Source organism: Plectropomus leopardus, chromosome 17 (genome assembly GCF_008729295.1).
Source record: "Plectropomus leopardus isolate mb chromosome 17, YSFRI_Pleo_2.0, whole genome shotgun sequence".
NCBI classification, from domain to species: domain Eukaryota; kingdom Metazoa; phylum Chordata; class Actinopteri; order Perciformes; family Serranidae; genus Plectropomus; species Plectropomus leopardus.
This window is the reverse complement of record NC_056479.1, coordinates 14,639,824-14,708,901: the sequence shown is the minus strand read 5'-3', so window position 1 is coordinate 14,708,901 and position 69,078 is coordinate 14,639,824. Positions and strand designations below refer to the sequence as shown.

Here is a 69,078-nt window from a genome sequence, read left to right as displayed (position 1 = left end):
AAAGGCCTAAAAAAAAAAAGAAAAAGAAAAAAGAAATCTTGTTCACGCACACTATAAAAAAATCCTGGTCCAAATGAAAATGCAAAAACACAATTGAAGCACTGTCAACAGCATTATAAGCCCTCAGGCAGCAATATAGCTGCAACCCTAAAGCCACACAAACAAGAAGAAGAAGGCCAATTAGCGACCGAAAAAGCTATCATCAGAAGGCTACCTCAAGTGGAGACTTCTGTGATGGAGTCCGATGCCTCTGTTCCTCTATATAAAGGAGGAATGCATGTACATTTATGTGTAAGGATGTAAAAAGTCATGCTAACAAGGTTAGAGCCAGCACTGTTTTTGGCATGTCTGCTACTGCACAAAATGCTGCCTTATTGGTGATGCCTCAAAAAAGAGATAATGGCACACACTCTAACTTCACAAGCCAAATATTCTGTTTTCCCTGTCTACTTTTCAGCACTGACAACTGAGTTTCTGAAAATCGTCATGCTGGATGGAGTTTTTCCAAAAAGTTCGGCCAAAACACATATAAAAACCGATGTTTACAAAAATATGTGTAGATGAGGCCAAAGATTATGTACATTTCAAATCAGTTTTTTTTTTACAGAGCAGGGGTTTTTACAGTAATGGGAAACCAGCCTGAGATGCAGGTTCCTTTCACTGTCCAGGTCTCTGCATCTTTTCTTAATCTGTTTGACAGTGTCAGTTCACTGAATCCTTATCCTGACTAAACAGCCATTTTCTCAGTTTCTGGTGTTTCCATCTTGCTCACAAAGCTGACTGAACATAAAACTGACGTTCAAATAGTTCCCAGTTGTGACATTTTGACTCTCCAGCTCGGAGTTTGTAAGGCAGGTGGGAGTATTGTGGTGACGGGAGCTAGACGGGAGAGAGGGGTAAAGAAGGCATAAAAGGAGTTATCTTTGGAAAGCAGGCTGTAATAATTCAGCGCTGGCAAAGGACACGGTGAGGTTCACACCTCACTGCAGGTTGAGTGGAATTAGGTGAGCAGTCCAAGAAGTGTGGAGTGGAAAAGGGAGAGCAGGATAATGTCCGGCAGCTGATCAAACATGTTCAGTGAGAGGAGAAGAGGACGGGACTGCAAACAGTTTCTGTCATGGTTGGGTCTGACTCTGCCAATCCATGGCTTCCACATCTGTCCTCTACTGGCCATCTGTGCCCTCCTGACTGCAAATAATTACCACGCAGCATTTGAGAAACGAGTATGGTTATGAACATCTATCGATCTGGCCAGCTAGAAGTATGGATTTCTCTTTTTTCTGTGTCATTAATATCACAAAACTAATTTGGCTCCATATCATTGCTCAAACCATCGTCATTATCATCATAATCAGGGCTAAAACATCCTCTATATGTCTCTCAAGGATCATCCAACTTTTAAAAACCTCCCTTAACCCATGTCTTTTCTACTTTCAGATGCCTTTCACAAGTATTAAACATTTGAGAGCAACAAGGAACTTGGTAAAAGTTCCTTGTTGCTCTCCTTGTTGCAAGAAATAGTAGTAATAATAGTAGTAAGTTTGGAGCTTTCATACCACAAATAAAGGTAGGCTACGTTGTGTGGAACGACAACATGGAGGCACTGTAGTCTGAACCAAAATGGCAAATTCTAATACAACCTTTACAAAGCATTGCATCCGTCTGTTTTGACCTTTCACAATAAATGACATGTACACTGTTTAACTGTTTACCATCGGAAAATCAAATGTACTCAGAGATTTTCTCTAAAAGTATACTCAATAAAATACCAGTGTTGATAAAAATAAATAGCATTAATAAAATAAATCATGTCTAAAATGTTCAGGTGTGGTCTGAAATGCTGTCCTGTTTTGATCCTCAGGGCCACAGCACAATCTGGTTCTATAAAAAAAATGCAAATTCTAGGACACATGATTATTTAATGTACATAAGCAGCTAAACTTATACAAAAACAACGGCAAGGCACCAAGATAAATACACACATGGCATGTAGCACCATGGCATAAACCCACAGAGTGGATGTTTAGTACTAGCATGTTAACCTTAAAGGCATGATCCTGCATGGTCGAGTCAGAGTCATTTTAAATTAGAGCCTGTTACAGAGCTCTTCCTAATATAAAGTTGTGTTACATCATCAGTGGGCACAGAGATGCCGCGGATCAAAGGGCCCCTCTTCACCGAGCATCACTGAGCCGTCACTAATGAGCAGGAATAAAACACTGACAAAAAACAATTATTAAAAAATGAAAGCTATGTATATGATATACTGTCAGATTTAGGATTACAATAAAAAATCTCCTTTTGTTAAAGTAAATATATAAACTTTATTCATTTCAAGTTAATTCAACTTAATTAGGGTCAGGGTGAGGGTTGATTTTTGATCACTTGCTGACTCCAGTTAGTCTGACACAAAGCATTTTTATGTGAAATGATGACTTGAATGAATGTGCTGCTGTGAGTTTATCTCATAACAAATAATTTCTTAAGAAAACAGAAGGAGCGTATTAATGGAATATCCAGCATGCATTGTTTCAATGTCAAAAACTTTTTTTTTTACATCTACACACACATGCAGACCCCTCTGTTTTGTAGTTTGAGGAAAACACAAATGATGAAAACTTGCTTTGTGTTTAATGCATGTTAGATAATTGCGTTGTTTATTTTCACAGTAATGAAAACAATCCTCTCCATGAATTAGCTTTCTTGTCCCTCGCACTTTCACTTTAATGTATTAGTTTAATGGCACAAGTTTGTTTGTTAATAAATAATGCTACAGGGTTGCAAGTTTTTTGAAGTTTCTCAGTTAGAGACGATGGGCTTCTCCTGAATTATTTACATTTTACATCTTCTAAGAATAAATTGAAACAGAGCTTCAAAGTGAACTGCCTGCATGTGCTGGCCATGAACTCTTATTGTGCCTGATTTTTTAGTTTTAAAGAGAAAAAAATCCTCCTACTCATGAACTTAGATTAATGAGAATTACTATTTTAGGACTGAAAATGTTCTCTTCTCAAAAAAAATGGCCAGCTTGCAGTGATTCTTACTGTCACACATACCATTTACAAATAATTATCTATGTACGGAGCAAAGAAATAGACTACATTATAATTTACCATCTCCAATGTGCCTCAGAAATTCGAAGTTGCTGCCTTCAGACCAGCAATTTTAAGTGACCTTTTAGTTTTTCCACGAATATCTGTAGAATAGCTCAAACTTCCTCATTTGCATTTAATTATGTAAACATCAAATTTCTGCAACCGTTTTCTACCATCACCTCAGATCCCATTAAATAGCCCCTACTTTATGAGTTAAAAGGATGATTTTCTCGGAGCTGTTTTCCCCTGTGTGCTCCAGTGTTAACAGTGCCGGCCGTGCCATGGCACCAGCATCATCCTTGACGAGATGATTGCCCTGTCAGCTTGGGGCTGTGTTTGATTATGCATGGTTTCACTTTGTTTTCATTCAACACCATGCATGCTAACTGGTTCTGGGGGAATGTGAAGGCGAGGAAGGTGCTGCTAAGATGTAATTAATCTTTTTGGCTTGTTGTGGTCGACAGCGTGAGGTGCTCTGCACAGCGCCCATTAAAAACAACACTGGCACGGTGGAGACACTGATGAAAACAGGAGGGCAGCGAGGGCACCAGAATGATTAGAGAGGTGATGGGCTTTTCCTGCTCCTCCAAATGCACATGGTGTTATTGAAAAGTGGCTTCCACCTAAGTGTTTGATGAATATGTGTTATTTGCATGAGCTTTCTCATACGGAAGTGCACACTTAATTGTATTTGGGGGCATATAATGACAAAAGCAAAGTTGATTAACTTGTCAAAGCTTTATGTTGTCTGTGTAATTGCATGGTGAAGAATAAATTTACATTAGCCTCGGATTCAATGAAGCAATTAAAAAGTGTTTGTGTGGCTGAGAGTCTCAAACCTGATCGCACTGTGTTGCAGTGCATTACTGTTATACAGAGCAAGACAAGAGTCTACAGCTGGTGTATCAATACACTTTGCCCAGGGGCCACTTTTGCAAAATGTCAACAGTTTGCAGACAAGCATTAATAGTATTTATCAGTATATATAATAATTGAATTACCTGTTTCAACCTTTGGATGTTTGCCGTCCTCAGTTATCTTTGCCAGGAGGAAAATCCAGTCACAGCAGCCCACACAGGTCAGGTGTAGGCCTACAATGGGGCATTTCTAGGATTTGAAGAAATTCAGGGTTTAGTCCAGACCTCTTTTGAGGGGTTCCTGGTTATATTCCTCTGGCACTTTTTAAAAATGTTTATAAGCATGCTCTATTTTGGGCTTTTTTATGCATTCTGGTACCACATTTACACTGAAAGTACAAGAAAAGTTCCCATTTTGAATCAACTTTCATTGTGGTCAGCAGGCCACCTGCCACACATTAGTGCAGAGCTGTGGTGGTTGGAGCTAACATCAGCATGCTCAAAATGACAATGCTAATGTTTAGCAGCTATAATGCTTACCAGTGGTGGCACAGAGGTCCAGTGGTTAGCCTCACATTCTGGGTTTGAATCTACCAGCTAGCTGTGGTCCCTCTGTATGGAGTTTGCATGTTCTCCCTGTGTCAGCATGGGTTTTCTCTGGCTTTTACCCACAGTCCAAATGATACAGGTTAGGTTAGTTTGTGATTCTAAATTGGGCATAGGAGCGTGTCACAGTCTGCTGTTTCCTAATTTTTTAGTGTCTGTTTAAGACTAGACTACGTTTAGGGGTTTTAATTTACTGTGTTTTTTCCCTCCTGTGTTCCTGTGCTGTCTTTCCTGTATGTACTCATCTACACACCTGCATCAGCCTCATTAGTCCTTCTCTGCTCCAGAGTTTCTCACAGCCAGCTACATACCTGTCCTGCATTAGCCTCATTAACCCAGTGATAGTCTGGCAATCTGTTGCGGTTGCACCCTGCCTCTTGCCCATCGTTTGCAACCCTCAAAGGTTCATTGTGGAAGTTTAATGAACCCTGCGGAAGTCAAAGTATCAAATTGTGACAACTTGGGATGAGAACATGTTGCCATGTCACTATACATACATTTACTAAATTGGACCAAAGGCTCTTAGACCAAATGAAATTTTGACCTATTACCTGCATGAAAAGTCACTAGAGATGTCCAAAGCAAATGTCTTACTGTAAAAAACATTTACTTTGAAAAAACTGATCTCTCTGTTTTAATACTGTAAAAATGTAATTACTTTTTTATTTCCCTTCTGTACTAAACTTATTTTTTTTGCATTTTTCATGTGTTATTGATAGTTACAGAGAGCTATGAAATGGGAGAGTTGGGGGAGGACGTGTGGCAAATGGCCCTGGGCCAGATTCGAACCCCAGGCTGCTGCTGTAAGGACTCAGCTTTAATGGTGTGAGCTCTAAGCTCCTGTGGTGCCTCCTAACTATTCTACATTCACTTTATGTAATTTTTTTGAGAACTTATATTTAGAATGTAACTACTGGTGATTTTGTATGTTTACATTTTACCCTTCGTATGTCCTTTGAATGTGGCTTTTACCTAAGACATTATAGTTTTCCACTATACCCTCTCACTACTACTTTTTAAAGACTCAGTCAAGTATTAAAAAAAATGATTGGATTCATCCTCTGGGGACCATCATGCCTGCACAGTCCATCAAGTGGTTGTTGAGATATTTAAATTTTGACTAAAGAGGTGGGCTAACTAAAGAGCCATGTCGCTTGCTAGAGGTGGCTGTGGCTTGAGGGAAGAGCGGGTTGTCCACTGTTTTGCGCGATCCTTGGCTCCTTCAGTATTTATTATTATTATTTATTTAGTGTCCTTGATGTGTGAGTGTGTGTGAATGGTTAGCTAAGCAACAGGTTGCATTTATCATGGTAGCATCGGCCATAAAATTGCGTGTGTGTTTGAATTTAACACGTAGTGTAAAAGACCAGAAATACTATGCAAATGCAAGTCTATTTAACATTTCTGTTTAAGGACTGTATTGAAGATTTTCCATGTTAATTCTAATATGTTAACATTGACACTGATGCCATTCCAGATGGAGATTATTACATTTTTAATTACTGATTACAGGAAGGATGTTAAATGGCGCTGAAAAGGTCATTCAGAATCCATCCATCTGTGTGTTAATAGACTGTAAGGAAACATATTTCCTGACCACACATGCTGCATACATACAGTAAAATGCAAGCGCTCTTGCCTATAACTCAGTTTACTACAGCCACACACGAAGAAGTTTTTGGGGTGCCTGCTGGGAATCATTATCCAGTGCAAGAAGCTGAAAAGAGGCTGCCAAGAGTTAACGTCTTGCCACCTTTTCACACACCCTCTCTGAGGATAGATTTGATCTTGTCAGGATATTGCAGAGCAACCATGTTCAATTCCCAACCTTTTGCAGTCAGCTGAGTGATAAAAGCCACTCACAGACACTTGAATACACACACAAACATGCTCTTGTTCATGTTTTTGACATTTTCACTCATTCAGTCTGAATATCTTTGTGTAAGAGAGAATCTCAGCAGCGATAATTAATCAATTAGAGATTTAAGAGGCTTGTTGTCCTCTGTTGAGTGGGTTTAATGGGCACATTTATGTGATGACGAGGTTTTCACCAGGGGCTGTGTTAGATGTTGCCACTGGTGAGATCGCACCCGGGTTGCATTGTTTAAATCTCCACCTTGTTAGTCTGCGAGTCGGTTATAATCATGTTCCACTGGCTCCGACTGATAAGCACCGTCAGTGTTCCCATTCGGGCCCCGTCGTATCTCTCGAGTGTCATTTCTCTGGATCATTTACCTGTTCCATTCTTTTCCCCCTGAGACTTTTTCATCCGAGAATCACCGGACATAAAATGCAAATAACCCCAGCCACTCTGAGAGTAGCTGATATTCAGCTGCAAAGGCAATCATCTCCTCCATTCCAGCCACTCCTGTATTTGAATGACTGTCATCAAGAGCCCCGCGGTAGGAAACTTGCACACACACGAGTACACCACATTCCTTCACCTTTTTTGGCCACATCTCAGTGTAACACAAAGTGCACCTCGTTAGTTAAACTATCAGAATCGAACATGAGACGCCGATGCTGAATTGTAAACCAAACACAGCAATAAATCAGCACATTTAAATGCATAAAACCCATCTTTTATTTGTTTTACTTGAAGATATACACTTAAGTGGTGGTTTAGTTTGAAGAAAGAGCACCACTTGAATGCATCAGATGGGAAAAGAGGATAAAACTAATAGCATTGTCAGAGGTACTCAGATGCAAATGTATAGAGATAAAGTAATTGGACCATATGGATTTATGAGTCATGTTTATGTTTGTGTTATTAATGAGGTTCTGCACTGGATTGTGTGTATTTTGATGTGTTCACATGTAGACCAATTACGATACTTCAATAATGGAATGAAATTCAGATTGTAGCTTTTGTAATGGAGGTGTATACTGAAGTTAATGAATCACGATGCAAAAATATTCCACTTAAAAATAAAAGTCCTACTTTTGAAATGCTAATAAAGTAAAAGTGCAGAAGTGTTATCAGCTACATACTTAAAGTATTAAAAGTAAAGGTACTTGTTTTGCTTGCTGTAATGTAAAGCATACCAGTAAATGTACTTTTGTCTTTCCAGCACTGAAAACAGATTCACTGCTGTATGTTTAACTCTGTGAGGGATGCAGAAAGTTTCTACTTTGAAATTAACCCTCACTTGGTCTGTTGCAGCTCAACGTGTCTGAGACCTATCAGTGTGCTGAAACCTATTGACCTGTCACAATTTTGGCAGAAAATGTTCAGTCCCCTGGCGATGACTCACGGCTCTGCTAATGACTAACATCCGCCTCCCTCAGGATTGCTTCTATAACAGAAGGTAAGATGTGAGCAAAACAATATCCCACTAACTCTGTTCTTCCGCTGTTTAACAGAGGAGGCATATTAGGTTTGTAATGAGAAGTTTAAAGACATCAGCAACAAGCTGCGTCCAAAAGAACGTTTGAGCTGTAAATGTCAGGTGTTATTTCCGTCATCTGAAATATGCATTTGTAGCTGAATCTACTGTTTATTTCAAATCAAGTCAATTTAGCCACAGGGGCGAAACATACAGGGAAAGGAAATGAAAGCAATTGTTTTATAATGTGGCCACAAAACAATATTTGACTGTTCACATGTGTTAATGGATAAAGAACTATCCCCGGGCACATTCATGCAAAACATAAAACTGAGTTAGAGGCAGGCAGAGGCTGGGAAATGTGACTTTATCTTAGAGATCTATTTGGAGTAAATGTCAGGCCAGTTTACAACAAACAGGGCTTAAGTGAATGGGAACACTGCTGTGCCTGTTTCCATTTAACTCATAACGTGTCTTACCAAGTACATTAGCCTTTTTGGAGTGCCAGAGACATTTTACCATAAAAATTAAAGCCATTAAGATAGACTGCATTCTGTGTTATCTCCTTCTGAAATGTTACAGAAACTTGTTTTGGTAGTCTGTGGTTTCATGCTCCATGAAAACTGCCATAATGTTGCCGCTAATTAAGAGGAAACTGAAACTATCTCATCCATATCAGAGTCCTTAAAATGCCGGATGTGTTTTAACTAATAACATACAAGAGTGATGAGTGAGAGAGATCCTTTAACTCCTTGCAGTGATCCTCATCAAGAAATCTATTTCTATGAAATCTGATTAATGAGTAAGTGTGTAAAAATGTAGTGGGAAAACTGGCATCTAGCATCTAAACATTAACCTTTTTAATTAATCAAATGAACTGTGATTTATGATTGCATTGCAAATATTTTTTTAAACATTTTTTCTATGCTGATATATACAGGGATGACCATTTCTTGTAATACATTTAGTCAGATTAATGTAGTGTAGATGAAATTAACAACCTTAACTTGCACCATTGTTAGATTTCTGGACACAATAGGAGAGGGAAAGTGCTCTCACATTTGTGTTGATGGTTAAAACAACGTATCCTGCTGGAGCAGAAAACCACTCCAACCACACTGTCACAACAGGAGGAGAAAGCTGCCAAGGAGCGCAATGATCAGGGCTGATGCCCTCATTTCCTCCAAAGTGGCCAGCCACTGGAACCAACTTGGCAGCCAATCTCACATTTAAGAGTAATGAGATGATGCCCCATTGATTATCAAAATAGCTCCAGCACTGGCTGATTTTTCATTGGGGCTAACTGAGTAGCCAAGCTTAAAAGCCATTAGTGGTGGAAGAAATACTCAGATATTTCACTTAAGTAAAAGTAGAAGTACTACAGTGTACATTTAATCTGTTACAATTAAAAGCACTGCATTTAAAATCTTACTTAAAGCTACAGTATGTAACATTTATGATAAAAATGTTTTGCTGAAACTGTCACTACATCCATACATGAGACATGTAATCTGTAAAAAAAAAAAAAAAAAAAAGAAAAGAACAAACATACAAAAAGAACAACACATCATGTTCCTCTATCTCCTTAAATGCTTCTGATGGCATTTGCCATCCACTGCCCTACTTCGCTTTGGCTTGAATGTTTTCAACATCAAGGCTGGGTCACAAACTTTTTCATTTTCAATTTTCCTGAAGCAGTTGTCTCTATGTTATTGCCATGACAATGAAAGCTGGATGCCATTGCTGGACATCTTCAAGTCAATCATGCGTAAGAACGTGTGTCAGACTGTCAAGTTTTCGTGGCGTTAATAAGTTCACTTTAAAGATATATTTTTCACCGGTCACCCCAAGAAGTGTGCAGCAGCTGTTTTATTTCACAAATTCAACAAAAACTTGAAATACATGTGTATTCAGAGTGTATTCAGATTTTGGGCTAGTTTTCATGCACACTGCATTTTCAGGACAGCTGAGTTAAACTGATGTGATTTGTTCTAACTTTAATGTTAATTCTTATGTAATTGCATCCCCCACGGAAAAACAAGCAAGACTAAAAAGCATGAAATAAACATCCTCAATTGAAGGAGATGCCGATCTGCTTGAAAGAACTTTTTCTGTTTATCACAAATTTCAACATAATCTGAAGTGAAATTTAGAGAAAAAACAAGTGGATTATGTCATTTTAATTATGGGTAGTTTTATTTTTCTGAATTTCTTACCCCTCAGTCTCTATTGTTGTAGCCCAGCCTCTATTATAGGACAGCCAAAGGCAACCGGGTTCAGTGTCACTGACTCTGTGTCTCAGCTATATCTGGTTGATAAGCAATATGATTACCTTGGTCCACTAATAGCTTCTGTACATCCACTGATGTTATTAAGCATTGTGATAAATGCAAAGCACAGTTCAGTCATTAGTTTATTTTTGTAACTTCACTTCCTGCTGCATAAAATGGACTGAAATTAAAGCAAACACTAAAATGCTATGACGGGGAAAATGGAACCTGAACATTTGGATAGATAACACAAAATTTCTCAATTACTGCAGCTTTTATTTTGGATGAAGGGGACTGACCTTTTAAAGGCAGAGCATGGTGGGCTGATATCATTTGTTAGCAAGAGTCTTTGGGAAACAAAAGCAGAAATTCTACAAAACATCCCTGATGATCCAGACTAATGGCCTGTTGCTTTCATGTGATCTGTTTATTAGCGAGTTTTCACTGAGAACACAACCTGCTGGCTCCTGCTTTTTTTTAATCTTCATCATTATCATTAGTAGTCATAGCTAAGAGCAGCTGTTTTTGTTTTGCTTCCTTCTCCTACTGGCCACTGCACTCTGAGTCTGCTCTGTAATTGTGCTGTCAGATTGAAAGAGCTCATTTGCTCTGCTTTACATTTAGATAAATCGTGATTCAAAGAGAGAACACACACATATAAACACAATTTAGCATCTTTGTTTGTGGTTTGGACTAATTCCCAGCTCAAATTTAAATACATTTGTTCAGGTAGTCTTCCATTCTGATATATATTTTACCTATTAGAGAGACCTGCTCATTTAACTACAATTATACAGGAAGCAATCCACTCTGATAGATATTTGTACCTTATAGAATGACCTATGCCACATTTAACTACATTTATACAGGTGGTTTTCCACTCTGATAGTAATTGGTAGCTGACAAAATGAGCTATACAACATTTAAATACATGTATACAGGTGGAAGTCCATTCTGATAGATAAATTTAGTTAAAGGTGGTGATAGGTATGACTATCAGAATGGACTGCTAACTTGTATAAATGTAGTTAAATGTGGCATAGGTCAGTCTGATTGGTACAAATATCTATAAAAATGGACAACTACCTGTGTAAAGTAGTCAAATATGGATTAGGTCATTCTGCTAGGTAGAAATATCAATCAGAATGGACAACTATCTGTATAAATGTAATTAAAAGTGTTGTAGCTTAGTCCGATAGGTACAAATATCTATCAGACCCGACTACTACCTGTATAAATGTAGGTGAAGTGGGAATAGGTCATTCTGATGGGTATAAATATCTATCAGAATGGACAACTTCCTGTATAAATGTATACAGGTAGCAGTTAAATTACATACTGTTTTACGTTTTTAGGTTTTTTTATTTTAACAACAAATTCTGTGACCTGGAAAGTTCTGAGCATGGATCCAAGTTACTCTTAGTATAATGATGAACAAACATCTATTGATGGATGGGGAATGTTAAGGACAGTTACAGTTTAAGTAAACATTATCTTTTCAGCACATGTTTTCCTTTAAGGACTGCAGAGTTTGAAGAGGACAACTTTCTCAGTGGACCCTCAACAATGTCTGCCTAAACTCTGACTTTGCAAAAAAAATGTTTGAGGTCAACAGTCTCTTTTCTGGTTAAAGTACACAACACAGTCTCATAGAAACGTGAAATAGATATGATCTCTGAACAACACACTATGTGGTGGTGGACATAAAATGTGTTAAAATTACATTCTGGCAACACAAAAACAATGCAAATGCAGTCTTTTACAAACAGTTGCAGTTTTAAACACACAGTTAATGTGGTTATGTGAAATGGTCGAAACATGCCTCCTTTCAAACTTGTGATTATATACTTTGCATGTCGACACAACAAACGATCCTCAGTGACTTTCCTTTGGCGTTGTATTTGCATGTCATTTTAACAATTCACACCCACCACCATGTAATACATTGTTTAGAGTGTGTGTCCATATTACATATTTGTATGAGATCAGGCTAATATACAAGTTTCATATAGGATTAGTCACTTGTGTAAAAATGATGCAGGCTGCAAAATATTATTACCTGCCCCTGATATAGCATTAAAAAAAGCATTTTCACAGTTTTCCCTTTTTATGATTTAGGTTATTTCTCTAGTGTTAAGAGACAAGAGTCATAAGTTGTTTTGGTGTTGACTTTCCATTAGGAGGCAAATATCTCATCAGTGTTTGCCAGTATAACAGCGGAACGAAATTTCCTCGTCTCAACACTATGAAATTGAATGCCTGTCCATTGCATGTTTTTCATCAAACAGTTGTCAACACGGTGTTTAGTCTTATATTTGCACAGGTCGTGTTTCTGTGTGAGACAGAAATGTCCCCAGTTTGATAAGACCTTTACAAAGGCTAAAACATTTTCAGACGATTTTCCACTGTGGCTGGTATAAAATTTAAATAAAGCTACAACGTATGTTTGGTTATAAACACAGTTAATATTCTGCCAGTTCAAAGCTAGAAATACGTTTTTTGATGTTGAGATAGGAACCCACAACATCTGGTATTACAGTTATTCCAGTTCGAAACCTAAAATTCTGCTCAAGAATATTTCCAAGTTTGAGGTCTCTTTCTCCCTCCGTGCGTGTGTGTGTGTGTGTGTGTGTGTGTGTCTGTGTGTGTGTGTTTGTGTGTTTGTGTGTTTGTGTGTTTATTGACATCATTAACTGTATATTCGGTGGATGTTTTCCAGCACAGTGGTCAGTCTGTATTCTATCAGTGATAGAGTGCCTGATAAAGATAAAAATACAAACACAAATATGCGACTGCACCTTCACCTCACATACACTGAAAAAGCAGGACATATACGATGCATTATTAGTCATTACTATCCTATGTCTTCGTGCCACTCATTCATTGACCTCCATGACAACCGCAGATGATAACTGTCTCGCCATTATGTGAATTTTTGCACAGGGTTAACAGGGTTAACCATGTTATGTAACCTGTCCATTAAGCAGCAAAAGAACTGATTTAGATATATTCTTCCACATACACATTATTCATATCCTGTTAATATCTGTCATCCAGCAGGTTGGACCACCCAAATGAAGTTTTTTGGTTTACTTTTACGTTGCCATGACTCTGAAGAGAACTTTCATCACTCAGTACTGACACTGATATTGACAGTAACTAAACCGCAGGACTCTAAAAAATATCAGGTGTCTTTTAGAGCTGAAAATGATGGATTGTTGCTTCACTGTATAAAGTAAAACTTGGAAAATAACACCTGAAACAATATAAAAGAAGCCACAAACCCACATACTGCTACCGAAGCAAGATTCACAACTCTTTTCTCAGAATTTAAGAGTCAAAAATGTGTCCTCACATGAACGTTGTTTCACAAAAAGCTGCTGATTGTCCTCCTGAAAGCATAATAATATATTATATTAAAGTGTTTCTATATTCGGGAGCTTTTGTTCGGTCTGGCACATGCTGAACCAGCCAGTTGAAGTATTGTTCATGAGAGAGGAGACCTGACAGGCAGCTGAATATGTGCTCAGACTGATAGAAGCTCAATAAACAATGTATCAACAAGGCAGCAGCTCATGAGCAGATAAGGAGAGATTGTTTTATTAATTAAGTGAGTCTGAAATAAACTACAGTATTTTTCCTAAATGCACTATCCCCTCAGGGATAAACAAAGTTATCTAGATTCCTAATTCGCCTTCCACCACAAACTTGAGAACACTTTCCACAGTATAAAAATAATTGTTTTGGCAAAGGTCTGATACAAATAAGCTCAAACTCTGCATCGTTACACACATATTCACAGTACATATAAACACAAGCACACTATTTTTCAGTGTAACACTGTCCCCAAGAGGGCAAATAAAGCCGCTTATTAAAAAGTGTAATTACCACGATCAAACAGGAATTGTCTGTTAATGTTAACTTTAAAGACGTCTGGCTACAAGTGTACTTTTTACAACACTTGACTCAAATTTATAGCTGTAAATTTCATTACAGGTAATGTTGCTGCTTTGTTAGTGAACACAACCTGATACTTCAAGTCCTCTGTGTTTGGTATGCTGTGGGAGACACAGAAGTAAAATCACATTTTCCATTGCAGTGCCTTATCTGTGACTTGCATAATAATGCAAGAGTACTTTCATTTTGGGTGAAAAATGTTGCATTTAAGTTTTATTTTTTTTAGATGAATACTGGTATGTGACTTCCTCTTGGTTCTGGTTATTAGTGGTATCTAGTGGACTCCAGCTGAATTGGCTCTGTAAGAATAGCATCATTGATGAAGTTGTCCAACTAGTGAAATTGTCTGGCAACAGTCTCAGGTGACAACCACTGTACCAAAATGCTGCCTCAGTTGTTCGAGGATTATGAAGGTGAAGACTGTGTGAGGGACGAGACGGATCGCGGCAGGAAGAAGACCCTGAACAGAAACCATATCATTATTTCAGCAAGTGAAGAGCCAAAAAATACAGCAACAATGACACAATAAACATGTAAAGATTCATGTCAGCAGTGTGAAACATAATTTCTTTGACTTATTAACAGTAACGCGGACAGCCACCTTGTAAAATGCCTTCGGGCCCAGTCTGGCTGTTTCTGTTAGACAGTGAAGCACACCCTGCAGCAAGGAGACACACACACTACATGTCAAGGTGTGTGAAATCTCCCACAGCCCATGATGAATAAAACATACCGAGTGATGATATTGAATACCCGAAGACATTCCCCAAGCAAAATATAAAACCAGAGTGTACAGAGAAATCACAAGACAGCATGTACTGTACAAAAACTCACTGTATATTCCAGTTTGGAGTTCATTAATCTTGTTTTAATAACATCAATTGGTTGGCACAGGATTGTGGCACAGCCTCCCTGTGCAGGAAAGAAGAAGAGATGTCTTTTTTGGAAAGTGTTATGACATATTGGTGTATGCGTACACCAGTCAGCCATTATTCAAAACAAAAAAAAAAAACTGACAGGTTAATTGAATAACATTAATCATGTAATATTGCTAAGAAACCTCTAGTCCTGGCATTGATGTGGATGTAACTTGACACACACCAACCATCCAAACACCGTTGCGGGCCAAGTATATATATTTTTTTGTTTTGTTTTCTGTTTTTAAATCAGATTCCAAAAACTTTATTGAAGTATTCAATACATATACATTCAAAATATTAAAACAGAGGTTGCATAATAATATTTCATGTAAAAGAACAATTAGATTCAGCTGTATAATAAATAAAATGTAGAGAATATACAGAAACACAACAAAAATAAGGACCTTCAGGGTTTGCTGTAAAGATAGAATTAAACTAGCAAGACTCGGTTATATGTTGATGAATTGCTTGAGTTGTGTGCATTTAGTATTATTTCTTTTTGGTTTTTTTTTTGGTGTTGATGGAATTAAAATGAAATGTCTAAATAATCAAAAATTGATGAGTTCAATTGTTTTCATGTGTTGCAGACCCAGTATACTCCTTCATGGCAACGGCACTCCCTGAGGCAGTGGCTCCCCCAGCAGGACAGTGCACCATGCCGCACCATAAAAACTGCTCAGGAATGGCCCGAAAAATGCGACAAAGGCCTCAAAGCCTTCAAATTTCCCATACATCACTCCAATCAAGCATCATTGAGATATGCCAGTACCCAGAGCCAAGTCCGATTCATGGTGGGGACTCCTTGGATCCGACTTGGAGCATGACTTGTTGGGGTATGGACATGGGACCAGTGTCCTTTGGTGTCTTGCAACAGGATGTTGGCAGTGGATCTCTTGAGTCCTGTGGGCTGCAAGGCTGAAGTACTGGCATGTTGGATAGGATTGGAATCTGGAAAATTTGTGGGCAGAGTCAACGCCTTTAGCTCTTTGGCACATTCCTCTAGAACAGCTTTTGCAATGTGGCATGACACATTGTTCTCCTGGAAGGACCGATGCCATCCAGGATTGCCATTGCCATGGAGATGTATTTGGTCCGCCATGGTGTTTATGTGGATGGTGCATGTTAAGTTGCACCCACATGAATGCCAGAACCCAGGGGGCTTTAATGTTGCGACTGAACGTTGTATAGGTGAGTCACTTACCGCAAAAACACTGGCCAGAAAGTGAGTGAGGATGTTGTCAGTTAGATAACCAGTGGCCAGAACCAACTGTTTGGACTGGTCATAACAAGACAGCTGAAGGGACAAAATACATACATAAATGTGACGCTAGCATTTTGCAATTTAGTATTTGTTTCATGCAGAGGTTTTTACCTGTCCAACAGAGACCAATGCACCTCTAGAAGAAGCCAGTGAAGCACCAGAGAAGAGTTTCCTTATCCCCTCTGCAAATTTAAAATAGGCTATGTGAACAGATTTGCTCTTAAATTTAGAGTTCATGTCACACAAAACTTCTCAAAATTTGTCATGCTGAACAAATATTCGCTCACTTTTGTCACCTCAAGGATCAATAGATTAAACATCCAAAACATGTAATAAATTGATCCTTTTTGCAACTAAAGAGCCTTTTTTAAGTCAGTTTGCAGACATTTTTCCTATTTAGCATGACATATGAATGAATCAAACTTGTCATGTGAAGAAAGAAAGTGTTTTTGAATCTTACCCTCCCTCCAAACACGCAATAATCCATCTAGCACATGAGCGTAACTGTTAGAAATAGAGAAATGTCACAGTGTGGTGATTTGGATGAATAATGACAGTTTCCATGGCATTAAAATATGTATTTTTAGACTTACTTTCTTCTGAGCTTTACAGGCAACTTGACATCATTCTGCATCCTGCACAGATTCAGATACTTTAAAGTCAATTACTTGTCACGTTGAGTAATCTTCATAGTCATTATCTTTTTCTTGACAGCTAAAATTGGTCTATTAAATTGAAATGGTTTGCAGAAAAGGCCGAAGTTTTCTTGGTTAGTGACACAAATCTAAACGCAAACCTAATAATAATAATAATAACCTAATTAATTTCACATTGCAGAATACTATGCTTGGTATTTGCTATATATAAAAATTAAAAAGATGCAGTTGTTTTATTAGTAGGATTACAACAACCTTGTTGACTTTATGAATTTATTGTTTCAGTGCTGAAAAGCAGTTTTTACATTTGATTTGAGCCCTCCATTTCAGTGTTGTCCACCCTAGCATCAGCACAATAACAATAAAACTACAGGATGTGACATCGAGCTATTGATGAGATATAATGTACAGAAGAGTTTATCATTAAAAGACACACAAATAAAAATTAATCCATTCATTAAACTCACCTGACATTCACCAAGTCAGCTGGCGTCCCAATGAAACCACCTGCAAACCCTTTTGGAGAAAAACACAATAAATAATGAAATAAAATATGAACTTGCATGCCAAAAACTGCCAACATACCTCCAAAGGCACCCAGCAGGATTTTCTGGTAGAAAGGAATGACACCTTTTTTCTTCCTGTTTATCTCGTCCCTGACAGTTTCATAAATGGCAAACCGTGACAAAGAATATGTCATCTGGGAGAAAAGAACAAAAACAGTTTGTTCTAGTTTGAGCAGCATGGACATGTGAGTGCTTGATTTAAAATAGTGGTGTGTAAAATTTAGGGGGCTTTAGTGGCCTCTAGTGGTGAGAATTACAGATCTGAAACTTCTGCTCATTGTTCAGGAGTTTTAAACACAAGCCAAATTATCAACAGAAATGTCCTTCTCTCCAAAACAAAACAAAACTAACAAACGAAAAACAGGTAAATTAAAATTAAAGGTAAATTAAAAACGATAAAAACACTGAATAAAGTAGTTTTACGATGCACATCAATAGTTATCCAACACAGTTTGGCACATCATGGACAAGTTGCTAGCCAAGCCTTCAAAAATAATAAATAAATAAAAGGGATTCTGATGTTTAAACCACAAAAAAATACTAAGTAAGTTACAAATCAGTGTTTCTTGTATGCTGTTTGGCTCATTGTAGGTCTCTCTAACTCCAAAATAAACTGATTTTATACACGAAATAAAGTACTTTCAAGTTACAAATCAGTGTTTCTACAACCATCCCATCAGAAAGGGCATGCTAACTACAGTGACTGCTGTGAAAGATTGCATTGCCCTCCCTAAAGCCAATGTTTGCTCTACTCATTCTGCGTTACTGTAGGAACATGACAATGCAACATGCCGGACTCCATAGACCCACTCCCTAAAAAGATATAAACAGCTCATTCTAAGGTAACAAAAGCACAACAATTCTTATTTTCAGAACTCGACAGAAAACATACTTATTATATTCAGTCTTTGACACTATAGACTACCCCCCTAAATCCTGTACGATGGATCTTTAATGTGTGTGTGTGTGTGTGTGTGTGTGTGTGTGTGTGTGTGTGTCTGTGTAGTTTTCCACCTGCCGGCAGAGGGACGCACTGAGTCCACTGTAGAGAGACAGATAACCTTCTCTCCTCACAACATCAACAGCCATCCCAACCATCCTCATCTTCGCCTCTTGCTGTGTCTGTAAGTGCACCTGGAAATAACAACCAGAGGAAGCATTAAGTGGATGGGAGTCAGTCACACTTTTAGCGAGAGCATCAACTACCTGCACACGTGATAAGTCCACTCCTATCTTAAGAAGGTGCCAAACGGTTTCAATTAAAAGTCTAAAAATTATAGCTGACTACTTCAGGTGATTTTCAGACGAAGTGGTAACTTCAACAGACAACTCTTAACATCATCAAAAGCATTCAGTAAGCGTGCTGAATTAAAGAAAACCGATACAATAGCTGGATAACAGCTGCAGCAAATACAAAACTGAACCATAGCAGCCTTTTTAAAGCATCCAAACAAGCCTATTGATGGCTATAATCTAGGTATTTTAGGCACATTAAGGCCAAAGTGACTCGTCAACTTATTGACATTTTCGGAAATTGTGTAAACTGAGTCATTACCATAAAACAGCAGGTTCTTCCGAAAGCCAGTGTCGAGAGGTGAAGAGAGGATCATAAAAAATATGATTTCATTAACATTTTCCACAACGCAATCCAGAGGCACCCCAGACAGATCAATGAGGCATAACTAGACTATTTTCCTAATATCTTAAGGTGAAAATTGTGCTACAAATTAAAAGTCAGTCATCTCTTACCTTAATTAAATCCAGTGGGTGTGTTAGACAGGCAGCTGCACTGGAGGAGACTCCACCAAAATACCAGCGAGAAATGCGATTTTCCTGCATGTCCTTGGAGACACAAAGTCCAGAGCGAGAAGGAAAAATTTCGGCTTCTCAGAGGTTGTTGGAACAACTTTGTCCAAGGCTGCTCACTTCATCCTTTTCCTCAAAGGAGCTGGTGATGGTTGGACGCTGCTCACGCACGATTAAATGCACCACAGAGACACTTAGTGAAAGTGTCCTTTATGGACATTTTTTTGTTTCTCGGAAGGAGCTAGGCATTTTGGATTAATATATGGCTGAACTTGTCCGGTGGAGTAAGTGCACAGCCCTCACACTTACTCCATCTTTCTGTGCCAAGTAAAGGGTGCAGCTGGTTTGTGGGAGGAAGCGTACGTGACTAATATAAAAATAGTAAGTCAGCTTGAGTGCTGCTGTAGTTTTATGAATGTGGCATCCCAGGATTCAACTGACACAGAGCATAAGGTTCAAACAAATATTTGTCAAGAATAGATGTTGGCTTCTCATTAAACCACTCAGTCTCAGAGTCACACAGAAGGTCATGAGGTCAAAAACATGATATATGTCTCAACACTTTTCAAGCTAAGCACATAAACAAACTGTACAACTGTTGATAAGTTATGTTTTCTGGAAGTTTCCAAAGCCCAAGTGTCTGTTTTGTTTCTTAAGCATGACATGGTTTTAAATGAGTAGTGCAGCAGTGGTATGAATGGGTAGCCTGGCACTGACTGCACTGTGCGGGCTGACTCCCGAGGCAGATAGGGAGGGGGCTCATGACAGATGACAGAAACAGTATCTGGATACCTGCTCCAAGTCAGAGCAAAGGCAAGACATGAGCAAGCACTCAGTGCTGCAGGATTTAACTCTTGTGAGGACACCCAACTATAGTTATGAGTCAGGTTTCTGTCCTGTGCCTGACTTAAGGTAATTATAGTCAACTTAAACTACTAAAAACTAAAGTAGGTGCAAAAATACATCTTAGTTAACTGAAATGAAAAAAAAATACAGGCTTAAGAGCAGGTGTCAATTTTTCAGGCCAAGATCCCCTTAGCTTCTTAAAAAAAAAAATCCACCATCATCACTAACACAGTAGGACACTTTTCATGACTCACCAAGATTACATTGAATTTGCTCGCTGAGGAGAAGATGAGAATTCACATTCTTACACATCGTCTATATCAGTCTCTTTTCATAGATGTTACAACAGACCTTGCTCTTATTTTGACATGGCACAGTTGTAAATACACAGGTGTAAATAATGCAGTTAATGATGCTGCAGTTTCAGGGCCCTGCCGTGCCATTGTTAGTGTTATTAGTAACACCTGTGCTTTTCCTACAACATCAAGTCAAAATGTCTGCTGTGAAAATCAACAGTACATTTCTTTTTCCTACTTTTTTTTTATTTGAGCATTTCCATTTCTAATTTTCAAAATCTTCCAATTTTCACTTTCTTTTATCCAGTCTCCAGCTCATATACTGTCATTTTAGTATCAAAATGTAATTTACTATTTTTCTTCTATGTATTCCAGGTGTTTGTTGTCACTGCATAAACAGCAGAGTATGTTCCCTGTTATTTTTTCCATTTTCTCTATAATGCTGTTTTTTTTCTGGGCAAATTATCTTCCTTACAGGAGATGCTTTTAGTAAACACACATCAACAGACTCCCAGTGTTTTTTCCAGTCTGGAATCTGAAAAAAGGAAAGTATTTTTTAACGTCAGTGTGAAATTTCTCCTGGTTTCAGCTGTCACACTTTCTTGAGGGAGTCGAGTGACGTGCGTGCCACAGCTACTCCTGGCTTTAATTCAACCTGAGAGTTTTGCTGCATGTCATCTCCTCCTCACTTCTCCTTCTATTATCCTCTCTGTCAGCTGCCTTACAGGGAAAAGGCAGTAGGTGGCATTCTGCCTTTTTAAACATAACTCTTTTTTTTTTGGCGTCACTCTATTTTAAGGAAAACACATTTTTTTTTAGCTGAAGAACAGAAAGAGGACCAGATTTACTGATGTCTTCATCACAATTGCCACTTATTCAAGCACAATAATAGCCCTGTTTCAATAAGCACCAGTAGGGTTCTCATTATAGATTCTGTTTCCAACCAGTCTAAAATTATCCAATTAAATGTTGCCTTGCACCTTGATCATGTAGTACCCAAGTGTATCATTAATCTAAGTGATTGGAAGAATTGATGTGTAGCCTATGTAAAATGAGTTTATTCTTATGAGAAACGTAAATAATACGGTTAGATCTTATATTCATTCATGTAGGACCACTCGTGAACAAAAAGTGGCTCTTAATGTGCCCCTGTCCAGCAGTCAAAATTTAACTGAACCGGCTTGCAAGCCAGTACATATATTCCCAGAGTGACAACCAGATTTTGTAATTACGTATCAAATTTATCGTGGCCATCCTTCTTCGCAACGTCCCTGGTGGTCTAGTGGTTAGGATTCGGCGCTCTCACCGCCGCGGCCCGGGTTCGATTCCCGGTCAGGGAACATTACTTTTCAAAAAGCAACTTTCAAGTAGTTCTATCGCCGTGTAAGGTTAGCTTAGCCCACACCATTATTTCATAAACATAAATGACCGTTTTGAAAACTTCTTTCCTGCCAAAATTATTGTTGAAGTTAAGTCAGCAGTTACAAATCATTGCACAGGATTAAAAAGATGAACACTACCAATATCTCGTTATTATGCACTTGTTTCAAAGACTGGAAAATGCCACATCTATTGCCTATAGTCTTCAACCTGGCTCGGATGTACTTCGAGCCAATCACAGGACAAAAAAATTAGATCACACACCAAATCAATTGGTTCAAAAAAATACCATAAATACAAACTACGTGTGGCCACAAATGGGTTATAAGCACCCTTATTCTCGAGATTTCCTGCCTTTGATAATTACCTCATGTGTTTCACCTGTCTTGTTTCACTCAGCTGTGTGTAGTTAGTAATCAACCCCATTTTACCGAGCGTTTCACCAACTATTACAAGAGCTCTTACGACCTCTGGTGGTCAGCAGCAGTAATGCAGGCACTATATACTGTTAAAATAATCACTTCTTCCTCAGTTATAATATACAGATTCTCAGTCTCAGTATTGCATAATATGATTAAGGCAACACAACATACCAAACTGATCTTAAAATTTCATTCTTAACATATGTTTAAAGTAAGCATATTTAACATTTTGCATAAAATCACGCACAAGAAAACATGAAAAGACACAAATATGGATATTTCAACTTTAATCACATTATTAACAATTCTATGAGTAATAAGGACTCAGCCCTGCCATCCCCTGAACTGGATACAGAATCTGTTGTTCTTCAACATCGGGTGTGGTAACCACGTCCGTACAAGCATAATCTTTCCTTCTGTGTAAAGTTAAACATACACACACAGAATGACCAACTGACTTACTTGGCACCCAGGCCAGTTTTCTGTAGCTTGTTTGCTACACAAGCATCAGACAGACACATGAGCAGACAAAAGGACAAGCAAACAGCGGGGCGGCCATGTGTGCAGGCTGTGTGCCTGGAGAGTTCAGTTTTGAGTTGTACCGCCCCGTCTGACGCTGTTAAGAGACAGTATTAATGTCAGAAGGCATTTCTTTGCTTCCCGAGATCCTCCTCTTTGTCATGTAAAAAAAAACAAAAAAGAAATAGAATAAAGGATGAAGTGCGTGGACAGCAAACAGTGGAGAACAGGTGGGCAAATAGATGATCTATTCCAACACCACGGTGCCGCCTGCTGCCTCCAGGGCTGCTTTTAGTTTCTCTGCCTCTTCTTTGGATACGTTGGCTCGGATTTCCTGTGGCAGGGCTTCCACTAGTTTCTTAGCCTGGTTTAGGAGGGACAGAAAAAAAATAGTACGGTGGTGTGATGACGACTATATTTCTTTATACAGAGCTATAAAGCAGTCACGTAATGTATAATGTAGGTCTACTTCTGGCACTATGCTGCTCTGTTTTAAAGGAAAATAAAGCATTGGTTTGAGTCTATATCAGTAGATTATGCTAAATACTAAAATCGCTCCTTAGGGAGTTTTCTAAACACAATGTGTGCATCTTTAAAGTACCATGAGCATTTTTAAAGTATCTATACTTGCAAAGTTAATTGTATAAATTATTTTAAATTCTGCATTGCTTTTAACCATGCTTGCTAACATGCAGCCCTCTTTGCTGCATGTGCTGTTGCTTTTCTGCATTTCTTGGCATGTCTCTGCCACCTGAGGTCCATGAATATATATTATGATGCCTTTTATTTGCAATGGGGAGTCAGAATTTGAGTTCCCAGGTGGAGTGAGTCGGATTTCTGACTCAGAGAGTCAGAGAGACCTCATCAACCTCGACTTAAAAATCAATGACGGCTGCTCTGTGCATCAATTCTGTATTAAGATACTGTTTATTCACACGTCTGTCTGATTTGTGTCTCATTGAAACAGTCGTGCACACAGTGTGATCCAACTTCTATATCTATACTTCACACAGACATGTTGCTACAGTGTTTGTATGTGTTAATATCAACTGGTATTTCTAACTACAGCTAACTTGGTGACAACATCTTGGTTTTCAAAATTGTTGCACTTGAACACAGTAAGCTCAGATGTGACTTCATTTACCGCTTCGACCTCCGACTTCTGAGGATAATAGAACGCAGCCGTGCTCTTTGGTGTTATCAGGGGTCAAAAACTCTACGGCGTACCTATAAATGACTCAGATCAGGTCTGAGGACTGAACACCAATGATGAGACCTACCTGCACCAGATTCAAGCCTTGGATGCAGTTCTTCACTTCCTTTATAAGTTTCACTTTTTCTGCGGCCTTTACTTCAGTCAATTTTACTGTAAAGTGAGTCTTCTCTTTCTTGACTTGCACCTCCTCCTCTTCTGCAGCCTAGTTTCACACAGAATAAAAACAGCAAATTCATTTGTGCGCTCAAGTGATGTGAGATCAGTTAAACTTGCAGTGAAACAATGTGAAGGCCGTGTATGAGAGGAGGGTTGATTCAAATTCAAAGTCATTTTTTAACTTGTAGTTCATAGTGATGTAGTAGCAGATGACATTATATTGTAAGGCGCTGCAGTTATATATGATCTACTCTCTGTACTTACAGCAGCAGGTAGAGCTGTCGCAGGCATCGCCCCCATCGGCATCATTCCAACATCCTGAATGTTCAGAGTTTTCTGCAACCAAAAAGAAAAAATATTTAATTTTTTAAATAAAAATATACATATATATATACATATATACACAGACACTCACACACATATATATACATATATACACACACAAACACACACACACATATATATATATGTATATATGTGTGTGTGTATATATATATATATGTAAATTTTTATTTATAATTTTTTTTTTTTTTTTTTTAATTTCTATGCATAGATGCATCTCAACAATCTATCTGTCCAGGTGTGTTGTGGTTCAGGTTCAATGAATTTTCAACAAACCTTGAGGAGTTCATTGAGGTCCGACACCTCTAATAAAGTGAGGCTGGCTATGTCATTGACGAGCTGTTGGATTTTAGGGGAATATTGTTTGGGTGCTCCGTCTAGTGGAGGGCTGGCGATGGCGTCTGATTGGCTGGCTGGACTGGTCTTCAGAAGTCGGAGAGAGCACAGGGCTGGTGCTTGCCGCTGAAGCTGTTGCCTGGAAAATGAGAATGGATTAACTTTGGTCCTCAGAGCTCAAAAAACAAGACGGTGTATCCATGAATATACAGAACGAGCTGAGAGCATCTGCAGTTCCCATCTGGCATCTGAAGGCATCTTAAATGTGTCTTTACCAATCATTTCGTTTTTCCGTCTTTGTGTATGAAAAAGACTGTTACTATCGTTTCCCAAAAAAGTGCTCAGCTATACAATGAGATAAGTTTAAAGTTGGTATCTCACTTTGGGTACAGACTAGAGACTAAATTAATCCTTAAATCAATTGGCTGTAAACTACTGAATGAATCTCCAGATAATTTGATCAATAATGAATCGCTTTTGAGTAGTTTTTAAGGTCTAAATTAACCGATTCTACCTTTCATATAAATATTTTCTATTTTCTTTCCTCCTCTATGACAGTAAACTGAATACTTTGGGTTGCTGACAAAACATGACATTTGAGGACATCATCTTGGGCTTTGGGAAACAATTATTTCAACATTCAACATTTTTCACCATGTACCACTGTCAAGTTAACTTTAATTTAGCCAATGTTAGTGATCATAATGCATTTTGGGGAAGCATTCCAGAGTAGGAAATTAGCACCAGCCAAAAAAATAAAATAAAAACAAAAGAAACAATGGCAATCTATTAAGTAGCTGATAGATTGTAGAATCTAATAGCCACAGTCTTTACCTGTGAGTACTTATAATAGAGCAGGTCTAAGGATTTTTCTTTAAACGACTCATTTGAACACTTTGAGGAGGCCAAGGAGGTATTACAAAGTTGTAATTTACAAGAAAAAAGCATAGTTAAAACAATATGTCAATTCAGCCATTACATGATTGATAAATAATAAACTATTTTGATCTTTTTTATAATTTCACTCCTTTTTTCCTCAGGTGAAAGTACCAAACATTCCTTAGTTCCACCTTTCGAACAGTGAATATCTGCTACTTTTCTGTGTTTTAAGAGAGCAGATTTTATAAAGTATAGTTTAGACGGGTGATCAGTCAAACAATCAGTCTGAGGGCATTACTTTATAACCTTGTGAGTCCTAAGGAATATCTGACTCTTAATGGAGGAGGGTGTTAAACATGCAGCAGGATGGGAATCAGTGCTGTATTGTATCGATACAGCATGGATTTTACTGTCAGATGTGGTGGCTGCAGCTGCACCCTGTTGGTTCCTGAACATACAGTCAGTGGATCAAGTTTATGATCAGTGTACTTCTGAACCCTGGGCAAATTAGGATGTGCAGCTTGAGGTTATTTGGCAAACAAAAACATGAATTTCCAGTCACACGAGTGTGACCTTGGCTGTCAAAAGCTGCCTAGTGAAGATAAATGAATCAAACAGATGGCAGGTTTGGATTTTACAACCAAGCTCGTGATGAGGCTTTTAACTGAGACTAAATAAACAGTACTGGATGGTGTTTAAACAGCTACAGCTTGTGGAGTGTGGAGTTACTGCTAGCTAAAGCTAACATTACTTAACATACTGACGCACAGCCGATAAATATGAAACTCCTCTCTGACTGCAGAATAAATACGCCTTCTGTATTCACACGCGCTGCAGACACAACAGCATGTTTTATAAGTTAAATAACCGGCAGGAGTCACCGGCTGTCTGCCCTTGAAGATGCAAGCAGAGACCCTGATGTACCGTTAGCGCTGCCCGGTGTTACGTGACTGTCAGTGGGTTAACGTACCGCTGTGAGGTCGCTGCAGCCCGCAGCGCGGTCCGGAGGCAGCGTCTGGTGCAGTACATGCTAACGTTAAATAGAGCTGTTTATCCCGCTCACCGTGTGCCTCTAAAATAAAACAAGCAAAGTCTATCACAGCCGGCTCCCCTTTCAGTCCCTCTGCCTCAAAAGCACATGGCGTCCTTTCTGCTCCTGACCTACCCACAATGCACTGCGTGAACTGTAGAAAACCTACGGGAACCTATAAGGTACATCCGAGAACTATAAATACATAGAAATAACATGTATATTAATGTTTAAATAGTTGTATTCATTGCATTACGTATTTTCCAGTATTTCCAGTATTCTTATTTCACAGTTTTTACTCTTAATCATTTTCTAAAAATAGTAACTTAATTATTAAAAATAAATAAATAAATAAAGAGTAAAAGTCACTGGCTATGGTAGCCTAATGCAAAATCTGTTTTTTTTTCCTGTGTAAAAGTTATCATCAGTTTGTACTTGATATTATAAAAACATAGCATTCATCATTCTTTCATTCACTTACACTTTAATTTAATCATCATACACTGCAATACGCTGTCAACCACCGGTACTTACACTACCATCATAATCATGGTTATTGTAATAACACCTCTCTGTAGTAGTCCTTAGCCTAGACCATCATTTCACTGTCGTGTGTTTTTATTATCTGTCTGTCTAAATATGCAATTGTTTGTTATTTTTTTTAATGTATACACAGTCCTGCAATAAGCAATAGTCACAATTTGTGAAAGTTTTGCCCATGAACTTACATACCCAGTGGTACTTAAATCATTATATATATTACTACTATATATATTACTACTACTGTCTATATGAATTACACAGCCCAACAGAAATGATTTACATTTTACTTTGACTTCACGTGGACTATCTCACAAATACAACATAATAAAGACATTAACATTAGCTGAATACGCCCATGAGCCGTGTTCTGCTGGGGTACCCCTACAACAGTTGGACAAACTACATGTATTTGCTAACATTATTGTGGACAGCCTCCCCAATACATGTTTTAGTTACTGCCTTGATATACTAACTAATACTGTTAACCACGATGTAGCATTTTGTTGCAGTTCCCCACAATGACCATACGATGACAGTAAACACTCATAATTGGAAACACACTCTTTATACTGCAGTCTATGGACATCCCAAACATTGTGATGATAGTTTTCATGTTTACTGGTATTGTTATACAGACATAAAACTTATTGTATGAATTGATCTGTTCCTCTGTTTTGTGTGCTTGTGTGTTTGTATGTGTGTCCCACCTGTACTGCACCAGCACTGAACCCAGAGGGAATCCTCTTAACCAGGTAATCTCTGCACCCATCTGCTGTCACAGTCATCCACCACAACCAGCCTCCACCAATATGTTATTCCCCAGCTAGTCTCAGTCAGCCAGAAACCGTGAAGGTAAGATGATTAATCTGAGACAGAAAATCAATACACAAGATGGCAATAAGGTGTCAGGGTAACATGTCTTTCTGTTTTTCTCCCCCAGACCATGCTGCTGTCTCCCCAGGCAGAGAGGAACTGGGAGGATCTGTGTTTAGTGCTTGAGGATGTGCTGGAGGACCAGTCCCACAGGCAGCTGATGGCCTTAGAGCTGGGCTCAGGAACAGGGCAGCATGTCATACGCTTCGCCCAGAAGATGCCCTTTGTTACCTGGCAGCCATCGGACATCAAAGAAGACTCTAGGGACAGGTTTGTGTCATATGGATTTTTTTCCTTTTTTTTACATGTATCAGAAAAAACAATCTATTAATGATCCAGATGAATGGAAGTACAGTAGCCAAGTGTGACGGTTAGCTCAACGGGCGACAGGTTGTACACTTTTTTCAGTTATGTGTATGAAATAACAGTAACTGTTTAGTGAGAATCTGATTTTGAACTCACTGACAGTATAAAGGCATACATTGCTGCGATCCATGCAAAGAATGTGCTGCAGCCTGTCCACCTGGATGCCAGCGAACCATGGGAGAAATGGGCAGGCCTTCCTTGCAACTCCTGTGACGTTATTGTTGCCATTAACTTGCTGCAATACAGCTCCTTCAAAACAGCACAGGTGGGCCTGGTTTCCTAATAAAACACCTCAAAATACTGAGCTAAATTGCATGAATATTTCATGGTAAAAATATTATCTGTAAAAGGCCATAAAACATTATTTATGTGTCAGTAACAGCTTCATACACTTTTATCATTTTCCAAGGGTGTTTTCAATGGAGCTGGTCAGATCCTCAAGCAAAATGCTCTTTTAATAACATATGGGGTACGTACAAACACTTGTTTTATAGTATGATGTCACCATGCTAGAGTGCAAAGCAAAAGCTGATACTGTTTTTAACATGTTCCAGGTGTACGCTATTAACGGCACCATCACGCCAAGTTGTAATGAACACCTGGATGCAGAGCTTCGACAAATGTGAGTGGGCTCTTATTATTTTAATAAAACATGGCCACAGTTAGTGTGTAAGTAGACTGACTTATTTAACATTTCTACACAGGAATCCAGAGTGGGGTCTTCCGGACATTGACGTGCTGAGACAGCTGGCCTATGGGAACGGGATGCGTATGGAGAGGATAGTGAGTCACATTCGATAGTTTGGATAATTACTCGTAAATACGTACAATATAACTTTTATATGTGTTGTTTATTTCCAGGTTGAGATGGAAGAGTACTACAAATGCCTCATCTTCAGAAAACTTTAAGAAGCCAAACTGCATTGAGAAGAAAAACAAACTGTGTTGCATAATTATGCAGAAGTATTATGTTAAAGGAACAGTGTGTATGATTTGGGGGCGCATAGTGGCATCTAACCATAGGGACTGCAGATTGCAACCAGCCGAAACGTCTCCTGGTTAGAATCCAAGTGTTCATTGTTCAGGGTTTTAACTGGTGCTGAAATATCCACGGAGGTCTTCTCCCCTTAAAAATGAAAAAACAAAACAATCCATGCTCAACTTTTTGCTTTAATAACTTCAAATCCAGACATCTAGACTGTTTTTTGTTGGGTGCTAAATTATCTGCAGAGGTCTCTTACTCTCCACAGTAAACCCAGTGATTTAAACCGGTAAAAATACTGAATTAAGCTGTTTTTGCATTAAAAACAAGTGGTTTTAGTGGCTGCTAAGTAAAGTGGCTGATGTGAAAACTTAAAAGACCAACTACAGCCACTGTTTGGTTTGTCCACTCTGGGCTACTGTAGAAGCATGGTGGTGCAACATTGCAGACTCTGTGGAAAAGAATCTGCTCCTACAAATAGCTCATTCATTATCAAAAACATTACAATTCTTATTTGGAAGTGATTATACACTGAAGAAAACATACTTATTATAATCAATTTCTGCCTAAATCCCACACACTGGACCTTTAAAGCATATTCATCATTTCACTCATCAATGAAACATTACTGCCTTTACCCCTCTTATTAAAACATGTATGAATGTGACACAGAACACTGTATTTACACAAATAAAAGTTATCAAACTATTCATCTTTCTTTTTAAATTCTATGCAAGGTCACAGCAAAAAAAAAAACAAGATGAAGCGAGTGGACAATAAGAACCAGATATTTATTAAATATAATTTTAAAATTACTTTTTAAAGTCAGACAAATCAGTATGATGGAATAAAGAAGGTCACAGATGGATACTGAAGGGTTACAGAAATCACTGATTGGGTGCGTGATACATACATGCGGCACGTAATGTTCGCTCTGCAAGCATTTCCACAGTTCTGAAGAGCCGAGTACACTTTAGAAAATAGTTCCCACTTGTACTCACTATGTAAATACCCTCATCAGTTACAACCAAATGCACACGGAATGGAGTCTGGAGGCTATTTGCAGCTGATTATGGGTTAAAGTCTTATGTTTCTTTCAGTCTTGTCTTGTTATGGTACTTATCATCAGAAACAAAATCACCATAATAAAAATATGCAGGATGCGATTAGAGCTGCTGCACTGCTTTCGTATGTATATTTTATGGTCACTAGTTGTGTAATTTCAATGATTTAGTTTATGAAAGTATATTAATTGAGGATTAAACAACCACCTAGCTAATTTTCTAACACTCCTCCCACAATGTACAATCCCTGCAATGTGTTTCAATATTTAAGGAACTAAGTTCAGACACTCAATATTCCAGCTGTGAATAACAAATAAATGCCAAAACAAGAAAAGATGACCCTCGTTTGTGTTCACGTGAGAAGGGATGGAACTGTAAACTACAACTGGAATGGTGAACTTTGTGCTTCCTCTCCCTAGACTTAGCTCTTTATCCTCATGCCCACAATCTCTTAGACAGCACATACAGATGCCTCTTAATCACTGCCTAAGCTGTTAGAATATGTTACACTAATTCAATTCCATTCCAGAAAATAATGAAAATTTAACATGCAAATTTTGCTTTAGAAAAATATGAGACAAAGGATGGTTACTTCTTGTCTTTTTTTCTCCTCAATTATTATCATATTTTCTTCATTTTTTAAACTTGAATACCACTGACTATTTCTGAGCTTCGGTTATTCATTTAATAAGGAAATACTACATACATATCAGCTGGAAAGAGGGAGGAAGAGGTGGAAAGGGTCTGGGATTATGGTGCCCTCTCTTGCAGCTTTGCCCCGCATTCCCATACTTCAGTGGGGGAGAGGCAAGGAGAGCAATAGTTCTGCAACATCATCACAATATTTTACATTGTCACAACATCACAGCGAGGTGGAAGGTGGGAGAGGTGTGTGTGTGTTTCCAGAAGAGCAGAAAGAGTCCAAAGAGTGAGGGGAAAGACCAAAGGAGGAGAGTGTAGTGTGTCAGACCCTGCAGCGTGCAGACTTTCAGTCGAAGGAGATGAGCTGTGCCTCTGCACTGCCGGGCACAGCCTGAGGGACCTGCGGCTGCTGCTGCTGCTGCTGCTGTTGTTGTTGCTGCTGCTGCTGCTGTTGCTGCGGGGCACCAGGGGGAGCCACCTAGCAACAAAAAACAGTAAAGGTCAAAATAAAACCAGTGAGTATTGAGATTGAAATGACCTCAAAAATACAAAGTTACCAATAAATCATTAATGTTGAGCCTCTTGTGTTGGTATAAGGGATAGGCATAAGGTGATTAAAGTGATTTTCATATTACTATAGTACTTGTTTTACATTATTATGCTGTACTCGAGTACTCCCAAAAAAAACCCCAACCCAAATCTTACATACATTCGCTTAATACAGCTTTGCATAAAATAATATTTTAACTATTTTAAATAGTAAAGAGTAATGTTCACATGTGAGAGGGTGGCAGCGATTACTCTATACGTTGAATGAATGAATGCTGACTTCCAAAACCAGAACTCGAAAAATCATGACATGACATGACATTTTAGCGAATTTATCACAGTATGCTGCAAGCTCTTAAAATTGCAATGCTAACACCTGGAAGAAAAATAAATAATGCATGACTGACCTGTTGGTACATGGGCGGCTGGCCTGGCATGTACTGCTGTTGGGGGGGCATATTGGGATCTTGTCCTGGCAATGCTGAAATCATGTTCTGCATGCTGTACGGCTGGTAGCCCATGTAAGCCATACCATTAGTGGGGGCAGGCTGGGACATAGGGGGCATACTCTGGGCCTGAGACACCACGTTCTGCACACAACAGGGACAACAGTTAGTAATTATTCATCTTTAAATATTTTATGGTTGTGTATGCAGTGATAAGAAAACTATCAATCAGACCTGGTATCCCTGTGTAGGCGTGGGCTGATAGTTGGAGTAGGATGGACTTGTAGTGGGCGGAGCCTGGCCAGGAGGAGGTGCAGGCTGCCCATTGGTGCCTGCAGCCTGGTACATGTATGCATTAACCATGTTGGGATCTGGAAAAAGAGTGAATAATCAGTTACACACAGGAGTAAACTGGAATATACACTGTAGTCGTACAATTAAACATGGTTGATTTTCTAACTGTGTAGCTATAAAAATTCACCTGGGGCAGCACTGGGCATGGCCTGGTACTGTGGTGGTGCAGTCTGCCCTGGCTGGTTCATATAGATGTTGTGCATAGGTGAACCCTCCACAGAGCCAGCCGGGCTGAAGGTGCCCGGGTAGTTGGGTGGAGCACCAGGCTGGTACACCACCCCTCCTGCCACATTAGGGGGCAAAGACTGCATCTACGAGACAGCACATACATCTTTTTATCAGACATGTATTCCGAAAGACTTATGAAAAGGCAAACATGTTTTCTAAATCCCTATTTTATTTAAATGTCATGATATTACCAATAAAATACACGCACTGCACTATTTAGTGTGTTAGTTTAGCTTGACAGCTTGACGATGGAGTACGCAGTGTGTACCTGAGCATAGGGCAAAGAGAAAGCAGGCATTTGGGCTCTCATCTGGATTGTGTGCTTCTGCTGCTCCAAACGCATCTGCCTCTCCTTCTCCTGCTCCTGGAGGCGCTGGATGGCCAGCTGTCTTTGCATCTCCAGGTACTCCTGCAGAGACAAACACTTGTGAGCTTGGTAACGAATAGTGTAGCAATGTGTATTTTCAATGAAGAGATTCCCTTCATTACCTGTTTCTTCTGTCTCATGATCTCCAGCTTTTGAGCCAGCTGGATCTGCCTCTGTCTCTCTGCTTCCTCTGCGGCACGACGCAGCTTCTCTCTGTGTTCGTCCCGAAGTGCGTTGAGGGCTGCTCGAGCATCGCGCACCTGAGCCAGCTTGTCCTGTAGCCCCTCGTAGTACACTGCGAACAACATACACGATGTGATAGTTCAGACACAGCGAATACAAGGAGACAGAAATGCACTGATACACTAAAGCCCCTGCACAGCGAACACTCACATCTCTTCTCGTCTAGCTGGTTGAGGATGTCCAACAGCTGTGGATGCATGTTGTTAATGGACTGGAAGAGTGAGAGCACGGCACTGTCGTTGGTGATGCTGCGCCCGCGCATGTGGTTGCTCTTCATGCGGTTAAGGAAGGTGGTGACAGCATTCTGTAGAGCCTTCAGGAACTGCTCATGGTTCTCCTCTGACTCCCCGTTCTGGTACTGCTGCTGAAGGCAAAACACACAAAGTCATTTATGGTCTGCACACTCCAGTTGTAGATGTGAAAAGCAACATCTGTTCTACACACACGGCTTAAACATACCTCCACTATGCTGACTGGCTGGACAGGAACATGACTTTCTACAGGTTGACTGATTGGCGGAAGGGGCTCAGCCAATGGCACAGGAGCAGGGGCCGAGGGGGTGGGACTCTTGCGAGCTTCTTCCTGTTTCTTCTCCCAGTACGTTCTGTTCAGGTAACGGGCCAGCTGGAATAATGACACATATTACCATCAGTATTAAAAGCATGTCGTAACATTTCGGTTAGTCTACTTTAATGTGGGTGGTAAAGAAGAGATAGATACTGCATGTACCTCAGGGTCTACATCTTCAGCTGATGGAGCAGAGGAGTTCTGGAGAGAGTATATTCACATTAATCAGTGATAAAACATATTTCAGTGATTTTCTGAAATGAAGCTGAACCTTGTTTTAATCACGAAAATAATGTAGATGAAGTCTTACCACAGGGGAAGTGTAGAGGGTGCTGACTGGCGGTGCTGAGGAAGTCACTGGAGTGGGATCAGCTTTGGGATACATTGAGTAGGAGTTCTTTTGCCTCTGTTGGTATACATAAAGGCATACAGAATGTATCACTTTCTCATATAAACATGCATTCAAATTAAAAAAGAAAATTTCAGCTGTGCAACCCACCATTCGCTCCTTCTCCTCAGCCTCGCTTTGGGAGAGGGCAATGGCCAGCTGCAGCTCCTCCTCCTCCTGCAGTGCTGCCTCATCTCTCTTGGGGGGCATCTGGTGAGAAACAGAGACACAGTAAGATACAGAAGCAGCCCACAACCAAAATGATGGATGAAAAAAAAATCTTCAAATACAGAGCAGGGTGAGGCCAGGACAGTCATTAAAATATGCTAATGAATGACTGTTTTCCTTCTGTAACCAATCCGACCATCAACTGACTTATCTCATTTTGTATTTCTACCTGTGACTGTTGGGACAGCGGGCTAGTCAGGTACTCAGGAGGCAGCTCGGTGGTGCCCTGGGTGGGTGCTTTTCCTTCAGCTTTCCTAAGTGGAGGAGAGAGGGAGGGGTGGCTGGTAAGGAAAAGGGATCAGGGAGGACAAACAGCTTTATGAATCAGATCATGCTGTTGGAGGCACAAACACGGGCCCTGTTTACATCCGGTATTAATATTTGTTTTTGGTGACCAGATCACAAGTGGACAGCTCCAAGTACAGGTTTGAGTGCACCCAAAGCATCCTGAAATCTGATCGCTCAGACCGCACTGGGAGGTGATCTGGGATCTGTGGGATGACCACATTCTTTCATCAGTTTCACATTCTTATGCTCAAGTGTTCTGGTCCACCTTTAAAAATCCCCTAATCAGTTGCTATCCTTGCTTATCTGATCACCCACTTTCTGTTGCTGCTGAGGTAGTGAAAGGACCATCTCTGGAGCTGCTCTGCCCCCAGCTAACACTCAGTTCAAAGCCTGGTTAGCATGAGCTAACACAGCAGCAGCAGCAGCAGCAGCAGCAGCAGTTAAACAGTCCCAACTAACTCACAACAACACAGAAATGGTTCAACTCTATCAGATAATTTGTTAATAACCCTGAAGTAGCATTAGCCGTGTGATGCCAACACTCAGCCCTGTCACTGTTTGTGTGTGGACTAACTTTCACCAACTGTCCCTAATGCAGAGCTCACACTCCTGCAGCTGTAATTTCCTAGCAGCAGGCGCTGAAGTGTGCATGTAGCATGAAAAGCCCCTGCTGGTTAAAAACCTCTTTGTTAAAAGAAATGATGTCTGTGTTTATCTGCATATAAAGCAGGGAAGTGAGATCCAATCACAAGTAGTCACGTAAAATGCATGTGGAGACACATTTTGATGCCAGGTGTGAACAGACAGAGCTGTCCGATTGTAATCGGATCACCTGAGTCACATACCAGATTAATACCACGTGTAAACAGGTTCCAAAAAGTCTACAAAAAAACAGAATAATACTTGAAGTACACATTCCTGATAATACTGCTACATCGTTTACATTTGTACTAATATATACAAAACTAATAATACAAAATGTTTACAAATTTTTATTGACTGACATTCAGATTTGGATCTGCATCAAAACAAAAAACTGTCATGCAAAATAATGTTAAGGCTTTAAAGGCTTAACAGTGCATAATTTCAGTCAGTCAGACCCCTTACCACAAAAAATACGCTCATCTAAAATTTCATGTTTCTTCAGAGGTGTTTATAGGCCACAAATCTTATTTTGCAGCATTGTTTAAATTGGATCATTGAAACTGCACAATGAGTCCTTATATTAAAGGCATTTTGTCATATAAAACTGTAACGAAGTTAGTGTATCAATAATTGTTTTTTTGAGGGCACCTAATGTGTTTATGTACCAAATTTCATATATATTACAGAACATTTGTTGTCATGAAAAACAGCAAATTCAAAATTGTGATGGAATACACTTAAACTGACTAACAGACGAACGGGACTGAGAACGACCTCCTTGGTGGAGGATGTGAAACAAGAAAAACAAACAAAAAGGCACATTTCTACAGAGAATGAAATTCAGCGCATATTAAGGGAGAGCAAAGATGATGGATAAGACACTGTATTAAATCTTTTAAAATCTTTTGCCCCAAACCAAGAAGCAACAGAGGCTGAAAGTGATCAAGGAATAAAACAACATCTAAAAGCAATGCACACTACAAAAGTAGACAGCGTGACTTGAGCAAGACAATCATTTACAATGCCAGTGTTGTGCTGTAGCTAATCGAGTAGCCCTCTACAGATACAGAGTCACTGCTCAGAGCCACCATACTTCACACTCCCGAGACTGAACCTTCACACTCACTCCATCAGATCTGGGGACTCACTTGTTAAGCAGCTCAAAGCAGGGCTCGCACACACGCACTTCCTTCTCGATGCCAAACTTGGGAATGGTCGAGTACTTAGACGAACATTTGCCACAGAAAATCTGGCCACAGGCTCGACAATGGTGCTGGAAACGCAAAGAACACAAAACGAGGTCAACTCCTGCGTATGTGCTATAAACATATACTCCACTCACACACGCTCCTGTAACTGAATGAAGGAAACCATAAAACCTGCCCTAGTTTCAGGAAAGCCTTGCCTACCTTTCTTGTCATAACTCCAAATTGGACTCTGCACCGGTGGCACTCCTCAGCATCAACCCAGTCCGGGGCCTGGCCAAAGCAGACAGACATCACATATTACTACAGATCTCAGGTCACTGGAGCTTTGTAAACAGTCATAGCTCAATGTCATGTGCATTTACCACATAACTTATGCTGATTCTACAGACATCATGGATTTCATAATGCTAGCTCTACATTGGTATAAAAAAAAAAAAGAAGTCTCACTCTCTCTGCTGCAAACATTGCATCACTCTCTTTAAATTCGGGGAACACATGACCTATGACAAAAGAAAAAGAAAACATACAAGTAAAACATACATTATGATACTATTAGTACATTAACAGAAGTTGACAATGATACATAACTGTTTCAGTTTAGCTTTAGTCATTTAAACACAATTTATAATTACATGTAAAAATATCTGTTTTTTTTAACCATAGAAAAGACAGAAACATTTATCTGTAAATATAAATAAATAAATAAACAAATACACCTACCCTCCACTTTCATGATCTGATAGGTGTCTTGGACCACCTTATATTTGGGTTCGTTGCGGAAAGCGTGAGCCCAGGCCTGGATCAGGTACAGGATCTTGTTTCTGACATTTGGTTCTGTCTGTTTCTGGTGGTAAAAGAACCACACAGTGAAATAAATGGCTCTGACACCTTTAAATCCCTCTTCTGTGTATATTCTACATTTCAGTTGTCCCACAACACTGTTAAAACTGAGCTTTTCAAACAGAAACTGAGTCAAACAATATTGTGCTTGGTGAAAAGCACTGAGGTGGGAAGTCCCTTTGGTCTTAGAAAAAATCCCTCTTGTCACAAGGCTATGACATCATCAGGAAGTGGAAACCAGCATGGGCTGCAAGAGCTTGTGTCACATGATGCAGCAAGGCTCCAATCAAATATTGCAAGCTCGCGCTGAATTGCAGCCAGCTGCCTGACGTGATAAGGCTTCCAGCCAAAATATGGCCAGACAAATCACCCTGTCTGTGTGCAACAAGGCAAAACACTGTATCTAAACCCTCCAGTGCTTGTTTACAGAGCACACAATTAAACAGGTATTTAGATATTATTAAACCTGATTAGAGGTGCAAAAAAATAATCAATTAGTCAATAGACAGAAAATTTGCCAGAAAAAAAATACAGAATGACAATTTCTAAAAAGAAAAATCATTTTAGACATTTTATCACCAAAAATGTCAAATATTCATTGGCCTCAACATCTTAAATATGAGGATTTACTGCTTTTCTTTATTTTACATCACTGTAAACTCTATATTCTTTGGGTTTCAGACTGCTGATAGAACAAGACATCTGAAGATGTTCACCTTTGTCAATGAATCAATAAAGGCACTGTGACATTAAAACATTATAATAAAATATTCTTTCACTGCAGCCTGAAACCCTGACCACAGTTCACCTTCGTTTGCAAATCCAACTTTACAGTGAAAAGCCAGTAATGACTTCAACTAAGGTTAAAAATCCTGTGCCAATGTATGTTTGATACTTATGTAGGAAATCTAAAAAAAATAAAATATCGGATTGTAGCAACTTGACTGGAATGAGACTGAGGTCAGTATATTGGAAATTAAACAGAGCAAGATTATGATATTCAAGAAACTAAAACAGCAAGGGTCACCTTAAGCAAATCCTTCAGTTCCTCCATTGTTTGTTTACTGGCCACCTCATCGTGAACTGTCTGGCCACAGTTCTTCACCACTGACTCCAGGACCTGAAGGGTGAAGTCACATATTCAGTCACTTTGCCAACTGTGTTATACACATTTCTCTAAAAATCAGGAGTCAAAGTTATGACAGAACAACAGGACGCAAACATAAAAATAGACATTGGCACAATTTCCACTGTCACAATTTCTCCTAAGGATCAAAAAGGATTTTTGGGTTTCTGTACACAGATCTTACCTCAAGTGCATAGAGGGCCACATGTGGATTTTTGTCATTCAGCTTCTTCTTAATCGCCCCAATGGCATATTTAGCTCTGCAAAGACAAAAACAAATACAGCTCAATATAAGGAAAAAACGGCCACTCAAAGACTTGAGTGAGCTATTTTCAACTTCAGTAGCTAGTGATTTGAATGTAGAGGAGAAGAGGGCAGAATCACTCACTGTGTGTCTCCTTGTCGAATGAGATCACAGATCTGCAGGATGGATTCCCAGTCAGTCTCCAGCAGCAACTGGCTAGTGGCTTTATCTGAAATTAGTAGCGAATGTTTTAAAACGTGAAATATCTATCACACAGTATCTGCTACACCAAACCAACAGGTCATAAAAAATAACAGGTCTCCCCCTCGCCTAATTACATTCACAGATCAAAGATAGACAATAGAAACCATTTTCTTTTGGCCTTAATAGCTATTGTGTATGTGCAATAAGTAATCAGTTTATTAGTTAACTTTGCTACAACTAATGCGGTTTAATATAGTCCTGCAATAAATCCTAACTTTATGAGGTCATAACATTCAGTTTTTGTTGAAAATGTTTTAGAGGTGTTGAATCACCTTTTTTGAACACTTTTGAGGTTGTTTAATGCAGTCACACAGTGATGTTTTCTCTGAGAACCATAATCAAACAGCAATGACTGTGGCAGAAGAAGAAACATTAATTTTTCAGATAACTGAACTACATCCAAGTTTTTCTGCATACACAAACACACTTTTTTCATCGTGTGATGTGCAAAAGGATATCATCTGGGGTTTCACTTAAGTATCACTGCAATGTGCGATATATGTTGTATTTATTTACTTTTAAAAGATACCTTATAATTTAGCGGCACAGTGTTTTGGATTTATTATTCTGTTCACAAGCTCTCATTCCCTAAATATTGTCTCATAACTGATTCAAACTTAAGTGTTATGACATTTGACCTTGTCAAAATGGACAACTGCCTCAGACCAAAAAAAGCTCTGGCTCAACGGTTTCATAATTGGTTTGAGGTAATAATTAAACTAATTTTAACTTTTGGAATATGGAAATATGCATTGCTATGGCACAATATCAAGTGACATGATCAAGGTTTCGCTTTGTATCTGATCTTGAGGCCATGTGTAAATATCTAGTTTTAGGAACTTTCTTACATAATGCCGTGCATATTTCTTAATGTTTGTGTTGCAAATTAACCACAAAACAACACAAAGAACCACACAGCAAACTTGGTGGTCTTCACAAAAATATTGCACAAAATGCACAGCAGTTTATCAGATGACTTCATGGACTCATTTTTACCCTAAGGGCTCCGAGAGGGTTAAACTGGTTATTTACTGTATATTTTTATGTTAAGCACTGGGTGTTGCATTTTATGCATAAATTGTGCTGTATTAATGCAGTTAATTATTAAAACCTACATCTACTGGAAATTAAATAATAAAGCTATTAATACATAACTGACCGTTAGATATTTAACCCCAAAGATACTGATTTCATCTAAAGTGATCGCCAGTTTTCAGTAATTCGGCTTTTATGATAAATTTGTTGTTTTTTTTTTCCCTGGGAGAGTGCTAAGGAAAGCTAAGCTAGTTAGCCATCCATTGTCAGCTTTGCCAGCTGTATTTTCATAGAAATGTGTCTAAATCAGTGTAACGTTGATCTATACAAGGACTAGATTAGTAGCTAGAAAGCTAATTATAGCTAATTACACTCGTCTAGCAACGAGCTAATCAACCTGTTGTGGACTTAAAAACAACTTAAGAAAACACTGAAAGTCACGAGGCTAACTCGCAAATCTCATTGTTGTTCTTAGCTTCTTGGCTTTTTTGGACAGCCGACCATGTCATGTATGTCAATGTTACAGTGATGTTATTACTAAACCATTAGCTATCGTGAATATATTACATCGTGTGTGAAGCTGATCTGAACCTGAAGGAAACCAACAGTCTGGTTTAGCTTAGCCAGTAGCACAGAGACAGCACAACGATACGGTAGCGCAGTTTTGATGAGAGTAAAAAATAACAGACAAATAATATTGTAATCTCTACGTGGGCCTCAAACAATAGCAGCGAAATTGTTAGCAGGCTAAAATTAGCTGGCCTGAAAGCCACAGCCCCAGCGTCTGTCAAAACAATACGCTGGAAAACATCGCACTTTGACTCACAGTATGCTAATAAACTATTAACTAAACGAATGAGCTGATAACTCACCCAGAAGCCTCTCAAATGTACCTCCACCCTTTCCCATGTTAGATTCAAAGTCTCAAAGTAGCTGTCGAGGTGTCTTGTTTAGTGAACGGATCCTGGTGTTTTCACCGCTGAGGTTAGCCTGTTAGCTTCTGTGTTAGCCACGGAGCACAGCTCACAGCTGTACGGCTCTTCCTACTTCCCACTTCCGCCGTGGAAACAACTACATGGAGGGGTTTTCTTCCCCCTAGCGGCGGAAAAATGCAACGACATGTACATTTTTGTTATTATAAGATAAATATTAGACTTTTTATTTTATATATTTTTATTGACCATTTTCAAATTACACAATACATTGTACAGGCATATGATTTATTTTAAAACACTAAAAAATGATAATTTTACTAACATATTTTAAATGCATTAAAAAAACATAACATAAAGCAAAAACGATGATACACATAAAATTAAATTGAATGAGGGGGAATTTAACAAAGACATATATCTTATTTTAATTTCATATATAGTCTATATTTCAGTGATTTGAGGGGTCTTAATAGCTTTTTTGTCTGTTGTTATTTTAGAAACAGACTCAAAGAAATATTGTAATTCAACACAAAATAAATTAATATTGGGAGTAATCTGAAGCACTTTTGCTTTGTGGAGTATTAGCCCTTTGTGTCAGCAGACAAATAAGTACATTTTAGTACTGTGCAATTGTGAGTTAAAGTACCAGTTTATATTCTGCTTCTTTAGACTTCTACTCTCCCAGATATCTGAGGTAAATGTTGTACTTTTTATTCCTCTTTATATGCAGTGTTGAGGAGTTTACTTTTGAAATGTGATTCCTAGTTACCCTGTTAAAAATGTAACTAATTACTATTAGGCTATATTCATTTATAATTAGTTACTCTAGTTACATGTACTAGTTACTCCCTGACAATGACAGCAATATGTGTCAATTAGGCCCCCTAATTACAGATTAAGATTTTGGAACTCTATACTAACTATATGGTGTACTGTTAACTATCCATCAGTATATAGTTCAAATTAACTGAAGAGCAATTTAATGCCCCTTGAAAATCTTGTTTTTCCTAACCTTCAGTGGTTTGACCTCTGTCTCTAAAATGCTGCTTATATATTAATGTATCAGTGCGTTGATACGTTATCAATAACTACCTTTAAGTAATAAGTACCTTTAGTATTCATGAATTTTACCTTTGAGGTTGAGTTTTTGCATTCTTACAAATCTTTATTTTAAAGGTTGAGGCAAACACCTGGACACCTCTTCTATCGCTGGCTTAACAACATGTTTTATTTTACTCCAAGTAAACCTTTATTCATTTAAACCCTGTATCCAATTCTCTGACAGTGCCTCTTTAACAAGATCTAAATTCTATACAGGAACTTGATCTTATGTGAACTGGCAGCAGAGTAGTGACATTTGAGTGTCATGAACAAGTCCTTGAGTCCAACCAGCTCAACCAGCAGTGTTGTGCAAGTCTTGTGGATGGTTGACCTCACTGTGAATGATATCATCAACGATTCATCAGTACACTTGTATGATTAACTGTTAGATCTACTTGTATTGATACTATCTCTATATCTGTTTTGAGACACTGGTCTGATTATTTACAATGTAAATGATGCACTTGTCCCACGCTACGTTTTCCCTGTTTGTACAATTGTACAGTAAAACAGTGCAGTCTGCCTTACTGTAATCACTCTACCAGCATTGGTATAGGCCCACTTAGGTCATGTATGAGTCACTACCTGGCACTTGGAACACTAGTACCCATTGTCATTGTGGTGCTGTAATGCTCCATAAAGTGGCATTGTGTTTCTCTGTCCTCTGCTGTTACGGACAGAAGAAAAACATGTTACCGTTTACAGCAGATAGAGAGCAAACACCAGGGTTTATGTTCTATGCAGTCGAGATAATTTAGCTTGGAAGTCATTGAGCATGTTAACATGGACATAAATAACCCAATTGTGATCAGGTTTTTGGAGTGTCCCGTTTGTGTTTGAGCATAAAAACACTGTATTCAGTTTATGAGAAATATGCTGTCTGTAGTAATCTAAAAGAAACTGAGGACTATACATGGAATATGAAAAACCTGATTTCTCTTTGCTCATGTAAACACCATATCCCCAATATGATTAATCATCCACACTAATAGTGTACTCTGGGGCTCTCTGATGGTTTTAATTCACTGAAAATGTTTTTGAAGCCCTCTGGGAATGATTATTTGCTTGAAAGTAAAGGAGCACAGAATCTGCGCGATCTGAACAATGTCTCATGAATAAAGATTATTCTTTTTCCACTGTGGCTCATAACATCCCACATTGCAGGCTTACACAGAGGGACACTGACAGAATGACAAACACACACATGCATTACAAACTTGTACATTCTGTTATCATCTTATTATCAGATTTCATAATCGTAGAAGAGGTGCTTTAAGATCACTTGTGTTAAGAGAGCCTGTTTTGTTGTACTCATTGTAATTAAGGGAATACCTGAATTTTTATGTTGTAAAAAAAGTGTTTTTCTTTGTCCCTGGTACAGAGTAGCAGAGACAGCAAAGAGGAGATGGAAGATAGGAGGAACACACACACACACACACACACATACACACACACACACACACACACACACACACACACTCTTCTCAACAATATGGTACCACAAGCAATGTACACACATCCCCATTGTTCTATTGTTCTTCTCCCCTCCGCAGAACCCCTAGTAGTGTTACCATAAAGGAGCAAAACAAAGATTTTCTAATTTTAACTACGATAGGCTTCTTTACCACTTCTCTCAAACACATGTACTTAGAAGATTTTGGATCTGTTATTATAAAAATGTGAACACACATTATATCCCTCAGTAGAGGATTTGGAGGACCAAGACTTTTATTGTATTTTACACTGACAGACAGAGAACAAGGTTATTGAAGGATATCAGGTATGAAATCATAAGATGAGTTCAATTTTCCCCAAACAACCTCCTCCAGCTTTTCAGAGAAAAAAGCTAACTGGAATAACATTAAATATAAAATAATTACAAGGAGCAAAATCAGAAGGAGAAGAATCGGGTTTGGGGTGTATTTGTGGGACTTGAAGGCATTCAGACATTTTGGAAACTTAAACATAACCTTTGACCTGTGTGGCAGGTGCCCTGCGAGGACTGCTTTCTCCACTGCTGAAGGTGGGAGAGCCTGGGATGCCAGGTGGACTCGACCCGGCATAGAGCAGAGATCCCCCGATGAGGAGCAAGGCTGATGCCCCCCAGCCGATGTATAGGGCAGGGCCGAGCTCACGCTTGTGTGGAGCCGCCACGTGTGGATCATAGAAATCCCTAATGATGGAGTGGGCAGTCCAGCAGACGGGCACAAGGTAGAGAAACCCTGCGATGGCAAAAAGAGCACCAGAGATTCGAGCGATACGGGCTTTGACGCTGTTTACACCGATGCACTTGGTGCACTTGACTCCAAGGACCCCCAGAGCCAGAGCCAAGCCGCACATCAGGATGGAGAAGACGGTGAGGCCTCGGGCAGCCTGCATGTCGCTGGGCAGAGCCAGCAAGCTGTCATACACCTTACACTGGATCTGACCGGTGCTTTGAACAATGCAATTCATCCAAAGGCCTTCCCAAATAATCTGAGCCGTCACTATGTTGTTACCGATGAAAGCAGTGACCCTCCACAGGGGGATGGCACACACTATCGCCCCACCAACCCACCCCACTATGGACATGATCAAGCCCAGCAACTGCATGCCAGTGGTAGCCATGGTGAAAAGTGTTGTTAGAATCAGATGTATTTGTCTTTGTTTAATTTCAGTCTCTGTTTGCTGCAGAGGGACCACTTATAGTCCCATAAAAGAAATGTGACAGTCTACAGTAGTGGAAATTTTGCGCTCCACTGCAGGATCCTCAGTCTCAGGTGATGATGTCGTTGAGTTCAGCTTGGGTCAGACAAGGACAGGTATCCTGAAATTCAGAAGATGACCAATAAAAGGGCTAATTTAATTCATTTTTGATTCATCATACAAGTAGTGCTGCAAGCTAACATATAAAACAAAAAATATTCCCAGCGTCTTACTACTTATAATGATGTGTATTAGATTAGCCAAGTATGAACAGATGGAGCATATATTTATCATAAATATTTGGAAAAAGGCTGTGAGGCCCATGTTTAGTGGATTCCAGTCACCACCACAGAGAATAGCCGTCTTTGACACAGCTGTGGGTGTCGAGCTACGCCTTGCCTGGTGAGTGGATTATCTCAGAAAAACATGAGGAGACTCTGAACACAAGCATCTTTCATGAAGGCTTGTGGAGTGGGCCAGGAGGACCTATGTCATCTTCTTGTCACAGCTCTCAGTATCCACATTTCTGTGAATTAAACCCTCCCTGCACCTTCAATCCAGGGGTTTGTTTTGTGAGAGTGATGGATGGGAAAATGTCAAAGTGATACATTTCACCAATCTGATCTCTTTTAGACAAACATGTATCCAGTAGATCCCAATCAGAGATGATTTTCATTAGATTTGATATGAATAAATGTCTGTTTTGTAAGTGGGCAGACAACAATGGATTGTATGAACCCTCGAAACCAGAATAGTCATTGTGACAGGCCTACATTCTCCCACTATTACAGAATTTGTGCACAAATTTATAAAGACCTCTGAGGACCCCAGACCCCACTTTAGGGACATGTACATTATATTTGGTACAACTACTGTCTCTGCATACTAGAATACTGTTTTAGGAAATTATTGCAATAAAGTAAGAGCGATCCATACAGCTGCTTCCAACACTGAAACTACTTAAATATGGATATTAAATTGTGATACAGATAAACATATAATAGCAGAATTCCTGGAAACATCAAACCACTTAACACAAATCTTTTTCGTCACTATTAGGCTATTTTGTAAATGATATTTACCTCAAAATGGAGTATTTTGGACTCTCGTTGCTCCCCTTGGTCCACAGGTGACAGTCACTGGTCCTCTGCTTGCATAGATTAGTTGGGATTCCTGGCGTTGTGAATGACAGCCCTGAGATATTCTGTTCAGTCCACAGGAAGGCTGCAGATCAGAGGAGGCTCTATCTCCAAGGTCAGGTGAATTGAATGGGGTTGATCAGCTCTGACATCCAGGACTAGACTGGAGATGGGGCTGCCCTCCGAGATGCCAGCGCAAGTCTGTGCGGCAGTGGGCAGAAGCATGCGCTTGTGTGCCCGACCGTGTCGGTGTGTGAATGAGTGAATGTGTTTGAGTGTGTCTCCCAGTGCCTGGTGTACAAGCACAATGCCCTGCTGTTTTCACTGTGCCCTCCCTCCCTGCTCCTTGTCAACCTCTGTCCCAACCCTGCAGCCCCTCGCATCCATCCAACTCAGCAACCCCTTTTCTCTGCTTTTTTGAGTTTAACTCACTTATTCACTTATGAGAGTCTCCTTTTTTCTTCTCATTCCTTTTCAATCTGTTTATGGGTTTCATTGAAGTTTTTCAAGTGTAGGGAGTCAGTCCTTAGGCAACCTCTTGTTCACTGCTCTGACAGGCAAAATGTGGCTCATTTAAGCTCTTTACATGGATTTCAGATAAATAAATTTGACATTTTTTCACAATGAAGAAAAAGCTGTATCTACACTGGAGATTAAAAAATATAAAAATATTAAGCATGATGTTTAGATGCTGCAGAAGCTTGAAGAGATGATTAGGGGTGCATCGTTTTTGCCACCATGCAGGCGACCGGGACTGAAGAACGGATGAAGCCTGTCAGTAAATTTATCTGTAAAGGTGTGAATGTGGACTCCAGATTCTGCGCAGAAGAAAGACACGCGGCCTTCTGTGTAGTCCAAAAACACACCCACCTTTCTGGGTTTCTGCTTCAGAGCCAGCGGCATGACAGGAGAGGTGTTGGCAATGAACTGGCCTCCAGCCTTCAAGCTTAAAGTCCAGAAACCATTTGCAGGGCAGACAGTGAACTTGCCCTTCCTGTTTACGGACTGTCTTGCGACACCCAGAGTCCACTCGATCTTCTCCCCGACCTCCACCTCCCAGTGGCACCTCCCACTGCTGAGGCTCTCTTTGGCCAGCACATTCACCACACGGTCAAACCGCTTGGGGTTGTCTGGTACCTCCTGAAGTTTGTCTGTGTGTCTCACCTGTTTTCTGTCATCTGAGACAGAGAGGAAGGGGTGGGCTGTCTTTGCGCTAAGATTGACATCCACTAAGAGAGAGGGAGGAGAAAGGTCAGGAATGAGTCACACAGCATGAACATTGTATTTCCCGCCCATTTGCCAAAAGAAAATGTTTATATGTTATTATATGTTTCTGCAAACCATGATTATGTTACATCTATACATTACATAAATGTCATATGAGCCTTCCTAATGTGATGTACTACGTGAGCTAACTTCGTAATCATAAGGTGTATGGCGTGACACCTAGGCAAGATGCATGTCAAGCTGTAGACGATTGTTAATACAACGAAAAATAGCAAAAAAAAAAAGTTTTTAACATCACAGTTTTAGGGAGTTATTGCTATGTTTCATTTGGTTCTTAAGCCACCAAATGTTTTAGCAACTCTTTGCTGATTAACCGATTTTGACAGTGCCGCAAAAGGGGTCATTTTTTTTAACCGAGGCATTGCTGCATCTCCTGCTGGTTAGTGCAACAAGATATCTTTGAGTTGCATCTCAAAGGGCAGGTATTTTAAGTTAAAACATGATCTTTTCCTGAGAATAACTAACAAATTTTGTGCCTAATTCTAATCATACAGTGCTGCTGCAATGTGAAGAATGTTTCAATGTATCCACTACATAATAAAATACAAATGTAACATATGTCATAGCAGAAACAATGGCAACATTTTTTTCTGGCAATTGGGTTGATATTGCAGTTTTTAAAATTGCATTATCAATGTTTTATTCGGACCTCTTCCTCTAATAATTTGTGTAAGGTCCCTATATTTTTATATGTGTATACAAAGCCTTACCTGTGTACTTCTCTATTCTTTTTAGTTCTGTCAAAGAAAAGCCACGGGGGAAAGAAACGTCATTAAATGTATTGTAGAATGCTCATTTAATAAACCAAATAAAAATTGTATTACTCACCAGATTTGGAGAGCCTGTTGACTTCGACCTTTATCTTTTCCATTATATCCCCCAGTGCTCGTCTGGTGACCCCAATGCAAGGGTCAGTTTCTACGGTAACCTTGGACCAGTCTTTCATCTCAGAGTGGCACATTGTGGGAACAATGCTCTGCATGATATGGACAAAGTTTTCACTAATAGTAGCCATTAGCCGTTATCATTAGACAGTCTTATCAAGGTAAAGGTGCTTACCACAGTAACTTGCTTCATATCGTCACTCTGATCACTGCTGACAGGAATCTGAGAATCAGGTTCACTGGTCTCCTTCCTCAGCTCTCTGATCTCCTGTTCGATCTCTTTCACCAGCGTTTGCACTCTCTTCTCCTCCTCTCTCTGTCTCGACTCAATTGCGTCAACGACTGCTTTGTGACTCTTCTCCATAGCATGAACGAGGGCAGAGAAGACCCTCTGGCTCTCTCGCACCTCTCTGAGGTAGGAGGTCTGATTGGACGTCATCATGTGTCATCATTCAGTAATACACTTACACTGGTTTAAATGATGTTTTCAACTCACCTTTTGAAGTTCGAGAGAATATTTTAACCTTTCTATCTTCTGCAGCCTTTCCTGAATCATTTGTTCAACATCTATAACCTGTACAAGTGAAATACACAAATATATTAAATACAATACTTATCAGATCACTTGTGACTGAATTGCTAAAAAACGCATTAAAGTACCATATCCTCGTCAGGTGGTTTTGATGGTCGAGCCTCCCTGTAGTTGTCTGAGACGTCTGCCAGAATGCGGTTGACACTGAGGTCTGGCCTGTCAGCAAACAGCCTCCTACAGTGGGGGCAGTATTTGGACTGGTGTCGTGTCCAGTATTGGGAGAGACAGGACAAGCAGAAGCTGTGTCCACATGGGATGGTCACTGGACTGGTGAAGATATCTTGGCAAAGAGGGCACAAGAAATGCTTCTCGGGGAGGAGGCTAATTGTAGAGGCCATAGTCTGAAAATGACATTTTGACATTACCAACAAAGTATATAAGGAAGCTCTTTACCATTGTTTTTTTTTTTTTTTTGTTGTTGTTTATCTCTTAACAAACAAGCTTGCTCTTGTTTGTCTTGCATGTTGTGCTCAAATGGTTAATAAAGTGATGCAGACAAAAGCAGCACTACAAAATTTACTCTAGTAACAAAAGTTAAAGTGCTGGTTCTGCGGTACAATTGTCCTCATAACTTTGTCATAACTGATGCATCCATGTGTAAGTAGGACATTCTTGTAGCTGATTAAGGTTGTGCTAGTTTTAACTGCTTTATACAGAGTTAGGAATACAACTGAGACAGAGATTTTTGGTTTGTTTGGTTTTGTCTTAGCCAAAAGGGTCACGGGCCAAAAAAGGTCAGAAAGCCTCATTAAATCATCTAAAGCACATTTTCTTTTATAGGCTTATCATGTGTTTTTTATTTACAATTTTGTAAAGTAACTCATAATTATATCTGTTATACATACTGTGAATGCAGTGAGGTAAAAACTGCAATATTTCTCTCTGATATGTGGAGCAGGAGTATAAAGACACAGACAATGTAAACACTCAAGTAAGTACAAGCACCTCAAAGTTGTACTTAAGTGCAATTCTCGAGTAAACCATCACTTTCCAAAACTGTGTATGAGAACACATTGTTACATGCAATGTTTTAAAACTAAGACTATAATAATATATTATAAATACAAAGTAACGTAAATGCATCATCAAGTGATTTCCACTTACTGCTTGAAAAAGGAGCTTATACACTGAAATATTTTAGCTCAGATATGCATCACTCAGAGTCTAAGGACAAATAAGATGTCATGTTCTTGGACAGAGTGGCACTCCTCTCTTATTATGCAATGATAGACAAAGAACAGGACATGTGATTATTTTTACTTTATCTGCTGAAGTAACATTCATTTCACCTGCAAACAATCCCCACAATAAAGTCTCGCCCTGTGAATATTTTTTTCCACAATGTCTTCCTAATGTCTCTGTCACAGACCCTGGAGTTAAAAAGAATTTCTTTGTGATCGAGGACAGGTGTATTACCACAGAACGGAAGCAGCTAAGTAAAATATGTGATGAAGTATGTGGTCGAACAGGTAGCAACCAACCATTACGTCACCTGGGAGCTACAATACAACTCAACTCTAAACAGCAACTACTGAAGTCTTAAGTTTTGTCCTGACTAATTGTAATCTTAAATTCATATAGGAAACACTAACTGATTATGTAATATGTCCAATCTAAATGATTTTAAGGGTTGAATTCAAAGTCAGATAATAGTAATCAGTCAGATAATTAGCTTTTTCAAAAGTAAATCAGAAAGTGATGTAGAAACATTTACTGAGCAGAATGAGGTCTTACCTCTCCAAGTTGTTCTCTTCCAGATAACACTGATGTCAGTCTGCACTGCTTCTACTCACAGTTTCAGCTATATAAAACTACGTAGACACTGCAAATGATTAACACTGAACAGGTGCACTAAGGTGTGTGTGTGTGTGTGTGTGTGTTGTCTAGGAGAGAGGCAGTGCTTTAGACAAAGGCACTCTCAGTTGAGACTCCACCCTGAATGTTATCTGAGCTACTCTTTGACTAACCTACAGTAAACCAGGCACCAAGAAATGTTGGAGGTCGGATAAAATGTTATCTAACAAGAAACTCATGTGTGTTGTTGTCAAACACAAGTGTGTTTATTCAGAACCGATGCGTTTCTGAGGAAACTTGGCAGGTAGGAACGCAAGTTGAGACAAAGTAAAGAGACAGTCAGTGTGGCAAGCAAGTTCAGTTTACTCACCAGAGAAGCAAAGGTCAAACTACGGGCTAATCAGCCACTCAGGCAAACAAATCTGATGAGGGGAGGCAGGCATAAGAGGCAAGGCATGAAAATCAGGTAAGCCATATTGAACACAGGGAGGTTACGCAAAACAGAAACAGGTAACCGCTGGAAAGCTAAGCAGCAAAACACCAGACAATCTCACAAATGGGTAGTGAAACAAGACAGGTACAGTATATATATTAAGAGGAGCAAGCTGCAGATGGAGATATGAGGGGAAAGGGGCCAGGTGAGGTCATGAGGATGGAAAGGAGGGGCCCTTCTCATTTCTCTATGTTGTGCTTCCTGTCTCCTCTCTCTTCCTGCCTTTGACCCAGAAACTGATCTCAGTGCACCATCTTGAAGGATGTCTCAATTCCAGGCGCTTTTCATCATGTTAACTATACCCAGGACACAGAAATCATTCCCCCTGTGCATTCAAGGATCTTACAATCCCTCGAATACACCTTGAGGAGACAAGGAGAGAGGATGCTTCTGCATCAAATCACCAAAGATGGTCAAGAGAGGAGAAGTCACAGTCTTAAATGGAGTCACACCACCGGGGCATAACACGTGCAGTGAAACCTGGTCTGCAGTTGCCGATACAGTTGTGCCAAACGTCATATTTAACTGACTTAGCTTTAAAATGACAGCTACGACACACAGATGTTTCATTTTGTTAAATGCGTGTTTCCTCAATTCTCTTTCCTCGTGTCTCTGTCTTGCCTCCTCTGTTCACACTGAGGAAAGGAGGCGAAGTTGTGTAAACTAAAAAGTGAGAAGAGGGGGAGGGATCTAAAATGACAGTTGGTGAAATGGCAAAAAACCCAAACAGATTGGAGAGTGATTAATTGTTGGTGGGATTCGTGACACAAAATACAAATTTGCAGCCTAAATCAGCCATGACATTTACTGTTTTGAGCATCAGTAATCCCCTTAAAGGTCCCATGTGTAAGTTTATCTATTGGCAGAAATTATAAATAATATTACCTTTGATTTTATTCATTTCTAATCATCTGAGAATAAGAATTGTTGTGTTTTTGTTACTTTAGAATGAGCGGTTTATATCCACGGAGTGGGTCCTCTTCCATGGACACCATACAGTTGCTAAGGACAGACATTCAAACACTTCACGTCAGCCACTGTAGTTCTCGTAAACACTTGGTTCACAGGAGAGGTTTCAATTCCGTAACCTCGCCACTAGATGCCACAAAATCCCACTAAATCCCACACACTGGACCTTAAAGCTGCATGTCAAGTTTCAGTTTCAACCTAAAAGGAGTTGTTCATTTCCTTACCTCTTAACTCTGGTATTATTCAGTCTGAAAGTCCCATAAACAACAGTAAGATATAAAAACATTAAGTTTTTCTTTTCATTTTATTGCTGAAAAATTCAATGAGATATAAAAATATACAGAAATGAAGACATAATAAGTCAATGCCATGCTGTCATGGACGAGGAGTTGCAAAGAAGCGATTGATGAAGATTGAGTTAAAGTTGAGTCTGGCTGGAGGAGCCACTCTGGCCTCCATATGCTCTATAGCTACCTGTGCTGTTCCTCCTGCTGATCCACCCACTGCACCTCCTATGATCCCATACAGCACCATCCCTCCTGGCCCCTCTATGGACCCAAACAGTGCTCCCATGACAGCTCCCACAACAAAACCTGTCCCCAGTCCTCTTGCCAGGGAAGTTCTGAGCCACCCGTTGTCCATCTCTGCCATGGCTCTGATCTCAGCGCCAACACTAGTGGTGTAGGCGTCCTTCTGGTGGTACAACTCCTCTGCCATGTATAGTTTCTCCATCTCCGTCCATGCCTTTTCTATCTCTGCTGCCCTCTGCTTCCTGAGCCTCCTCTCCTCCTTCTTTACTGAGTCCTCTGCCTTCTGGAAAGTGCTGCTGGAGAAGAAGCCTCCTCCTAAAGAAGCCAACATCCTCTCGATCTTCTGCAGCAGCACCCTGTCCCGGGTTCGGTCTCTCCAGTTCTTGGTGAAAACGTGACAGCGTCCACCATATTTCTCAATCAATTCTCTCAGGGGCCAGTCACTCTTTTGCACCTTGTCCTCTACGGCAGCTCCCTCCAGGTTTCCTTCATAAGCCAGCAGGACCATGCAGTGCCTCAGACAGTGTCTTCCAAAGCGTTCCCTCATCAGTTCTGGGGTTCTCATTTCATTCGGGGAGATTTTCTCCATGTCAAAGGTAACAAGAAAAGCATGGGGGCCAGGAATACACAAGCACTTGGACCTTCTCAGCTCCATCTTTCTTTTGGCACGAGATATATCCTTGTCATAGATGTTTGGTCCATTGATCACAGCCACTCGTCTACCAGCCAGCTCTCCAGTGTTCTTCTTGCTGTCAGAGATACTGGTGATATCCTTAGAAAACACTTCCCTCCCAAGTATGGCATTTGTTACAAGACACTGCGAAGGTCCACTGCTGCCGACCACCATGAGCCTCAGTTCTGTTGGCGATCCTGTGAGAAATGCAAAATGTGTGATTGTTAGTCTATATGATGTTTTTACATTTAATTTCTTTGGAATCTTTAGCCTGTGTCCCTAAGTCCCCAAAAGTGTCTTGAAAAAAAAATCTTTATCATGGACACACATTATTTGAAGAAAATAACTTGTTCCTACAAGATAATAAATTTCTGCACACAAAATATAGAATCACCTTCTGGGACTTTATGAGCTCTGCATTCAGTGCAATTGAGTTCAGTTTTATTCATCAAGCGCAATATCACAAATCACAATTTGCCTTAGAGACATTACAACATACAATATGCCCATGTCCTTGGACTATTACAGCCAATAAATAAATAAATAAAATTTAATCAATTAAAAATAATAATAAATTAAAACCCCTGAATTGGGGGAAGTGGTACCCCATCAAATTTTACTGCAATCAATCAAAAAGTCAACTTCATGGTGGTGTTAAGGAAAATCTGGCGTACTCAGATGATGAATCCCAAAGGCAATGCATCAAATATATGTTAAGATATTTCAGTTTGAGCCAAAGTAGTGGTAAACCATTAACCTGTTTCAGGTGATAAATGTTAAGCAAGGTGATCTAACCCCATCTTTTTTAAGCTTTATAGTTGTATTTAAAATAAAGCAGAGTCTGTGTCATATTTGTTTACCCCCTGCATATATCATAATGGCGAGCTTACCTTTCTTCCTCTTATCCATTTGGCAGATTTCTGGTGCAAACTCACACTCTTTTATTTTGGCTTAACACAAAGTTCTCTAGCTCCTCACTGGACTGAAATCAACACCATAACTTTGGCACGTATTCGCAGAAAACACGTCTCTCTCTTCCCCTCTCTCTCTTTCTGCTGATTGAAAGTGGTGCCAGATTTAATATTAATTGGAAAATGTCCCCGGGGTTTAAAGCTGGCACTGCTCATGTTCACATTTATTGATTTTTGTTCATGAAATAATTAGATGAAGTACTTAATAAACGTCTGTGTTTTGTACTTTTGTAGTTTGTACATTGGTAACACTGTGAAGAATGAGAGATTGGGAGAGGATGTATTTTCTTTGCAAGCTTATTTCTTTATTTGCATCTAGCCATACATCATATAAATTATTTGTATCAGCATGATCATCTCATCAGACTCTGCTGATCAGCAATGGTCAGAGGTAATTATTTGAAGATGACTGACTGGAGAGTTGTGTGTCCGCTCACAGAGCTGAGTTAGCTCTTACATCACTATGACCAAGAGATTTAATTATCGGCTGATGAGTGAAAAATAATATAAAAACTCAAACAGTGATGTTTTTTTTTCTTTGTTAAAATAAATACTATGATTTTAAATGTGACTTCACAAGGCTATCTCACTGTCACCACCCCCACCAGACAGCATTTTTCCAGGAATCAGAGAAATCAATAACTCATTAAAATAGTTTGATCCCGTGTGAGTAGAGCACAAATTCATGTTCTAAATATAGACCTAGTATCATTTATGTGTTGTCACTGCAACCACAAATAACAGTGTTAACAAAAACCTGCAGACCAGCTCCATGCAAAAAAGATGGTCATGTCAGATATTAATGTATGCTCTGTGGTCATGAATGTTTGCATTGGCTATATAGTATAAGAGATGCTTTAGTTTTTGTTTTTTTAGTAATTCTCTCTATGACTGTTTCATTCATCACAGTCTCAAAGAAACTGTAATAGCAGCTTTATGCCTTTGAGTGATCAAGCACCATTACTTGTATATTAAAAGCCACATTGCCATTTTGGGGAGTTATTGGTTAATTTTGGCACACAAACAGTCAGCTGGGTGTAGCCTATTGCTTAGTAACTGTCTTGTAAACCCTCAGTAATTGTACACATCAATCTGAAATTTGGTGCAGTTGTGAAAATAAAGAGTTTTATTATACTATATATATTTTATTAGGTTTGGTATTAATAAAAAAAACAGGTGTGTTTATTTTTTAATGCATATTTTCATGTAAATCAATAAATTCTTACATGTCACAGTAGGAAAAGCACAGCTGTAAATAATGAAATCAATGATGACTGGATTTATCTGGTTTGATTTCAGGGTCCTGGTTCTGGGTATGCTGGCTCACTGTCACTCTCACTGGAACACTTTAATGGAACAGAGCCATCGTTACTGTGATTATAAACGCCTGTGCTTTTCCCACCATGACAAGTCCAAATGTCTGTATAGAGATGAAGAAACCTGATGTGGATCCAGGTATTAAATGGTTAATTGATAACTCTTCGGCCAGTGAAACAGTGCCCCTCTGTGGTCAAACTGTATCACACACAAAGAGGAAATCACATTTATACAGTTCCTGTTTGGAGCGACGTCACAGCCTCCAGGAAGAGATCTGTAAACAGAAACATGACTTCACCTTACTGTGTAGTAACTTTGGCCTTTTTGTTTTCATGGAAACGTTGATACAGTTTTTATCATTATGTTAGAGCCACTAGACTCGTGTAGTTGCTTTACGGGCCACGTGTTTCACTGAAGGAAACGTTTCAGATCGGCAGTCATTACAATGATCAGACACGCGCTGCACGCGGGCAGGCGAGCCCTCTGTCCCGGCCTGCGCTGCTTCTCAGGGACTTCCGGCGGAGAAATAATTGCAGATTTATTTGAACGGACAGACCCTGCACATCTCACAAAGCAAGCGTCTCTCTACGTGCACGTGAGCTGGCTTCTGTCAATTTAACTGATTAAATCTTTCCAGCTAGCAGAAAAATATGCATACGCATGCACTGTTTTTTCTAATGCAAATGGCAAGTCTACAAAGTTTGCCCAAATTATGCCAAAGTGACCTTTTTCCTCTCTTCTTCTGCAGTGGCCTTACTGTCTCAGACGATGTTCCTATTGCAACTTTAACAAGTATATACCTAAAGAGAACAATGACCACATGATGACTGAGTGCCTTCAAAGAGAGACGGAGACATTGCTGCAGCTCAGTCAGGTATCATGGTATGGTGATCTGTCAGATCCTTCACACGAAATCACCTCCAACACATGCTTTCATCCAGTGGTGTAATGGAACGAAGTAATAATACTTTGTTGAAGTACCTAAGTACTTTTTGGGAGTATCTGCATTCAACTCGATTTTTATATTTCTATGAACTTTCACTTTTACTTCACTTCTTTTCCCCTAGTTAGTTATTTACTACAAAAATCTTTGAGTTGTAAAAAAAAAGGAAAGAAATATATATTTATAATACTTAAGTACAATAAATATCAGATACTTTAAGACTTTTACACAAGTAATATTCTAATAGGTGACTTTAACTTCTACCAAAGTCATTTTTTGTTAACATATCAGTACTTTTATTAAAGTATGACTCTCAGGGCCTTCATCCACCACTGCATTCACCTGCCTTTAATTTCGATTTATCCCGACAGCATTACTTCAGTATTTTTTGGTGGCGGGACTCCAAGCCTGGCTCCCCCCTCAACCATTGCTGCAGTCCTTGAAACAGTTTCCAGGCAGGCGTATCTCCCAGATAAAGCAGAGGTCACGCTTGAGGTCAACCCTACTCCTGTGGGAAAGTCGAGGTTAGAGGACTACTGCTGTGCAGGGGTGAACCGTTTCTCCATCGGCGTGCAGGTGAATATTATCTTACAGAAAACTGATTACAGAATAGAAGTAAACTGTTCATCTATCACATTTTCTATCCTTCAGTCTTTACAAGATGAAGATTTAAAGATTTTGGGAAGAGACCACAGCCCTCATCAGACTTTGCAGACTATCGAAGAGGCCAGGAGGCTGTGTCCCGGGAGGGTTTCTGTTGATGTCATGTTTGGTCGGCCAAAACAGAGCGTTGAATCCTGGGAAAATGAGTTGTCTGAGCTGCTGAGGGTGTCCGATGACCACGTGTCTCTATACCAGCTGACCTTGGAGCGAGGCACCCAGCTGTTCAAACAGGTGCAAAGAGGAGAGGTGACTGTGCCCGCTGAGGACGTGACAGCGGAAATGTACCAGTGTGCCAGGAGGACTCTCCACCAGCAGGGCTTTGTGCAGTACGAGGTGTCCAACTTTGCCAGACATGTAAGTCGTAAGCAGAAATCGAACCACACTGATTCTTTTTATAAATATCACAGGAAGGTTTTTTTTTAATGAAAAGATACAAATTGCTTGATAAAATGAATAAAAATGCATAAGATAAGATGAGAGGACGTAACTTATCTTAAGGGAAATTGCTGTTATGGTGCAACAACAGTTGCAATAAAAGGTTGGAAGATGTAAATAACATAACAGTAGGTGCAAAATATAAACTAGATAACAGTAAGGTGCAAATAAGGTGAAATTCTGTATATGAAAACCAAAAACAGATTACCAGTATGGATGATAAATATAAACAGGTTGCTTATAAATATGTTTGTACAATGTCAAATCTGAGGTAGCTAGTATAAAGTTCAAGAGCGCACGGTTCATACGGAACGTTCATGATTATGTCCAAAACACAATAAGAAAACTAACTTCAAAAAAGAAAACACAATGTAAATGTGAATATGAAAGAACAGAGAATATCAGAGGAAAGGTAAGTAGGGGTTTTAGGAAGACAAACACTTTATATATATTTATTATTTACATTGTTCCTCAGGTTAAAGAGCAAGAGTTAAAGTAACATTGCTTCTAAAACAAAATATAATTTTGAGAGATAATCCTGACTTGCAGCTGCACAACATATTATTTTGTTTTTTTATCATCATTGCAATGCCACTTTGTGTTATGAACACATCAAGACAGACTGCAATATTGCGGTCAGGCTTTTTTTTGAGTTAGGTGAAAGAGAGTATCAGTAGCAAACTGCACTTTAAAATGTTTTTATTTGTGTCTTTTGAGTTAACTTATGTGTTCAATTTGTTGAGTGAAAGAATGTTGGAAATAATTTCCTTTAATTTCCTTAATTCAACAACCAATTAGTTGTATTTTAGCAGTATACTGAAAGCTGCAGAAAGGCAGAACTGAGTCACATTTGAGCCTGTTTACTCTTTTTGTTTACATATGTGGGTGAAGTAAACACAAGTGTTAAATACAAGTGTATAAGTGTTTTGATCCCCGAAACATGTGTTAGTATCAGGAGTAAACAGGCTTTTTAAGGTCTGTTGATATTTAACAATGTTATCACATAGTGCTTATTTTCCTCATATCATTCCTCATATTCTGATAAAATGCCTCCATCAACAAGTGTGCTCCATTGTGCACCATATTGTCTCATTAACATGTGTGAGAGGAACAGTCACGACAACACTTTAACGCCTCACGTTGTTTTGTTTCCCAGAACGCCGTGAGTCATCACAATATGAGTTACTGGAGAGGGAGTCAGTACATCGGGGTCGGCCCAGGTGAGCTGTAATTATTAGTGAAGGCAGTGATAGTCCTTGTGGCTAAGTTGTTTATTTTGTCATTCAAATTTTACTTATTTTTATTTATTTTGACAACATTTAAATAAACTGACTTTTAGACTTCATACACAAATACACATTATATGGTGTAATTATATAAATGGATCCACAGTCAGACAAAGGAAAAAAGTGAACATTTTCTTCTGTGACAGGAGCACATGGCCGATTTGTTCCTGTCGGCGAGGGAGGTGTCGTTCGGGAGGCGCGGACCCAGACTCTAGAGCCTGACGTCTGGATCCGCGAAGTCCAGCAGAGGGGACACGGGACACGGAGGCGGATACAACTCAGCCATCTTGAACTGTGAGCTGTTTCACTTACAGGCAGAGCTGTTGTGTGTTGAAATGAGTATGATTAGTTATTATGCACACATGGAGGCAGCTGCTGTTTCCATGTGAAATGTAACAATCGTGTAGCCGATCTCACAGTGTGAGAAACATAGTGTTGGAGGTTGCCGTACATGTGCCTGTTTTTGCAGACAATCTGTCCTTGTGAAACGCTGTTATCAGACTCGTCCACTCACTCACTGTCCTGTCCTTGTCATTATCAAAGTCTCATCACTGCGAGTTCTTATGAAAGCTGTTTCTTTGGCAGGTTGGAGGAGGTGTTGGTGATGGGACTGAGAATGACCGAGGGCATTTATCACAAGGTGAATTCTTTATTCCTACATGAAATACACTAATAGATACAATATTATATTCAGCAAAGCTTCTGTGTGACCTTCTCTGTCAGTTCAGGTGAGGTTCAGTATTCAGGACATCATGTGTTCATTTTCTGGTATTTATCAGCACTGGGGGATCTTTAGCCCTCAACTTGGCCTCCATGACGTCTTTGGGAAATCCAGCGACGTCCAAGAGTTGCTACAGAGCGGACAACTCATTCTTGATGACAGGTGACTCATAACTAAGATTTAATAATACTTGAATTCAAAGTTTTACATTCGCTGGCAAGGAAAGAGATGACCCACTTGTTTAGGGCTTTATCTTGATTAACTAATAATTTGCAACATAACAATGTTGATATATTCTTGTAGCTTGTTTTACTTGACCAGCAGTCTAAATTATTCACTTAAATGTTATATAGCACAAATAAAAGCCTCAAATCATTATATCTGAGAGGGTAAAACCAGGAAATGTTTTGCATTTTTTGGTTAAAAAAATGACAAAAACAATTAAACGAAATAACTGAACATTCATTGCAGCTCTACACTAACTCTAACTGTGTTTTTCCTTCTTTCCTTATTATCAGAGGCCTGCGCTGCTCCTGGGATGGACTGGCCTTACTGGACAGCATGCTACCAGCTCTACTGGTGGAGCTGGAAAGACAAATCAGTCAGAGGTCACAAAGGGACCATCACTGTGCTGATGGACCAACAAAGAGGACCTCCAACCCACGATGACAGTAATGTTAATAGAGCACATCTCTATAGAAAAGGTTTGTTGGTAAGGCTGAGAGTAAATATAAAACATATCCTGTAAGTGGCAGCTATCTATAGGCAAATTTGACTTATTTATATTTTATCTTCAATATTGAAATGCATTATTTAAAGAGATCAGTTCATTTTTTTTAAATACAGGGTAATACGAGACTGTTATGCATAGTCATTGTATTACATTATGTTACTCAGCACACCCTCAGTTTATAGGAGCTGGCTGGAATACCAACAAGAGATCTTGTATGAGAGGAAATAAATCAAAAACACACATGCTGAATGCACTGTCACTTTCTAATAGGAGCTAAAACAAAAGAAACAAAACATTTGAATTTTGAATTTTTGTGTCCATGCAACCATCACACAGTGTCCTCCTAACGGTGGCTACATAAAACAATACGTGCCTGCAAAGCCGGACATAACTGTACATGTGGGATTTTGATCACGACGCTCTGTCATAACTGCACCTCACTCTCTGCTCTATGATTCAGGAATGATGAGTCCTCTTCAGTATCGTCAGCCTCGGTAACTGCCGTCGGATTTTATTTAGGTGTTTGAAAATGCTGTTAACATCAGTATGATGGCGTAAATCGTTACCTTTGCTTTACAAAATGCTTTCATTTGCGTCAATAAGTTTGGCATTTGAGAGAGGAGTTTTTATAAAGAGAACAGAGTGAAGGACATACCAACTTCAAAGTACTGAACATTAACATCCAAGCAGCACCAAGTATTTGTTGCTTCAGTGCAGGGAACTCAATAACAGTGGTCCCATCTGACCATCCTTTTCACAAACCAAGGCCACTCTGAATCAGCAGCCCACACAACCATTTCTTCTCAGAAACCTGAAGAGTGGGTTGTAAGAAAGAAAAGGCTATAAATTGATTTTGTCCTCGGCAGCAGAGCGGAGCCTGGTGTGGGCTCTCTCCATGGTGCTGATTTCACTGAGTTCAATGTGTCTCTCACCTCCCCCTCTTCAGTAGATGATGCTCCTACTCTTTGTGTTTCGAAACACCATGGTGACACATGAGTGTGTAGGCTATTAGCACTGATTAACCAAGCAGTGTAACACCTCGACCCTTAATGCCATTCACAACATCGTGGGAGGATTTCAAATGTGAACAGTCTCGGGTGTCTCGTAACAAACAGGAGATGTTTAAGGTCGGTGTGAGTCATCTCCTTCCTCCCACACACTTATGGTCATGTTTTGTGCCATCACTGAGTACAATTGATTGCTGACGAAAACACTAACAATACCTCCGTCTTATTGACTTGTTTCTTTGCACTTCTGAAAAAGTGATAGAACAGAAGCCCATGTGACAATTAGAGACTGCTCTTTATTTATCAGAGGAGGGGGTGGCTGGTTTGTGACTTTATTTTTTTCCCCAAAGCTGAAAACATTTTTCCTTGGGCCTCCCTTAGTGACTTGGGAAAAATGCATTACCCTATCTTCACCACAAATTAGTAGGCTAATAAGATTTTAAAAATGTACCCTTTGATGTCTGAAAGTTAAAAGTTGAAGACAAAATCCATGCGATCAAAAAAAGCCTTGTTTTTTTTCACTCTTGTTATGCATACTGTTTAGTTTGTTCAAATGGTTTATTTTTTGCCAAATTTTAGATGAGACGTAGATTAAAGTAATTTTCATTTCATTTATTTATTTATACAGGAAATTAATTAAAAGTAACATCAGGTGTGTTACAATTCAAACTGGCCTGACGCAGTTAAAAAATGGTTTCCAGGTTCCAGTTCAGCAGCATAGAAACATTTTGATGAAATATAAAAATTTTAAGCGAGATTTTGTTTTCATCTACCTAATGGAAGTGTTTCTTGCATATGATTTGACCAAGGAGCATCTGAAATTCGAAAATCTCACAATATTTTTTTTTCAGATTGTGGATATGATAATTGGTGTGATTTAGGTGATTTTTCACAAAAATATCCCTCTGTGGATTTTGAAGGCATGTTACTAAAAAATGCCGGTTACACAAAATACAACCATTCATTTACCCCTCCACTAAACCCCCAAAAAGTCCCTCCCCAGTGGTCAGAAAATCATTCGACATATCTCCCCTTTTTTGTACCACCCACTTCACCTTCATAAATAACAAGCAGTCCCTTAGAAATATATTTTTTTTATTATAGGACAATATAGTTACATACAAAAGAAATATGAATGCACTGGTCCAGCCAAGTGCTACAGAGTATAACTCCTTACATAATAGGACATTGCAGCATACTACTACAATTGGTTTTATCGAGAAGGCTCACGATTCATTGAATGTGACACTTCTCGGGTTTGTTGTGTTTGCTGGATCTCAGCACCAGCCGCAGGTCGCTGGTGAAGCTCGGGCGGCGCGCCAGAGGGTCCAGAGCGGCACAGGGCGCACCGGCTCCCCGGCTCCCTCCCCTGCCTCGCTGGCCGATGCACATGGACTGGTATGTGAGGATGGATATGATCTGATGCCGTGACGGGCTGGTCTCGTCAGGCAGTCCTCCCAGTGCCGCAAGGGCTCTGAACACACCCTCCAGTCCGGTACCGTCTTTAGCGGAGGTTTCGAAGAATGCGACGTCTTTGCCGAGGATGTCCGTCACCTCTGAGCGTCCGACGGCTCTCTGCGCCTCCAGGTCCGCTTTATTCCCGCAGATAACGACTGGTACTCTCGCGGGATGTTTTAATTTCAGTAACTTTGCCTTAGCAGCCTTTATCTCGTTGAGCAGCTCACAGATTTCATTGAAGGACTCTCTATCATCCAAACTGAACACAAGCAGGAATGTGTCACCTGGAGGGGAGGGAAAGCATCACTCAAATTAATAACCATGCTACATTTGTAGTGAAGTTGTCATGGATTTTTAATTATTCATTTATCTCTAAACATATTGATTATTAAGAAAACAATCATAACAATCAGAGGGCTTACCTGTCAGTATGGATAGCCTCCTTTTTGCTGGGAAGTCCCTCTCACTTGCGGCATCCAGCAGATCAATCTGATATGCCTCCCCTCCTATGTGGAACAGCTTTCTGTGGAAGTCCTCCGTTGTTGGTTCATAATGCTCATCAAATCCTTTCCCCAAGAACCGCTGCAGGATGTTGGTTTTACCTACTCTGGGTGCCCCAAGCACAACTATTCTGTGACAGTTCTTGGGCTTGGTGAAACCCAGCTCCAGCAGATCCACAGACCTTTTTGGAAGTGGATCAGTCGAAACGTGCCTGTTGCTAGAGCTCGAGGACCTACTTGCTCTTTTGTCTTGTTCCCTCCAGCGCCCTTTTACCGTTTTAATGATGCCCATGCCTGTCTTTGATATGTGTGAGACTTTAGGAGCTACTGGAGTAGCCTGAAGAGCTGAATGCGTAATCGCTGCATGGTGATGCCCGGTGAGAGAGTTGAACATTTCGAGGATGCCATCAACGGGAAGGTAAATCTTCTCAGTTGCGTTCATCTCCACGTTTTTCTCAAGTTTCTCCAGTCACCGAGAGGCTATCATGAATCTGACAACCCTGTTGCTTCCCCATGTGAGCGCCGAAATAGAGCGGAGTGGCTCCTCTTATACACCCACAGCAAGGCGCAGTGTCTGCGTCACCGTCTCATCCAGAGAACTCACTCCTTTTATAGAAGTAGCCCCCCAAAAAGAAACAGCGCACAAGATCTCCACATGAAACTACAATGGATTTTTTTTTCCTTTAAAGAAATGAAATCAGGAGTTTTCTAAATGTGTTTAAAATGATCTAAATGAGACTTAAATTATGCTTCTGAACAATTTGTCATGAGACAAACCCTTGTCAAAAATAGCATTCTGATCCTAATTTGTATTCTACTTTTAGCCCTTCACGTACAGGTGTTTCATGTTTCTTAATGGATAAATGGATGGCTAAACAGATGGACAGATAATTGCCCAAGTTGTTGTTGTCATGGACACTGCAGATGTGACCAATAATTTTTTTCAGTCCTTTGTGGTCTGTTTCTTTGATGTATTTTTATTTTTATACTGTATAATGATCACACAGTGTTCTAACAGAATCCACTTGGAAATATGTGCCTGTGCAGCCTGACATCACTGCATCTGAGATTTAGTTATTCATGAGGCTGTTATGAGCAGTACTACTTGCAACCCTCTCTGGTTTCTGCATCGATCACGACGCTTTAAGAGTCAAGACTGGAGAAACAGCTCACCCTCTGCTCAGGGATTCATGACGCCTCTGGTTTGATTTTACATTGTATGAAGTCATTTTTAAAAATCACTATATGGCTAGACCGTAACCTTATAGTATCCCATTTTTCAAATATGTTTAAAATATGTTTCCCAATATACTGACAAAAAGAAAACCACACACCACTGTCCAAAATAATCACAAGCATGTGAATCACAATCAGAAATGAACTTCGAGTATTTTATTTTGGTTTTTCAAAATACGCAAACCATGCAGCCACAAATTGACAGTACAAAAACACCTACTTTATAGTACTAATGCCTCCCTCAGAAATAAATTAATAAAATGAATTAGCATGTATCAATTTGAACAAAAAATGTATCAAATCAAAATTAAGTAGAGCAGTGCAGAGAGAGGAGAAGGGAGAGAAAAAAAGGATTTGAGAGACAGGATTGGTAAACCACATGGTCTAATATAATGCTAGTGTGATGAAAATTGATAACGTAGACAACCATTAAATTATATGGGATAGGAGAATCTTCATATCATAAATAAACTTCATGAATTGCTTAACACTGATTCTAATACTGTGCACTGTGTTGCTACGGCATCTAGTGTTGCTGCAGCAGAAACCGCTGCTCGCGTGCTGTAGATATCTGTCAAACACTGTACTGGCTCTCTATTTCATCACTTTCAGTTGTATTAAAAAGCGGAAAACTAGAACATAATATGAGCATTATATCAACTATAGCACTGTCAGCTGCTATAGTTTTTGTAAATTATTAGTATGTCATAAAAATGTCACAAAAAGTCATATAGTGTGCACTTAAACTGTGCGGCCCTCAATCAGATGTTGGTTCCCTAAAATGTAAATCAGTCATGAAAACTTTAAAAAAAAAAAAACCTGATCTAAGATTTTTGTTTGAAAATGCTCTCAAATTAGTCAGTTTAGCTGTTTCTAAATATTTCTCCTGTTAGGTGAATCCTTCCAGACTCCCTGTTGAGGGTTGGGTCACTGAAGGTGTCAGTTGAAACTGGTCCCCTCCGGTGTCAACGAAGTGTTTACGGCCCTGCTTTAAGGGCATGACTCATACCTTTGTGCTTTGCTGAAGAACATGAATGCATGTGTTTGCATCAATAAATCTGGTATTTGAGAGAGAAGTTTCAGTCAGGAAACAAAGTGTCAAACCTGACCTGACTTTACTGAACTGAACATTTAAACAGTACTTTATCAGTTGATTGCAGGGAGCCAGAACGTACTGAATAACTGCAGCTTTTCTCTCCGTCAAACCATCCTTTGCACAAGCCAAGGCCACTCTGAATGAACAGTCTACATAATGGTTCCTTTCTGGAAACCTGAGGAGTGGGTGGTATATGCAATCTCACTGAAAGGAAAGGCTGATTGCCAGAGAGAATGCAATCTCGTTTCAAAAAGTGCAGTTCAAGGGAAACAGAAAAACAGCAGAAATGTTGTGCTTGAATGTGTTATAGAGATCTGACCTGTCATAATGGTTTACTGATGAACCTCCGGTGTAGCTGCTTCAAAAAAAGGGGAGACTGGGGGCGATTGTAACATTTATTTGTTTTGATGTCATTACTCAAAAATCTCTATAAGTATTCAGGTACAGTTTTTAGGCAGGTAACTCTTGCGTGTGTTCTACGCATTAACAGTCGTGTTTTTATTTTAGCAATGTACAATATTGATTGAAATACTATAAGCCAAATGTTATGTCTGCCCCCACATGCAGGAGTGATTCTAACAACACGCGTAATGCCTTTTATATAAATATCAAGCACCACGATAAACTCCTATAGATATGGTTAAGACATTTTTATATCCATTGAAAAATGAATTTCAGTTTAAGTAAAAGAGTATATTCACTCATGGGAGGTTGCCACAGTGTTGTTTGTAAAATGTGTGTCAAGAGGGATGCCTTGTCTTTTTCTGCAAAAGTGCAAATCTATGGGTACCTTAGCACCATACCACAGGGCATAATGCAGTGTTACAAATTCCCTTTATAATTTTTTTGAAAATTAAATAATGATAATGCATTTTTTGTGTAGAACATTTCAAAACACAGTTCCAAAGTTCTTAAAGAAAAAGATGAAATAGTATATACCATCAAGATAGTAAAATTTAAAACATAAATAAAAACAGGCAAAGAAGGTATTCGGTTTTGTAAGTTCCTCAGGTGTGGAGTTCCACAGTGGAGGAGCCCTGATGGAAAACTGCCGAGTTTCAAAGCTAGGCTACAATTACAAACCAAAAGTAATAGTTTAAAATGTGATTTTCAGCCAATATGGCAAAGTTTAGATAACTTCTAATTCATTGACACCGAAGACTGTCGAAGCATGAGAAATTGGCTCCTGCTGAGAATTGGAGTTTCCAGATTAAGAGGCAAAACACTTAAACATTGGATTATGACTCAAAATATATTATAAATATAGCATACACAGACATTATAACTGAAAACAAAACACTTTTTGTATTATTAGATGGAAGAATTCCTCTTTTTTTTATGTTGTTACCGAGCAGCACACCATTTTGATGGTGTGCGAGTCAATTGTAACAGCAACCGCACCACCCATGACACAAGCTGGCTATAAAACAACCAAGTTAACTTCTGACAAAGATACCAAATGTTCGACAGCAGAATAGTCATCAAAACTTGACAGATTTATATTCATAGACACTAAAGGATTATGAGAAAAATAGTGTAGAGAAACTACTAACGTACTTCAAAAATGAGTCTTGGCACAAAATCTATGACAAGTACATGCCATCAGTTTGTCCTTTGGTGGGCAGAGAGGGATCATCAGAGACCAGAATGAGTTTCATGGTTCTGTCTTGTTTCTGATGGTGCAATTTAAGATGTTACAATTGATGCTGGTCTTTCCCACAAAGGCTATTGTGTGATGACTTTTTGGAAACAGAAGGAATATTTGCTCAGGTATAGCCATACCATATCAAAATGTGAAATGTTTCTATATTTGATGTAAGCACACTATTATATGATATTTTCCATATTTTGTCCAGTTTGTGGCAAACTAGACTCTAATATTTATGGATATTGGGTCCCCAAACAATGAGGAAATATAGCTAATGTTTACAAAAACACATGGGTTAATGCGTCTATTGTAATATTATTTGATGAAGGGCTGAGTCATGTATTGTTATTTTTGCTAAACTGTTAGTCACAGTACAACGTCAGACTGGGTTGATAGCTGTCAACTGTCACTGACTCACAACGTCATTCATTTGCTCACACCCACAATGGTAAATAAAGAAACCATTTTCATATGTATAGCTAGGTTTGTATTTATAGAAGTCATTAGACTGGATCACTAACCCACACAATGAACACACCATCTGTTTGATCCAGAGGCAGGTTCACACCTCACCTCACCACTCGACTGTATTTTGTCGGTTTTGTTTGTACATGCAGAGCAACTGTTGGTTTCTCTGAGGTGCTTTTTCTTTTCAATGAACTGTTACAGAGTAAGAGGCCAAGAAAAATAACAACATGGCAAAGGGTGAATGAAACCTGCAGAGAGACACAATCTGTTTGACGACGTCTTAATTAACCAGTTTTTCAATTTATATACTTACCATTTCCAAGCTTTTTGTAAATGAAATGTTCAGCCATTTGTTATCTGGTGCTTAAGTCTTAAGTCAGTGTTAGTGATAGCCGTCTTTGTGCAGCGAGGAGGACCTTCACCATGTATAGGTCTCTTACATGCACAAGTCTTTCCTCATGTCTCTAGTGAGCAAGACAAGTTTGGGTTTTGTTGCCCAGTACCTCAGACAGAACAGAATGTGTATCATCTCAGTAAGGTTATATTTTAATGCAACTCTTAAAAAATGTGTGTGTGGTTTGATTCCATGCAGTTACATTGTCTTCAGTATGCTTGGGAAATATGTGATGCTCTTTCAAAAACCACACATATGTGGTGTGACAAATGAACTGCTTTCTACTTATTATATCCAAAGACACAGAGAAACCAACCAGTGCTCTAAAGCTGAAATGATTAAGCAACAATACTGATAATTGAATGTTTAAGTCATTTGTTAAGCAAAAAAAACACTGGCATCCACTTTTAAAATGTAAACATTTGCTTTTTTTGTTTTAGGATAGTAAGCTAACATCTTCTGGTTTTAAGTGTTGGTCAGACAAAAAAGACATGAATGTGTTTGACTGGCTTTTGAGGAATAATGATGGGGCTAATAATGATATATTTTCTGATTGTTTATACACTAAACAATAGACTGACTATTAGAGAAAATAACTGTTAGATCTTTTATAGAGTAACTAGATGCTGGTCGACTAGATTTGAGATATTTCTATAGCTAGTTTTGGCCAGATGAGCTAATTTGTAGCAGGGATCTGGAGCAGTTTTGGACCGAATGATCCACTTCCTAAATGGCTCCAAATCAGATCTGGGCCAGATTAGCTGCTTCATGTGTGGACACGGACTGGACCGGATCTGGTCTGCATCCGTGATCCTCATTTGAACTGGTTTGTAGATCCATTCTGGGACTAAGAACACCTCTGGGGCAGATCTGGTTAAAGTATGTTTG

At 39.3% G+C, this 69,078-nt stretch overlaps 9 protein-coding genes and 1 non-coding gene across 16 annotated transcripts; 3 read left to right on the top strand and 7 right to left on the bottom strand.

The window, feature by feature from the left end:
* Positions 1-13,853: 13,853 nt before the first annotated feature.
* slc25a10a (solute carrier family 25 member 10a) lies at positions 13,854-20,518 on the bottom strand. 2 transcript variants are annotated; one of them, XM_042504639.1, is made up of 13 exons: positions 20,421-20,518; positions 19,264-19,356; positions 18,529-18,648; positions 17,534-17,648; positions 17,416-17,464; positions 16,886-16,927; positions 16,753-16,796; positions 16,404-16,474; positions 16,233-16,325; positions 14,946-15,023; positions 14,713-14,769; positions 14,490-14,571; positions 13,854-14,410 (listed from the first exon to the last, which is right to left on the bottom strand). In XM_042504639.1, exons 2-13 carry the CDS (start codon positions 19,351-19,353, stop codon positions 14,376-14,378), a joined length of 876 nt encoding a protein of 291 aa, XP_042360573.1. In that variant the 5' UTR covers positions 19,354-19,356; positions 20,421-20,518; the 3' UTR covers positions 13,854-14,375. The 2 variants fall into 2 exon arrangements, with proteins under 2 accessions (XP_042360573.1, XP_042360574.1); XM_042504640.1 differs by lacking the exon at positions 20,421-20,518 and adding an exon at positions 19,070-19,085 and having other exon boundaries at positions 19,264-19,343.
* Positions 20,519-21,730: 1,212 nt separating this feature from the next.
* Positions 21,731-21,802, top strand: trnae-cuc. Its single transcript has one exon. It is a non-coding gene; the product is annotated as a tRNA-Glu (tRNA).
* A 732-nt stretch (positions 21,803-22,534) lies between these two features.
* mrpl12 (mitochondrial ribosomal protein L12) lies at positions 22,535-26,876 on the bottom strand. The gene is made up of 5 exons (XM_042504644.1): positions 26,683-26,876; positions 24,774-24,972; positions 24,420-24,491; positions 24,064-24,201; positions 22,535-23,147 (listed from the first exon to the last, which is right to left on the bottom strand). The coding sequence occupies exons 1-5, from the start codon at positions 26,739-26,741 to the stop codon at positions 23,031-23,033; spliced, it is 585 nt and encodes a 194-aa protein (XP_042360578.1). The 5' UTR covers positions 26,742-26,876; the 3' UTR covers positions 22,535-23,030.
* Positions 26,877-28,228: 1,352 nt separating this feature from the next.
* On the top strand, positions 28,229-29,777 carry zgc:103625 (methyltransferase-like 26 B). Its single transcript, XM_042504645.1, has 6 exons — positions 28,229-28,428; positions 28,627-28,789; positions 28,934-28,993; positions 29,079-29,146; positions 29,229-29,307; positions 29,386-29,777. Exons 1-6 carry the CDS (start codon positions 28,229-28,231, stop codon positions 29,431-29,433), a joined length of 618 nt encoding a protein of 205 aa, XP_042360579.1. The 3' UTR covers positions 29,434-29,777.
* A 501-nt stretch (positions 29,778-30,278) lies between these two features.
* Positions 30,279-41,255, bottom strand: hgs (hepatocyte growth factor-regulated tyrosine kinase substrate). 5 transcript variants are annotated; one of them, XM_042504619.1, is made up of 20 exons: positions 41,105-41,255; positions 39,078-39,162; positions 38,874-38,949; positions 38,591-38,683; positions 37,444-37,567; positions 37,171-37,223; positions 36,925-36,993; positions 36,664-36,788; positions 34,752-34,863; positions 34,466-34,564; positions 34,277-34,372; positions 34,129-34,167; positions 33,859-34,023; positions 33,550-33,763; positions 33,279-33,451; positions 33,058-33,198; positions 32,689-32,872; positions 32,442-32,578; positions 32,169-32,351; positions 30,279-31,690 (listed from the first exon to the last, which is right to left on the bottom strand). In XM_042504619.1, the coding sequence occupies exons 1-20, from the start codon at positions 41,139-41,141 to the stop codon at positions 31,559-31,561; spliced, it is 2,337 nt and encodes a 778-aa protein (XP_042360553.1). In that variant the 5' UTR covers positions 41,142-41,255; the 3' UTR covers positions 30,279-31,558. The 5 variants fall into 5 exon arrangements, with proteins under 5 accessions (XP_042360553.1, XP_042360554.1, XP_042360556.1 ...); XM_042504620.1 differs by having other exon boundaries at positions 33,550-33,760; XM_042504622.1 differs by having other exon boundaries at positions 34,752-34,836.
* A 2,972-nt stretch (positions 41,256-44,227) lies between these two features.
* On the bottom strand, positions 44,228-44,875 carry cldnk (claudin k). The gene has a single exon (XM_042504363.1). It carries the CDS (start codon positions 44,873-44,875, stop codon positions 44,228-44,230), a length of 648 nt encoding a protein of 215 aa, XP_042360297.1.
* Positions 44,876-44,884: 9 nt separating this feature from the next.
* On the bottom strand, positions 44,885-50,706 carry btr02 (bloodthirsty-related gene family, member 2). The gene is made up of 8 exons (XM_042504648.1): positions 50,590-50,706; positions 48,924-49,196; positions 48,760-48,837; positions 48,439-48,687; positions 48,208-48,355; positions 48,090-48,116; positions 46,036-47,321; positions 44,885-45,074 (listed from the first exon to the last, which is right to left on the bottom strand). Exons 2-7 carry the CDS (start codon positions 49,191-49,193, stop codon positions 46,777-46,779), a joined length of 1,317 nt encoding a protein of 438 aa, XP_042360582.1. The 5' UTR covers positions 49,194-49,196; positions 50,590-50,706; the 3' UTR covers positions 44,885-45,074; positions 46,036-46,776.
* Positions 50,707-52,486: 1,780 nt separating this feature from the next.
* Positions 52,487-54,223, bottom strand: LOC121956231 (GTPase IMAP family member 8). The gene is made up of 2 exons (XM_042504362.1): positions 54,205-54,223; positions 52,487-53,511 (listed from the first exon to the last, which is right to left on the bottom strand). Exons 1-2 carry the CDS (start codon positions 54,221-54,223, stop codon positions 52,487-52,489), a joined length of 1,044 nt encoding a protein of 347 aa, XP_042360296.1.
* A 1,641-nt stretch (positions 54,224-55,864) lies between these two features.
* On the top strand, positions 55,865-62,748 carry rsad1 (radical S-adenosyl methionine domain containing 1). 2 transcript variants are annotated; one of them, XM_042505765.1, is made up of 10 exons: positions 55,865-56,197; positions 56,351-56,484; positions 56,917-57,121; positions 57,197-57,562; positions 58,800-58,863; positions 59,076-59,223; positions 59,515-59,569; positions 59,709-59,812; positions 60,169-60,354; positions 62,672-62,748. In XM_042505765.1, exons 1-9 carry the CDS (start codon positions 56,048-56,050, stop codon positions 60,317-60,319), a joined length of 1,377 nt encoding a protein of 458 aa, XP_042361699.1. In that variant the 5' UTR covers positions 55,865-56,047; the 3' UTR covers positions 60,320-60,354; positions 62,672-62,748. The 2 variants fall into 2 exon arrangements, with proteins under 2 accessions (XP_042361699.1, XP_042361698.1); XM_042505764.1 differs by lacking the exon at positions 62,672-62,748 and having other exon boundaries at positions 60,169-61,943.
* On the bottom strand, positions 62,032-64,265 carry rasd2 (RASD family member 2). Its single transcript, XM_042505766.1, is given in 3 exon segments — positions 62,032-63,132; positions 63,271-63,811; positions 63,813-64,265. Coding segments are annotated over 3 exon segments (1,101 nt in total). The 5' UTR covers positions 63,864-64,265; the 3' UTR covers positions 62,032-62,623.
* Positions 64,266-69,078: the final 4,813 nt, after the last annotated feature.

Coding starts and splice junctions, on each gene's coding strand:
- slc25a10a (XM_042504639.1), bottom strand. CDS start 19,353: ATGCAGGAAAATCGCATTTCTCGCTGGTATTTTGGTGGAGTCTCCTCC. Junction 17,649..18,528: donor GTGCGTCCCTCTGCCGGCAG/GTGGAAAACTAC, acceptor CTTTTCTCCCAG/ATGACATATTCTTTGTCACG. Junction 16,797..16,885: donor CCTGTAAAGCTCAGAAGAAA/GTAAGTCTAAAA, acceptor TATTTCTAACAG/TTACGCTCATGTGCTAGATG.
- mrpl12 (XM_042504644.1), bottom strand. CDS start 26,741: ATGTACTGCACCAGACGCTGCCTCCGGACCGCGCTGCGGGCTGCAGCG. Junction 24,973..26,682: donor GCTGCAGCGACCTCACAGCG/GTACGTTAACCC, acceptor CTCATTTTCCAG/GCAACAGCTTCAGCGGCAAG. Junction 24,202..24,419: donor CGACAGCTCTACCTGCTGCT/GTAAGTACAGAG, acceptor GTGTGAAACTAG/GCTGCAGAAGAGGAGGAGGT.
- zgc:103625 (XM_042504645.1), top strand. CDS start 28,229: ATGCTGCTGTCTCCCCAGGCAGAGAGGAACTGGGAGGATCTGTGTTTA. Junction 28,994..29,078: donor CTCTTTTAATAACATATGGG/GTACGTACAAAC, acceptor AACATGTTCCAG/GTGTACGCTATTAACGGCAC. Junction 29,147..29,228: donor GATGCAGAGCTTCGACAAAT/GTGAGTGGGCTC, acceptor ATTTCTACACAG/GAATCCAGAGTGGGGTCTTC.
- hgs (XM_042504619.1), bottom strand. CDS start 41,141: ATGGGAAAGGGTGGAGGTACATTTGAGAGGCTTCTGG. Junction 36,994..37,170: donor CAATGTTTGCAGCAGAGAGA/GTGAGACTTCTT, acceptor TGCTTTGGCCAG/GCCCCGGACTGGGTTGATGC. Junction 32,579..32,688: donor CATGCCCAGTGCTGCCCCAG/GTGAATTTTTAT, acceptor CTCTTTTTCCAG/ATCCCAACATGGTTAATGCA.
- cldnk (XM_042504363.1), bottom strand. CDS start 44,875: ATGGCTACCACTGGCATGCAGTTGCTGGGCTTGATCATGTCCATAGTG.
- btr02 (XM_042504648.1), bottom strand. CDS start 49,193: ATGGCCTCTACAATTAGCCTCCTCCCCGAGAAGCATTTCTTGTGCCCT. Junction 48,688..48,759: donor ATTCTCTCGAACTTCAAAAG/GTGAGTTGAAAA, acceptor ACGTCCAATCAG/ACCTCCTACCTCAGAGAGGT. Junction 47,322..48,089: donor AAGAATAGAGAAGTACACAG/GTAAGGCTTTGT, acceptor CCTCTCTCTTAG/TGGATGTCAATCTTAGCGCA.
- rsad1 (XM_042505765.1), top strand. CDS start 56,048: ATGATCAGACACGCGCTGCACGCGGGCAGGCGAGCCCTCTGTCCCGGC. Junction 56,485..56,916: donor CAGCTCAGTCAGGTATCATG/GTATGGTGATCT, acceptor TTATCCCGACAG/CATTACTTCAGTATTTTTTG. Junction 58,864..59,075: donor GTACATCGGGGTCGGCCCAG/GTGAGCTGTAAT, acceptor CTTCTGTGACAG/GAGCACATGGCCGATTTGTT.